Genomic DNA, 72,089 nt, shown 5'->3' on the forward strand with positions numbered 1-72,089 from the left:
TTAGCGACCCCATGGACTCCTCCATCCATGGGATTTTCCAGGTAAGAGTACTGGAGTGGGGTGCCATGGCCTTCTCCATTGGGCCCTCTGGATTGAAGGAATATCAGGGTTCTTAGATAATGCAGAAGAATACCCTCAGAAAGATCCTGAAAGCTTATTATCTGATAAACAGGGGAATCAAGCTATTCTAATTTGAAGAATACAGGATGTGATCAAATTTGTTTCCTGAGCTGGTGAAATGGGCCATAACAGCTACACAGGTAATACAGTTCAAATACAACTAAAATGACCAAAATGTGGGTATGTAAATGGCATTATTGGTAAATGTAGAAATCTATTTGAATTCAGAGCACACTGAGTGAACTAAACCATATTTCAAAGACTTCTTTTATGTTGAATATTTTCTCCTGTGGTCAAGAGTCTCTGGAATCAAAAATTACACTGGAGAGGGAGTGGGGTCACTGGAAAACTCTGCATTATTTTCAGTTCCATGTTATACACTATGACTTAATAAGCCAATAAACATTCATACTAGATAGAATCAAAGATAGTATTAACCTCCTGGCATGTGTGAGAGAGAAGCTTTGGCCCCAGAGCTAACGACCTTTGCATTATTTTATTAAGATCTTACAGATCTTCGACGATTCTAAATCACAGTATTGGAGAGTTAACACCATTATATTAAAAGTAAAAATTGTATATACAGAATAGTGACAGATGAACCCAAAAAGGGTAGATTGGATGCCTTATTTGGTGTTTGGCTTAATTGGTAATATTCATAATATTAAATGTTTAGGATATTACAAACAATGCAAGACTTAGCTATACTTTTAGAGATCCACCCCAGATATATAAAGAAAAACAAGAGTGAACTAACATAACTATCTTAAAATTCTCCAAAAGGCTTTAAGCTTTTAACTCCAAGCAGGGATCCTAATGAAAAATATACCAATGCCAGATTTAGTTCATCAGAATGCCTCCAAAATTAATTGAGTAAGGAGGGACCTAATGGGTTTTTAACAGTTATGAAGTTGTGCAAGGCACACTTCGTATTTCTTTATTTAATCCTCCCAATAATCACAGGAAATAGGTACTATTGTTACGCTCATTTTATATGAAGAAATATAGGCACAGAAGGCTTTCATGGATTGCATCAAATTATACTGCCTACATGTAACCATCAAAGTCAAGTTCTGATTGTCTCTAAAAGTGCTCAGTTAAGTTGTACCTAATATCCTCCTCCATCTTTGCTCTTCCTCTCTCCCCTTCTCCCTTCAAATACCTCTCCATCAGGATTAAGGGGTCATCCACAATCCACACTATTAAGTCTTAATGACAGAGAAAAGTTTCTAGGTGCATGTGGCTTCCCTGACATTCCTATTCTAGTGTCTCAAAGGAAATATCTGCTGAAATGTTAATGGCTGGTCTTTTATCACATGGTAGGAAATCTGTACCCATCCCTACCACTATTGCAGGTTCCCTGAGGCCAGAGTCTTACTAATTCTGAATCTCCTTAGGACCTGACAAATGGCCTCACTAGCAGACACTTGGCAAATGTGTTGAACTGGATGACTGATACAAGGGACAGGCAAACCAGGAAATTGAGTTTACTTGATGTTGGCCAGGACCCTTCTCAGTCTGGGGATCACAGCCAAACTCTGGGATCCTTGACTACTGGCTACTGATGGTGATGGTTGCTTCCATGTCCTCTTGATGCGAAGCTAGCTATACTTCAGTCTTGGTTCTCATTAACTATAAGTGCGAATTCTGGACTCATTGAAGAAAGTGCATTAAATTATGTATATAAGACTAATTGTAATTGATCATAACATAACAAGCAATAAAATTTTCCATAGAATAGCACTGTGGCTTTAGCAGTTGTATTAGTTTTCTATTCCTGCCATAACAAATTCATTTTATGCAATGGAATCACAGAAATGTGGCATTTTGTGTCAGGCTTCTTTCACTTAGTATATTTTTCAAGGTTCATCTATATTGTAGCATGTGTACTTCCAAGAGTTTTATAGTTTTCCATTTAGGCTTTTAATCCATTTTGAGTTCACTTTTGCATATGGTGTGACCTAGAGGTCCAATTTTATTCTTTTGCATGTAGATATTCAGTTTTTCTAGCATCGTTTGTTGAAAAGATTTCCTTCCCTAATGAATTTTCCTGGATTCACTGTCAAATATACTGACATAAGTGTATAGGTTTATTTCTGGGCTCTCAACTCTAGGCCAATTGATCCATATGTCTATCCTTATGGTAGTTCCAATCATTGTAGCTTTGTAGTAAAATTTGAAATGCGAATTGTGGTGGCTCAATTTTGTTCTTTTTTAAGATTGTTTTGGCTATTTTGCATCTCTTTCACTTCCCATATTTTACAATCATTTTGTGAATTTCAACAAAAATGGGCAGCTTCAATTTTGATTGGGATTGTGTTAAATCTGCAGATCAAATTCAAGAGTATTGTTGTCTTAACATTATTAAGTCTTCTAATTCATTAACATGGGAACCGACCTTGCACTCCTGGGGTAAATCCCACTTGGTCAGGGTATAATCCTCTTTGTATGCTACTGAATCAGTTTGAAGTATTTGCTTGAGGATTTTCACAAAGGATACTGGTCTGTAGTTTCTGTTTTCTTGTGATGTGTTTGCCCTCACAGAATAAGTTGGGAAGTATTTCTTCCTCTTCTGGCTTTTGGAAGAGTTGTGAAGAATTTATATTAATTCTCTAATAGAATTCAGAAAACTAAGATCATGGCATCTGGTCCCATCACTTCATGGGAAATAGATGGGGAAACAGTGGAAACAGTGTCAGACTTTATTTTGGGGGCTCCAAAATCACTGCAGATGGTGACTGCAGCCATGAAATTAAAAGATGCTTACTCCTTGGAAGGAAAGTTAGGACCAACCTAGATAGTATATTCAAAAGCAGAGACATTACTTTGCCAACAAAGGTTTGTCTAGTCAAGGCTATGGTTTTTCCTGTGGTCATGTATGGATGTGAGAGTTGGACTGTGAAAAAAGCTGAACACCGAAGAATTGATGCTTTTGAACTGTGGTGTTGGAGAAGACTCCTGAGAGTCCCTTGGACTGCAAGGAGATCCAACTAGTCCATCCTAAAGCAAATCAGTCCTGGGTGTTCATTGGAAGGACTGATACTGAGGCTGAAACTCCAGTACTTTGGCCACCTCATGCAAAGAGTTGACTCATTGGAAAAGACTCTGATGCTGGGAGGGATTGGGGGCAGGAGGAGAAGGGGACAACAGAGGATGGGATGGCTGGATGGCATCACCGACTCGATGGACATGAGTTTGGGGAAACTCTGGGAGTTGGTGATGGACAGGGAGGCCTGGCATGCTGTGATTCATGGGGTCGCAAAGAGTCGGACACAACTGAGCAACTGAAATGAACTGAACTGAATAGAATTCATCAGTGAAGCCATCTCATTCTGGACTTTTCTTTGTGGGAAGGTTTTGGATTACTGGAGAAGGAAATGGCAACCCACTCCAGTATTCTTGCCTGGAGAATCCCATGGATCGAGGAGCCTGGTGGGCTACAGTCCACGGGGTCGCAAAGAGTTGGACACAACTGAACGACTTAACTTTTGGATTACTAATTAAATTTCCTTACTTATTATTGATATGTTCAGATTTTCTATTCCTTCTTGAATAAGTTTTGTTAGTCTTCCCCTTTCTAGGATTTTATCCACATCATCTAGGTTATCTAATTTGGCATATAGTTGTTCATATCATTCCCTTATAGTTTTTTTATTTCTATAAGGTCAGTAGTAATGTTTCCTCTTTTAGTGACTTGAATCTTTTCTCTTTTTTTCTTAGTCAACCTAACTACTGGTTTGTCAAGAGATACCTGGAGTAACAGGCAAATTTGACCTTGCAGTACAAAATGAAGCAGGGCAAAGACTCACAGAGTTTTGCCAAGAGAACACACTGGTCATAGCAAACACCTTCTTCCAACAACACAAGAGAAGACTCTACACATGGACATCCAGTGAACCACTGAAGTTGCTTAGTCATGTCCAACTCTTTGCAATCCCATGGACTATAGCCTACCAGGTTCCTCACATGGACATCACCAGATGATCAATACTGAAATCAGATTGATTATATGGAGAAGCTCTATACAGTCAGCAAAAACAAGACCTGGAGCTGACTGTGGCTCAGATCATGAGCTCCTTATTGCAAAATTCAGGTTTAAATTGAAGAAAGTAGGGAAAACACTAGGAAATTCAGATATGACCTAAATCTAATCCCTTATGATAAGTGGAGGTGATGAACAGATTCAAGGGATTATATCTGGTAGACAGGGTGCCTGAAGAACTATGGGAGGAGATTCATTAACATTGTACAGGAGACAGTGACCAAAGCCATCCCAAAGAAAAAGAAATGCAAGAAGGCAAAGTGGTTGTCTGAGAAGGCTTTATAAACAACTGAGGAAAGAAGAAAAGTGAAATGCAAGGGGGAAAAGGAAAGATATAACAACTGGATGCAGAGTTCCAGAGAACAGCAAGGAGAGGTAAGAAGGCCTTCTTATTTTTATTTTTATTTTTTTTGCCTTACATCATACTTTATTTTCCTTAATATACCACATTTATTGAAGGAAAAAGATTAAAATACATATCAAACACCAAAAGAGATGTTATGTAACCAATTATTCTTGATCCAAAAAAATCATATTAATACAATTGTAAATTTCAGATAGAACAGCCCCATTCTGATAATACTAATTTGTTAAATATTCTGTATTTGCCAAATAAATATTATCTTACTACTTTTCAAAACATTTTAACCTAACCAAGGTTTTCCTTATATCTCATTCTCTCATTTGTAATTTGGGGACATACCTCTTTTTTTATAGATCTACCAGAAATTAGGATTTTGCTAATAAGAACTGTCCTCAACATCTTACCAACAAAGTCAAGTCACATCAAATACATTTAGATTTGTTTAAAAAAAAAAACAACTTATTTTGAATCTCATTTTTGGTCAAGTTTCAAAGTCAGAGCCCAAACAATTCTTTGCAAGGGGCATCATATGAATAGATATGTCATCAATTAGAAGTTTGCTACTTTGGCATTTTCCCTCCAGTGATAGAATACATCAGTTTTTCGTTGATTTAAACACCAGACAAAATGAACAGACAGTTGAATTTAGAGTCCACATGGTACAACAAACACATTCCTTTAAACACCAGACTGACATGCAGCACAGGATGTCTACACACCTCACACCTACATCCTAGCTGACGCTGAATTTCACCTTGAATTCAGTCCAGGGCAGACACAGAGTGAAAGCCACCTTTAAATGACTGCTCTCTGTTTTTGCTGAATGTATATTTCTGCTCCTCTGTTTAAGCATACCTACTCACAATATCTAATAAGGAAGCAAATGAATCTTTAAGTAAAGAGATGTTTATTAATATTAGGTCATATCTTCAAACTAACTCTTAAGTTTAGATAATTTTTAATGTACAGTTAAATTTAGAACTAATCTTGTTTAAAAACAAAAATCCCTGAAACCTCTCATTCTACTTTTTCCACATATGTGTATTCCAGAATTGAGGCAAAATGGCAGAGCTAGAGACAGGGTTAGCAGAGAAGAGAGTCCTGTGTGGAGAGCAGATACAGAGCAACTGCTAATAACCCAGGTCAACATGCTACTTACACATTACTGTGACCAGAGCAATTACTGGGATTCAAATTCTTATGATACAAGAAGGCCTTTTTAAATGAACAGTGCAAAGAAACAGAGGAAAATAATAGAATGGGAAAGACTAGAGATCTCTTTAAGAAAACTGGAGATATCAAGGGAATATTTCATGCAAGGATGGGTACAGTAAAGGGAAGGAATGGTAGAGACCTAACAGAAGCAGAAAAGATTAAGAAGAGATGGCAAGAACAGGTCTCACATCTACAGTCTGACATCCCAGAGTGTGAAGTCAAGTGGGCCGTAGGAAGCATTACTACAAACAAAGCTAGTGGAGGTGATGGAATTCCAGCTGAGCTATTTAAAATCCTAAAAGCTGATGCTGTTAAAGTGCTGCACTCAATAAGTCAGCATATGTGGAAAACTCAGCAGTGGCCACAGGACTGGAAAAAGTCAGCTTTCATTCCAATCCCAAAGAAGGGCAATGCCAAAGAATGTTCAAACTACCCACAATTGTGCTCATTTCACACGCTAGTCAGGTTATACACAAAATCCTTCAACTAGGCTTCAGCAGTATGTGAACCAAGAACTTTCAGATGTACAAGCTGGGTTTGGAAAAGGCAGAGGAATCAGAGATCAAATTGCCAACATGCACTGGATCATAGATAAAGCAAAGGAATTCAAAATAAACATCTATTTCTGCTTCAGTGACTAGCTAAAGACTTTGTCTATGTGGAACACAACAAACTGTGGAAAATTCTTAAAGAGATGGGAATACCAGAGCACCTTACCTGTCTCCTGAGAAATCTGTATGCAGGTCAAGAATCAACAGTTCGAACTGACTGGTTCAAAATTGGAAAAGGAGTATAACAGGGCTGTATATTGTCACCCTGCTTATTTAACTTATATGCAAATGCAAAACTTATATGCAAATGCAAAACTTATATGCCTCATGCAAAATGCCAGGCTGGATGACTCACAAGCTGGAATAAAGATTGCCAGGAGAAATATCAACAACCTCAGATATGCAGATGATACTACTCTAATGGCAGAAAGTGAAGAAGAACTAAAGATATTCTTGATGACAGTGTAAGAGGAGAGTGAAAAAGCTGGCTTAAAGCTCAACATTCAAAATACTAAGATCATAGCATCTGGTCACATCACTCTGATGCTTGGAAAGACTGAATGCAAAAGGGGGCAACAGAGGATGAAATGGTTAGATAGCATAAAGGACTCAAAGGACATGAATTTTAGCAAACTCCAGGAGACACTGAAGGACAGGGAAGCCTGGCATGCTGCAGTCCATGGGGCTGCAGACAGTTGGACAGGACTTAGTGACTCAACAACAACAAAAACTAATTCAGTAATGTCTACATTATTTGTCTTGTGTGGCTATTGAAATCTCTGCTCAGTTAGGTCTGTGGTCAGCTAATGACAGATATTGTCTTAAATGTTTAGAACAATAAGTTTTCCTTTGCCAAGGCGCTCTGTGTGTGAGTGTGTGTGTGTGTGTGTGTGTGTGTGTGTGTTGGTACATCTTTAACACAAGCCAGGTGGTTGATAACTCTGCCTTAATCTTTACTCCCTGCTCAAGGTCAGCCAGAGATGAGTGGTTAGGTCTTTCACAGGTTGTTCCTGAGCATGTACACAGTTCTATGCCTGCACATGGACATCTAGATTTCCAGGAATATGCTGGGGTGTTTCAAACCCCTCTTGATATTTCATTCTTAAGCTTTTTGGTTAGTCTTACAGTTTATACCAATGGTAACACACTTCCTCAGGCAGTTATGAGGTTAAACAATTATCTGTAACTATTTTCAGCAATCTTTTCCAGGGAAAAAATTTTTGTACTTGGCAAGCTCTGATTCAGGTCTAATAAAGAGAGCCTTGCAAATGTGGTCTTCCGGGGAACCACTAGAAAGATCAAGGAATGACTTTACTCTGGGAACAGAGCTTTAAAGAAGCTCTGCCCATTCCAATGGCTTCCAAGCTTCCAGTTTTCACTGTGACTGCAGGCTGTTAATTTTCAAGGCTGCCACAGAACTGGAGAATGGATGGAGGATGGGACTAGGGCAAATTAAAACACCACAAGGCTATAATTCTTATCAACTATTTTTCTTGAATGATGCTCTCTGGATTGCTGCAAGCCTTTGCTTAATTTTCAGAGTACTGTAAACATTGAGTCTGACCATTTTTGCCACTTTTCGCATTGCTCTTAGGGAGGAGAGAATTTTCAGTGGTCCTTACTCCATAATTTTCGCTGATATTACAGGTTTTTATATCTTAATACATATTTTTAAAATTCTGGAATTTTAATTGGTTCTTTTTCAAATCTACCTGTTCTTGTTTCAATACTGTCTATTTTGTTTAACGATTTCTTATTTCCTTAGTTCCTTTTAGGATCATAAACATACCCTTCTTGACATTCATCTTCAGATTACCCTACATTTTAAATCTGGAGTGAATTCCTCTGTTGAGTACAGATTTTGATGTCCTCTTCCTTATCTGGATTACTGATAATCATGTGTTTTGTAATTGTAGTTAGGAGGCCCAAGTGAGTTTGTGTCTCTTCCTCTCAGTTCCTTGTGCTTTACCTTTCAACTATCTCTGGTGCTCTCTCATATGTATTTTTCTCTGAAACCTTCATATAGTCTTCAAGTCCCGAACCAGATCTTACGTTGTCTACTCAGTGTAAAGTTATAACAGATACAATCATTATTAGGGTTGGCCCAGGTCCCACTTGCCTCTGTTTCTGTCTTCTTCATCTTTCTTTTTTGGCGTGGCATTATCTCCTCAGCCCCCAACTTGTCAAAGTGGGATAGACCCTAATTGCCTCTGCCTTCTTCTAGACTTGATGCCCAGCAGACTAGTGTCTTTGGCCCTGCTGACTGCATTGTGCTTCTGTTTAGTTTTGGTCTGCAGGTATTTATCTTGCTTTTGAGTATAGTATGTCTTGTGCATTTACTATTTTTAATATTTTATCTGTTGTTTCTATGTTTGTGGTGGTGGTTTAGTCACTAAGTCATGTCCGATTCTTGCGACCTCATGGACGGTAGCCTGCCAAGATCCTTTGTCCATGGGATTTTTCCAGGCAAGAATACTGGAGTGGGTTGCCATTTCCTTCTCCAGGGGTCTTTCCAGGAGACCCTGGATCAAACCCAGGTCTCCTGTGCTGCATGGCAGGCAGATTCTTTACTGACTGAGCTACCAGAGAAAGCCCATTTCTATGTTTGGGATGTTGACAAAAAAAGAAGAGGAATAAACATGATTTTATGGTGTCATATTGACTAGAAGTTCTTTGAAAGAGTTTTTCATGTTTGTCCCCTATATCAGTAACTTAATTTTCTCCAGGTTATTCCCCTCAAAAGGATTTTAATTTTAGTACTGCTCTTTTAATTTCCATGAAATCTGATCTTATTTTATCATCTTTTTGATCTTAAGATGTTCTCTCTTAATAGACTGCTGTTCCTGCTTCATAGAAGCTGTTTCATCTTCTTCCACATTCCCTTCTTCATCTTTGTCTTCATCTATTTCTCCTTTTCCCCCTCCTCATGCTTGTTTCTTTTTAAAAAATTTTAGGTGAAAGGAGTTTGTTTCTGACTCTTACAGTAAATTATCTCCATAGATCTGATATTTACTTCAATCATCCAATTAGAATTCTTTACTCCTGCTTTATAATAATCTTTTCAACGGCCTCATGTTGCTTTGTTTTTCTGTTCCTTCAGCCTTAAAGAAGAAATCTTCCAGATTCGATGTTTGTCAACAGTTTGGTTATTTGGATAACCCTTGGCTCCAGTGTGGGTCCCACTGAAGCTGAATACGCACAACTCCTGGATCAATTTCTAACATGAAGCAGGTTTTCATCTCACCTGGAAGTGCTGGGCAGAGGGGATTCTTCTCTCTCCATTCCCTGATTCTTTTATACTCTTAAGGTATTTAACACATTAAAAACTACTTAAAAATCCTTTACACATTGTGTCTAGTATTCTATTCCTTGCTTTGATCTGTAAACTTTACTTTTTGTATTGTGCCTCCCAAAACAAAAATGCTCATTTCTATTATTTCTTTATTTTCACTAATCATTTTCTAGAAGTTGATGTCTCAAATGACACATCAGGAAAAATGGACAGAAGGATAAGAGTACAGCATGTTAGAACGATACAACTTACAAAGTGGCATTCATTTAATGAAGGGATGGCTGCTGAGTGTTTTGATTGGTGGAGTTTTTATGTTTTTCAATCATGGAGCAGACAGATGGAGGAGAATATGTTATTCCCCCATTTACCTTTCTGACAATAGGTGTCATTGGTTTTCAGCTGCATTCCACTGCAAGGTCCTCAGTTTTGTTTTTCATTGTAGCACCACTGGGGGAGCTACAGTTTTGAGGTTATTATTTTCACATACCATCTTTGCTAAAATTAGGGAGCTATTATAAATTTTAGTTCTTTTTTGGTATCTTTATGAATAATCTTAGAGATGAGTTGAGAGAAGCCACATCAGACATGAAGCCATTTTAAATGGAAGTCATATAGACAAATCCAAATTTCTAAAAGCAAATTCTGGTTTCTTGTTGGTGGAGCTGAAGTTTTGCTTTGTTATAAATTTTAAGGATTCTTAATTACCTGTGCACACTCAAACATCAATTCAAATTATGTATCCGACTCCCAAAGAAGTTCTATGTGGGATAACTGTTACAAGTAAACTTCTTGAGAAGACTTTTGAAAGAGTAAATGTAGATAACTAGAAAGAGAGTTTGAAATTTGGGGATAAATTTTTCAACTATAGGCTCCATCAACAGTGGTATTTAAACTCTTTTGCAACTGGTAGACATGAAAATCTAGAAGAAAAATCAGAAATGATACTGCATAGAATGCTGGGCCAGGATCCCAGGGACCCTGATATTTCAGGGATTCATTTACTCTTTTGTTGCTGGATCATGGTGAATTTGAAGGACTCATGAGGTAGGGATCAGGGAAATCAATGAGGAAGCAGATGGGGATCTACTTTCGGGGGCTCAGAGAAGGAGTTATTTGTCAGTATGTATGTGCTAAGTTGCTTTAGTTGTGTCCAACTCTTTGTGACCCCATGGACTGTAGCCCACCAGGCTCCTCTGTCCATGGGATTCTCCAGGCAAGAATACTGGAGTAGGTTTCCATGCTCGTCTCCAGGGGATCTTCCCAACCTAGGGATCATTATAGAAGTAGTTCAAATATGAACATCTAGAATGATGGTAGTGATAACAATAAGCTGAACATTAGCCACCAGACCTGGATTTTAAGCACTAAGTAAGCACTCCCTTACTACTGGGCTATCCCCAGGACCTATCTCAGTACCTTTCTTATGATAAGGACACAATACATGTGGAATAAAGGGGTTAAAAACAAATTATACACATAAAAATATGCCTCACCCAAGTGAGAGTGCACAGTGATGGCAGGAATCATATTCCTATCAATAAAACAGGATTATGATCCTTGCCCTTTTTTTATTTCAGAGACAACTCTGAAGAGGTACTCAGGAAAGACAATTAACTTTACTGTCCATAGGGGAAAAAATCCTGCTGAATAAATTCTGGGTGGTGTTGTTGATACCAAGCCTGACACCTATGGAAACCAGTGTAGTCAAGAACAGCAATGATGGTATCATGGTAATGTTGCAGTTACTAATTTACTTTTCAGCCAGAGTTAATAAGCAGGGCAGTAGTCTGAAAATTATCATTTTCTTCTAGAAAATATTTCCAATGTCTCTTCGATGAACTGGAGAGTGAACCAAGGGCAGGCAAACATTCCTTTTAGGTATGGCCTCGTTATGTCCAGTCCTCCACCACTGCTTACTCTCCACCCCCAGTGCCCCCAGTGCAAACAACACAATTAATATGCAACTTGGGGAAGCTCCCCAAGGCCCAAGCAAACACACCACCAAAGGAAATTCTTTGAATGGTTGCATGCTGGCCTTGAAGAATCAGCCTGTGTGTGCTTCTCCTCAGTGCTCACCACGTGCTACAGTCTTCCCAGCCTCTATGGGCAATCATAGCACTTCATCGTCCAGTACCATCATTACAATATTGTTATCATCTGAGCTGGAGTCTGACACTTTCTCCAAGACCTTTCAAATAACCCCTTTACTAGGCTTCAGCACCAAACCATTCAGGGCAAATCTCTGCTTTGTGCTTGTCAGCCTTAATAGACTGGATGTCACTTGAGCCTGTAAAAAGTGCCTGCTCCTCAGCTGTCAGTCAGTCCTGGTGGTGTCAGCCGAGAGCGTGGCTGGAGCTGGCTGGATTAGAGGGTAGTTACCATAGCTGTCAGATTACTGACAGCCTGACACCCACACTCCCAACTTCCTCTTACTGTATTTGGTTTCTATTGAGCTCTCTGAACCTTTCTTAAGGTGGATCCCTCTGTTGAAAACAGATCATAATTTGGCTGGCATCTTCAGAAGTTGGGCTCTTTTCTTCCCTGTTGTGATTTGTAGAAAGCACCCTACTTTGGGCAGCTTTTATATCTCAGTGAATATTTTTAACTCCATTTCAGCAAAAAGAGTTACCTGTCTACACTTTCCAAGTTTATGAAAACTGTGTGTGTGTGTGTGTGTTTCAATTTCAGCATCCTAATTATTCAAGGATATATTACTCTCACCTGAAATGTTTTCTTACCCGTTCCTTATCTGCAACATTTTTAACATCCTCTTTGATGATCTCTTTACTCTGGCCCTTTGTGTCAAATAGGAAGCTTATTTTGAGTGTGTGTGTGTGTTTGGGGGTGGGGTGTAGGTGTATACGAACAGTTGAGTTATCTATGAATGTTTGTGGATATATATTCATGCCTAATAAAAGGCAGTCAGCTAACAGTCAGGGCAGGAAGAACAAATTGGCAACTCTCCACACCATGCCTTTGTTAATATTCACCTTCAATACAGCCAATTAGTGAATGAAGTTTGTCTCTCCCTTCTGTTTCTCCCTTTCTATTTCTCATACACTCATTATCTTTCTTCCTTATTTTTTTTCCCTTCTTTATTCCCTTCCACATTTGTTAAGGGTTTACTGTCTTACAGTTCCCAAGCTGGACACCAGGCAAACAGAAACAAATGTGCCTACACCCTTGTCACAATTTCAGGGCTGTCTGCTCACATTCCTCAGGTATGTTTGAGTTTCACAGGCTTTTATTTCCAACCAGGGAGCTGAGCTTAATTAACACTTTCATTTACTTAGGCAATAATCAAGGTTGATTTGCTTTTATTAAACCAGGCTTTGGGACCAGAAATGCAAGTTTTGCACAATCTGAAATTTGCTTACTATTCTAACCTGCTACAGAAGTGAACTTGAGCTTGCATTCAGAGCACAGCTTTTAGTAAACGCACGTACGTGCACTGTTAACTGCTGTGGGGTTATGGGGGAGATAAGGCACCAGCCTTCAGAAAACCTACTTGTATTACAGGAAAGTTACTTTATTGTGTTCAAATTGTTATCTTTTCTCTAAATCAGAGACAATGATACCTATCTGCCAATCTCACAGATGCGATACTGTTCTAATGTGACTACATACGCGCGCGCACACACACACACACACACACACACACACACACACACACAAGTACTTTCCAAACTGCAAAATACCACAAGTACAAATTATAATGAGTATTACTCTATATGGTTATATAAAGGATTGAAATCTGCACTAGTTTGTTTATGCTATTAGCTTATTCTTATTTCCCTGATCACACATATTTGATTTTTTTTTTTTGCATATAATCACAGGGTTGGAAAAAATGCTCCCCAGTAAAAATAACAGATTGCATATTGATTAAACTTATGAACTCACACTCAAATCAGGAGCCTCCACTGTCCTCCCTGGTCCTTACTTTACTTTTAAAAGTTTTGTGGCTTTTTAAGAGCATTGTTGCTTTTCAGTGAGCCTTGCAAAAATGGTTCAAATTAAAATGAGTCAGTATCTACCTCAGTTGCTAGGAAATTTTGTATTTCTTATAATTCAGAAACCTAACAAAATAAAGTTCAAGTCAGAGACTGAAAAACATGGTAAACATATTAGAAAAGGCAGGAGATGGGAGAAAAGGTACAAGAACGTTATGTTTTCAGTGCCAAAGCCAAAGACATATTTTTTCCAGTACTTCCTCACTGTTCCAAAAAAAATTTTTTTTAATAAAAAGACTCTTATATTTCACCCAATTAAATGTTGGAAAACAGCCTTTCAATTTTATTTACAAGCATCCAGAAGTTTTAAATTCAACCAACTCTCCCACATTCTTGCTTTACTCTCACATACATTCTTTATTCCGTGTGCTGTGAGGTTGTCTACTCAGTGCCACAATAACCATGGGTTCAATTATTCAACTAATTTGGTGAAAAACATCACATCTAACAAATAATAAGTGGGTTGTGAAAATGTTTCATTTGCAAGCCTGGCCACATTTCTGCTGAACTTACTGGGCAAGGATTCTACTCTACGTCAGCAATTTAAATGCTTTTTAAAACCCAATTCCTTCCTGAGCCCTACTCATGAATGAAGGTTTGCAGTCTGCAAGGTAACTGTCAGAGGTAAGGGATTCATCTGTGGTCCCAGGACTGAGAAAGATAACTAACTGATGGAGAAATAGAACCCCCAGTATAGCTTGGCACCATAATTAGTGGAGGTGATAGATTGGCCACCTTTTGGTAAAAACTTCCATCTTATTTTAACCATAAAGTAGTAAGAGAGCTCTTCACACCTCCTTTTCCTGCTCTTCTACAGCCTAAATTCCGAAGTGTAAACCTCTCAAGACCATACCTATGGACAATGCAGACGCTGTCAGCCCAGTGTTTTCTATTAGACTTTGATGTAGGCAGGGATTCCAAGTTCACGTCGTGACTCTATCATTCACTCCCTATGTCACCTTGAACTTCAGTCTCCGCATCTGTGAAAGAAAACTATACTTATAATACAAAGCGGCCTAAATAAGATAGTTTATGTAAATCTGGTCTAGAAACTAGCACAAAGTGAGTGCCTAATAAATGGTTGCTATTATTATCATTATTATTACTGCTATTTGGAGTCTCATTCTGATATAGGCTCTGAGTTACCTAACACTTTGTGTAAAGTTGAAGAAACCTTTAAGATATTAGTCTTCTTCCTAGCTATCCCTATGCAATGCATTCCTATCTGTGCTTTCATTCATCTTGCATTTATTGATTGATTCATTCATTTAATAAATATTTAATGTCTGCTCTACGCCAGGTACTAGGCCAAATGAAGAGTTGCAAAGACGAACATCACTTACCCTCCAGGGATTCCTGGTCAAGTGGAGTAGACGGATATGTTAACATTCATAGAGATGTAATTAGAGTTATAACAGAAATGTGAAAATGTGACGCTAGGAGCACTTAGGATGTAGCATTTTCTTCTGCTAGAAATGTCAGAAAAGGCTTCCTAGAAAAGGAGACACTCGAGGTGAGTCAGAATTACATTACACACACACGTGAAGACTTATACCCAGAATTGTGACTAGAGCAGGAGGGCAGTGGGGAACCGCAGCCCGTGGTGCTGTGGTGGAGACAGCAGGCAGGTCCAGAAAGTGGGGATGGCATCCATCAGGCTTCCCTCAAAATTTAGGGATTCATTGTAGATTTTGAGTAAGGCAAAGACAGGATCAGATTTTCCTTCTAGAAAGACTGCCCCAAATGCAGGTTAAGGGTGCATTTGTACCAAAAAGTACCCCAGCAGGGAGATAACAAAGACCAGAGACAGGGAAAATGGAGTGGAGGGAGTAACTCCTGAGATTTGAAGGAGGAGGACACAGTCAGGTTTCCCGAGAGCCAGGCTTGGGGGCCTAAGAGAAGCAGCGGTCGGTCCACAGAAGTTTCAGAGCTTTGACTCAGGTGACCCAAGTAAAGAGTGGAGCCGCCACTGAGATGGCTAACACAAAGGAGGACCTCCTTTAGAGGGGGAACCCAGGATAGGGAGGGGTTGGGTACAGAAGAGGTGAGTTTATAGTTTGGAGCAAGTTAAACGGAAATGCCCACAGGACATCCAGTGAAAATGTCTGATAAACACGTGACTAGGTCTGAGCTCTGAAAGGAACTTTGAGCATCTTTAAAGCGGGTTTGGTGGTTGAAGCCATAGGTGTAGATAAAACTGCCTAGGAATGGGAGCTGTGGAGGACACAAGATAAAGATTAAGGGTGGGACTTCTTGAGACTCTAGTGTTAGGGACTATACAAGGAAGAAGGGCCTGGGCTGAGCCCATGGAGTTGGGCAAACAGAGAGAGTGCTGGAAAAGCTGGGTGATGGTGAGGAGGGTATTTAAAGATGATGGCTGGAGGTGTGACAATGTTTATTTCTGAGAGAAGTTTGGGATGCTTCAGGGTGAAGATTACCAGCAAACTGGGTGAGAGGAAGTTCCATTACTTCTGGGGGACAAGAGGATGCGAGGTAGAGAGGTCAGAGAACAGAAGAGGCTGTTATAAGCTTATGGGGGTAGAGTGAGAAGGACTTGCTGAGAGGGAGAGGTGGAAGATTACAAGGTTATCAGATTCCTGCTTTAGGGTTAAAGTCACACCTCTTTGCATAGAGCTTTATTTTTCTTACCACATCCTTCACTGTGGCTTGTAAATCTTCAAACTTGTTCCTTTAACCCTCTTAGATACTCAGTTTAAAAATGTGTAATGAACTGAAAGAATTAGCATTTGTCATCTTCAAGGATCCCAGGTGGCTCAAAAAGTCCTGAATAGCTTCAGTTACATATTTTTGTTCTGAAACCTCTCCTTTCAAACTGATTGCATCACTGCCTCCCGGAAAACCCGACAGGTATGATACTCCCCTTGCCTAACCCTGCTTTCTTCCTCGCAGCAGGCAGGAGTGACGAGCTGCCTGGAAACGGCAGCTGAGGCACCCAGAGACCCGGTGTCTTTGAACAGCATCCAGCACTTCCTTCCCCAAACTGCACCAGCGCCTGCCTGGGCTGAGCAGCAAGACAGAGACATCTGTGATATCTGATGACAATCATCTCTGATTAGACTGTCACTACACAGCACAGGCAAGCCGGGGCCACAGCTAATTAGCTATGTGAGGCCAGCACTCTGTTTACTGAAACTGTACTAACAAGTTGCAGCTTTTCCAACACAGAACAGCCATCGCACAAATACCAGCCAGGAACCCTCACTCCAACGTTTAGAGACAGAGCTGCTACTTCCTAGCTATATTAAAATCATGCAACATTAACGTCTCTGTGCAGAGAGCCACTTTCAGTCCATGTTCCCACCTTCTGTAAGCTGTCACTTCAAGACATAGTAGTAGAATATGTTGCTTTATAGAATTCGATATTATTCTAAGTGGGATTGTACTTTAAAACGAACATCTCATTCTCTCTCTCTCTTTTTTTAAAGCAGTTCTTGGGCTGTATCAGAGAACTGGCCAAGTCTGAAAAATGTGCTAAGATTGACCTTCTCATTTGAGCTAAAAGGATGAAAGGAGCAAATGAAAACTAAAAGCTTAATGGAATTAAGAACACAGCTCTATCTCATCCCATCGGTGTTTGATAGTTTCGATCTCTTCATAAACATAATGTATTTAAGGACAGATTTCTAATTCTTCTATAGAGCCACTAGAGCTGGAATTATTTTCAAAATTTTTTTTCTAAGCTTTTTTCAACATAAGGGAAATTTTCCATATAAATTTTCACCCACACACAAGGAGAGTTTCTCTCATAACATTAAAAAATTATATGCTATTTTTGTAGCTTTCATTTCCTTTAGAAACAAATGTATCTAACTTTTCTATGGCTGAGTCCCTTTGCTGCCCACCTGAAACTATCACAGCATTGTTAACTGGCTGTACTCTAAAGCAATAAAAAGTTTTTTTAAAAAGAAAGTGGGGGAGGATGCTGATACATCTCTGATTATTATTATTATTTGAGAATAATCTCAAAATACTTTTTTATCTTGTATAAAACCTGGAAAACTTGAGAAAACTGGAGTATTTTGCAAAGTAAATGAAAATCAGGAGGATAATTCTTTAGATTACTCCAAACCCTTATAAGTGGACCAATTTTTTCATGTGACAAATCTATCACTTACTCTTTACAGTCCCCAATTTTAGGGCAAAGCAAGACCAGTGTTTTACTGAATTCCTACTCTCCTTCTCTTAGTCAAAACAGTTTGTTCAGAGATTTTCAGAAAATAGAATTTCAGAATAGCTCTAAAAACCTGCACACTGTCATATAAGTTAATGACTGTTCACAGGCTCTAACACTTGAAATTGATAAATATTTTTATTCATTTTCCAATGAAAACTATGGATTATATATCTTGAAAATATGTATAAAGTTCTGAGCACTGCCGTATAAAATGCAATCTACTGGGGATAAAACATTTTTAATAAAGTCTGTTTACTAATGGATGCAGTATTTAATTCTGGTGCTATTTAAAATTAATTCATTTACACTTATCAAAAGCACAATTCAGAATGTGTCCAAGTCTCCATATTTAGAAATTTTAAAAATGTCTTAGGCATGTTCATTTATTTTGTTTATGTCCATAATTTAAAACAAGCAACTTTTTCTCTTAATAGACGTGTTTCGGGTTTTGTTTTTTTTTTCAAACTTTAAACAAAATTTCCTCTCCAGGTGGAAAGTTGATTACCAATCTTTGGTCTGGAGGTAATTTTTACAGCTGTTTTAAACCCATGAAAGCGGGTCTTATATTAGAAGTGCTGACACCACCTTATCCACAATGTATCGACATGGACTATACCACTGTAATAAGCAGTTATTATGTATGTGTAAAAATAATGAGAGGCCACGTCTGAAGAGAGTTAATGTAAAATGCTAAGCAATTATAGTTGGTCACACAGTATAGGTTAATATTCCTCCATATAGCTGCACTGTTTCTTCCTTTGTCCTCCAGAACTCCTAATGAAAATTTTGAGACCTGACTGTAATGATAAGCAGCCATTCACACGTCCTTTGTGTCAAGGCTGTTGCATTAATGCTTCCCTTCATATAACATTTTGCATAGCCTAAAGCATCTATTAAAATCCTTTGTAAAATTCATGAAACAAAAGTGGTGGGTTGAGTCTAGGGGGAGAGAAAGTAAGCTGCTTATTAGCAAAAAGTCAAAAACACAGGGCCAATTACAGATCCGAACAAGCAGGGCTAAGGACCAGCGCGGGGAGTAATTCTTTCTTCAGCCCAATGGGCTCAAGCGAGGGGCAGGTTGGGTGAAAATACAGCAACAGTCAGAGCAGTAATTAAACGGAGATGTTTGCAGTTAGAAACAGCTCTATAACAACGGAAGGAGATGCTCAACCGACACCACTGTCTGGCCTCACAAAGATGCTAAATTGGAAGGATTTAGGGTTGCTCCCTAAAGAAGAAACTGGGGGTAGTGAAGAGGAGCAGGGGCTCAGGAGATATGTAAAGAATCTGTTTGGTATTTCAAATGTTATAAATTAGATTTTTAAAAAGAGAGAGAGAGAAAGAGGCTTCCTACCAACCCAGCAACATAAAACTGAATAAACCACAATAAGATCGCCCTTTTTCTGTTATAAACTTGGCATTAAGCCTGTCATGTTCAATGACAGCCCACTAGGCCTCACGCTTTACCCTTTGGAATTTGAAAGATTGGCAGGTGTCATGATTTCCTTAACATAAAAGACCTTGCAGATAATGTTCACCATGCACATTTATACTTCCATAACTCCACTTTCCGCATTTTAGAATCATCGGGTGAGCTTTTCACGCAGACTAGTGGTGCAGGGGCTGCCCAGAAGTATATCTGGCCTGAGGACAGTGTTTGCTGCCAAAGGAGCTTGCGGTCGAGGCCGTACTTTTATGATTCGCCTTAGCAGTCTAAACATGCCCCATTTACAATAATGAGCTGCTTTGTAGAAAGCGGCTCCCTAAGAGCACTGTTACTTTTCTCTGCAATGTTGAATGTAACCAGAATGGCTCTTGTCTGACTTAAGACTAGAAACAGGGTCACATTTAAACAATAACTCCCTCTCTATAACTGCCCACCCCAGCCAGATCCTTCCAATAACTCTAACAGGGGGGGAAAATCAACATCCAGGGAAAAACAAACCTCTATTGAAGGGTAAGAGTTCCATTTTAACTTGCATCACTAAGGGCACCTGTTTGTTACCATCCAATGTCACTTTAAAAAATAAACAAATGAGTCTTTTCAGAGGAATCAGTGGCCAGAATGAGAATCTGATGTTGTTTCTCCAACCCAAAGAGGGAGAATTAGTAGTTGGCTAGGCACTATTTAACAAAATAGATGCATGTAAGAAATTCAGTAAATCTGTCCCCAAGTATTTAAAATTTTCTATTACAGAAAAAAATTTGAATATACAAAAAGAGACAAAGTAATATAATAACCCCGATGTTCTTAATATCCTGCTTCAACAAATATCATCTCATGCTCATGGCCAGTCTGGTTTCATCTAAACTGCCTCTCACTCCCCTCCTCGAAGAATTTGGAAGCAAACCCTAGGAATCATTTCCTTTGTCACATTTGCAAACATTTCAGGAGGTATCTCTAAAGGATAAGACTTCTTTGGCACCTTTGTGACAGATGAGGGAAATATATTGAGCCTTGGATCCTGTAAGATTGTTATGGGCATTTTCCCCTCATGAGCTGCATTTCTCAAACTCATACCATTCTACTACATGCTTAAAGTACAAAGACAAATTCAAAAGCATAGCTAGTCTACAATTTGTTTCAGAGGAGAGTTTTTCTCACTTATTTCAAGAATTTAGGTAGCTGAACTTTTCTTCTGGGAGCCACTGTCATCTTCTATCTCTGGAGTATTAAATGAAAAAGCATGTTTGGCAAAATACCTCAGAATTCTCTAAACTATTATCTCCCTACAGTTTCACTAGCATGTTAACTAACCTATCTAGATCACTTTTGACATTCAAATATAATTACATATTTCAGGGTATCGATCTTTGTAGAGATTGGTTCCACAAAAAGTTTGACTCAAAAGTATGTGTTAACAACTTACTAGGTACCAAGATTCACATTAGGTACAAAAAGGAAAAAAAAAAAAGGCCAAGCAGGGAGCACAAAACACAAAATTGATTCATTGGTCCCTCACTGACCTCCAAACGTTTTTGACCTCTTACAGGGATTATACTCTTCAGTTGCCTTTTATGTTGGCAAATGTTGCTACATAAGAAAGTCTTTGGTATGAATGATAAAAATTTGCCTTTTCCAACCCTCGTATCACTGTTGTTTCCTTAACTGCCCCCAAAGATAACTCTGCTACTCGGATGTAAACCTTGATGGACTACTCATTGTAGAGAAGAGTACAGAAGCCTGGAAACAGAAACACTCACTTATGAATAGACTGTAAACAAACCAAAGTGAATTATGGTATTTGTTAAAACTTCTACATAGATTCCTTTTTTAAAAGAAAAACATTTTTTCATCTTTAGTTTCTTACATTTATATTATTGATAATTAGCAAAAAAAGTGCACAGTTTTAAAATGGCAACATTTTTCTCTCTAATTTTCTTAGAAAGACACAGGGGGTTAGACTTGGTTATTTGACTTGGCAAGATGCTGTAATTTTTACAGGGCTGTAAGACAGTCATCTATTTAAAAAGTTTTGTTGTAATGTATACAATAATATCTGTAACATAAATTTGAACTAAATTCATACTATTAAAATAACCACCCAATTCAAAACCTATACCACCATCAATGCCTTGGATACTCTTGTACATCCCTACCTCACCTCCTGAGGTAACCTCTATCCTGAACCTGGAGTTTATACCATTTCATAGGTTTTTAAGAGTATAATTTTGCTATGCAATTATGAAAGTGAAAGTCACTCAGTCGTGTCCTACTCTTTGTGACCCCATGGACTATACAGTCCATGGAATTCTCCAGGCCAGAATATTGGAGTGGGTAGCCATTCCCTTCTCCAGGGGATCTTCCCAACCCAGGGTTCAAACCCAGGTCTCCCACGTATCCCTGTAATTGTTTAGCTTTGCTTACTGGGGGCTTTATAAAATGTTATCATATCATATGCAGTCTTTAAAAACTTTCCTTTCTCACTCAACATTTTATCTCAAAGATTCATTCATAATGTATGTGCCTGAATATCATTTCTATTCCCCTACTGAATAATACTCCATTGTGTGAATATAACACAATTATTTATCCATTCTCTTGTCAATGGCTACTGAGTGGTTTCAAGTATTTTTATTTGTTCATTTGCTATTATTAGAGATAATGCTGCTACAAACACTCTTGTGCTTATCTCCTGGTGCACATATATAAGAATTTTTCCAATACTGATTATTTTTTCCTTCTAAATATACCAAGAGTGGTAGTGGGAGGATGTTCTACTTCTGCTAATAAAGCCCTATTAGTTCCATTAATTAAATCAATTTCAAGTAAAATACATATATATTTCTTATAGTTTTATGCATGTGGGACAATGGGATGATGAGTCAACAGCAGGAAGACTTTGCATGGACTGCGTCATGAAACCCTTAAACCAAGATAGATATGTCAGAAGTTTCTGAACTGCAGGATCCAAAAGCCTGCTAAAGGCAGCCATGCTGGTAGTAGCTTAGTTCCGTTTGCTAAAAGTGGTTAAAAGGAAGATAACATGAAAGGAAACAAAGTCATTTCAACCAAATAAATGTGGGAGCTTCATTTAGGTTACTCTTTTTTTTTTTTTTTCAAGAGAACACCATAAACAAAACAAAAGGGGAAAAACCCATATGGCTTCTATCTCTGGAATACTAAATGAAAGAGCATGTTTGGTAAAATATCTCAGAATTTTCTAAACTATTATCTCCCTATAGTTTCACTAACATGTTAACCTACTTAGAGCAATTAGTGCTTCATTAGTAAGGCTAACTAACTGTTGCCGGGCCCTGTAATGATTTGCCAGGCTTTCCAGATACAAGTGCATAATCAATGTTTTCCAATTACTTCTATAGTGCAACCACTATTTCAAATAAACTAGATAATAATACAAACCCATTACTGGAGCTGCAGTAGCAGAGGCATTTAATTGCAAGGCAGTTCTTCTCAGCTTTTAAAATTTTTCACACTAATGAAGTGTCATACAAAAAAGTTGTATTGATTTTTCCACCACATGGCTTCAACCACAAATATGTAATTATCCCTTTTATATCTAGCTGGGGGATTAAAATAATCTATAGTATATAGCCTTTACTTATCCCTGATGGGTTTAGTAGTACTTTTACCCTTTTCAAAATATGCAGCTCTTTGATGAATGAACTTTAGGCAAAATGTTGCTTTATCTGTTTCAAATCTTTGCTTTTTAAAGTCAGTTTGTGTGCAGGCATTAAAGTCCGAAATCTCCAGCTTCCCAAACCTCCTAAAGAACACTTTTGATATAATTGAATTTGCTGAGAGCATCACAGACATTTTTTGCCACTAAATAAATCAACAAGAGTATGCAGTATTACACACTAGCAATACCTAAGTTTGTATTTCACTATAGTTACACTTTTTATTCATAGCTAACATTTTATTAACCATGTTATAAATTTTACACAAATAAAGTGATCCTGGCATTAATTGAAGCCAATTCTTTCTCAGATTTTTAGGGGAAAAAATAGGAATTGATGTTAAATTTCTTATATTTCTCATTACTGGTTGGTCAATAAATGAGGAAAAAACTACTTTCTTTACAAAAAGATAAAGTCATTGTAAGTGCAAAATGATTCTTTCAGAGATTCAGAATTAATACTGGGAGCACAGGGCTTTAAAACAATTAGTCTGCCCTTCTTGATTTTTTTACACATAAATTGGCTCCTTTCAACATTTTTGCTGAGAATTCTTTTGGTTACATATTAACATTATTTCAATTATGGTCAGTGTAAAAATAGATTCAAAGGGGTTAAAAAACACAGCTTAAATGTCCACAAGACCTTGTTCTTAACATTCATATGTCAAAAACTGTATCTCCCTATAGTTTCAGTAACATGTTAACCTACTTACCACCCTGAGTTTTCCCAGACACAAGGATTTTCGAGATTTCCTGCCTTTCTGTGTTTTGTGGTTTAAGGAAACATTCACGGTCAAATTAATATACCATATTTCAGAGTCTGAAAATTCTGTCAAGGTGATTGTGGATATTTTAAAAATGTTGTAAGTCAACACCGGAAAATCTTGAAGCAAAAATTTAGTGGCACAGAGATATAAATTTAATTTTTTGTCTGACATTTTAAACCTAGGTATTTCATGTTAACTTTACAATTTTTCCAAGAAGAGCATTTATGGACAAAGAACTGTCAAAAAAAAATTGCTTCCTAATAAGAAGGGCAGGCTGAAGATAAAATACCCAAAGTTACTATGTGTATGTAGATTTCCATATCTATCACAGCATCTTAATCTTTAAAAAAAAAAACCATTTAATCAAAAATATCTTTTATCATTCCATTTTATATATTATTCTATATTATCAAATTGTGAGACAAGCAAAATGTCAACAAATATATTTTTAAAATAAACAAAACCAGTGAATTTAAAGGCTAGCTATGTACAATACTTGGATCTAACATCCGTTTAAAATATTCTTCATGGTAGAGATATTTGTAGATAAAGGATAAAAAGGTAAATGTAAAAATTGATAAAGTAGGGCGGTTTACTAAGGAGAGCTGCAGTTTATTTTTAAATTAATTCAAACAAAACGTTTTAACATTGATTTCTAAAAAAACATGCCCTTGAGATTTATTTCACACAATTCTTCCTATACGTAGAATTAGTTTCTCTGGCCTTCTGGGGTTTGCATTTCTTATATTTTAAAACATTGATCTACTTGTCTTTAGGGATTCAGAGGAGCAGTGGTCATGCCCATGCTAAAACTGGCTGGGAGGTGAAATGCTCCGAATGTAAAGCACAATATTCCTCCCAGCTCTTATTTCCACATGCTATATACAGTACATGAGAAGCCTCATGTGCTAGTAAAGTGTGAGAAATATGACTGCATTAAAAACAGATTATCATCAAGAATTGTGAGAAAGATAAAAAGTGAAATTTTTGTCAAGAGGGAGACGGGCTCCACACTGGATTTCAGCTCCCAAGTCCACGTGTGGCTGGTAGTACTGTGTGTTTCTAAGATACTGAACGCCATTCCCTTGACCGTTGACATGAAGCGATCAGAGTCATATTTATTGATGAAACTCTCAGCCCCTATCCAGTTGCACTGAGTGTGCATCATACAGCTGTCAGCAGAGCTGGGCACCACAACGCTGAGCATTGGTGACATTTTCCTCTCATAATTTATGAAAACAAAAGAACTCAAAGTTTGTAGGACACCAGAGTAATTTTAAAATAGTCTCCATGAAGGCTATATTGTGGTCCGTTAAATAAGCACTTTTCTGGCTTATGGTTTTTAGTAGAATCAATTGCAAACCAAATTAGAACCATAAACACGGCAGTTATTTCAAGAATCCTAGTCCTGACTAAGGGTTACAAGTCTGACAAGCTATTTGGGGACATAGTTAATTACCATAACACTAGAGCATAAATCTTTTCATCATGTGTGATGGTCTCACCTATACATGATTTCATAGGTGTTTTATAAGTTTAAAACCCTAAAAAGCCACCTAATTACTTTACGTCTTCAGGAGCTTTGACATTGTTTGGTAGCTGGAAGATGCAGTATTATTTAAAACTAAAAACATAATTAAGCAAAGAGCAAAATGATCTGAGTCTCAATTGTTACATTAGATTTGATTGAATTAATGAGTCAGTAATGACCTTGAACTATAATTTAGGAGGGGGATTCCTCAGTAAGAAGGACAAATTACTCCTGGATGAAGACTAGCAAACTGCACAACACTGTGAGATTTTTCATATATATATATATATATATATATATATATATAAAAGGGATATGTGACATAATGCAAATGCATGCATCTTCAAACCGAGTAGCCTTTGTACTCAAGTTGTTAAAGTATGAACTTAACCTAAAAAAGATCTAACAGGAACTCTATCAATTGTTTGAGTTTTGGGGGGGCTGTTGTTTGTTTTTGTTTTGTTTTGTGGTGGGGAGATGGAGGAGGAGAGGAATGAAGATTGGAGAGAAAGCGTCACTGAACACAAGTGAGAAAGAGATACAATTTTCATAATCCCATTCTAATCTACCTATGGTACCCATGGATCTACTTATGAAATAGATTGTGGATTATAACTAGACAACGACAAAATCACACCAAATAGGAATGTACGATCTATATATACATAAAACCATATATTACTAAAATTAATTTCATCTTAATACCTCTTTTACAAACAGGAAGTGATTTATATTTTCGTTTTACTACAAGGAAGCTAAGGTAGAAGAAATACAGCAAAAAATTCTAAAAGGAATTATTCAAACATAGTAGAATTCCTAAAAACGACTTTGATGTGCTTAAGGGCATGTATACAGTTGACCTTTGAACAACCTAGGTCTGAACTGAGAGGGTCACTTACATGTGGATTTTTTTTCAATAAATACAGACCACAGTGTTACGGGATCCACAGATGCTGAGTCTCAGAGAGTTGGGCAGACTATGAAGCTGTTCACCATTTTTCCCAGGGTAGTGGGGAGGTGGGTGAGCGGTGGCAGTGCTGGAACCCCTAACTCCCACATTGTTCAAGGATCAATTGTATTGATATATTTAAGGCTAGGATAACTTACCCAGGAAAAGCCTGAAGCCCTGTGCAAGCAGAAAGGCAGGGAGAAAAGGTTGTCTTGCATCATGTATATGGAAACTGGCACTAGAATCTCAATTTGAGGGAAACAGGCCTTCCTACTCTCTGACAGGTGGCCCTGAAAACACTGGGATGATTCCTCCTAGAGTGCAAGTTCAGAAAGAATGCCCAGAACCACCTCTCCTCCCCCACGCCGGCATCCCTGATAGGAAGGCATGCAGGCCTCAGGTCCCCACACTCTGAGCCCAAGGCCACATTTTTCATGCCCTCCCCCCAATTCCCCACCTGGATGAAGGTGCAGTGATGAAGAAGTACCTTTGGACCCGAGTGTGAGCAACTCTGGCCTTGCACCTGAGACACAACCCCATCAGGACCTCCAGTCCCTGTATGACGCCTCACAAACTCTGACTCTTGAAAGTCAGTGTTTAGGAGGGATCACCTCTCACAGAAAAAACTGAGAGTAGGGATAATTTAAAGCAGCGACATCTTTGACCTGAAGGCCTTGGACCTCTGGAACTGGTTTCTTTTTCGTCTCAACCAAGGTTTATGTCAGCTTCCTTATCTGTGTAATGAGCCTCATAGAGATGATCTGAGGACTGAGATAATACTTTGTAAAGCACGGATCACAGTGGCTGGTACATAGCCCTTAATAAATAGTAGCTACCAGTACTATTATTATTACTTTTATTGTTCAATGCACAAGGTATCAATGTCCCTGTGAGCATACATATGTTTGCGTTTGTCTATGTGTATGTGATCATATATACATGTACATATGTGTATGTGTGCATATATAAGCATATATGTGTATGCCCTTATATTTTTTTCTGTATCCAAAATGTGTGTGCTTATTATCCAAAGAAGGGTAAGAAGGAAAGAAGTGGGTTTAAAAACTGAAGAAAGAGAGAAGGAAGGAGGAGGAGAGAGCAGAGAAGAAGGAAGGTAAGAAAGAAAAAGAAAAAAATGTACAAAGTCCTGGCACCTGACCTCCTCCATGAAGTGGGCATTCTTTCAACCCTTCTCCTTCACCCACTCCAACTGCAGCACCAGCACAATCGGTTGGTGAGATCCCATCCAATTTATGCTGTCAGTTCATTTCTCAGATCCCCTCCCCCTTATTTGTATCTCGCAGTGAAGAAGCCAGAGGAGCAATGTTGCAGGGGGGTTGAGATGAAGCCTGTCAGATAGCATCAGAGCTGAAAATTACAGCTGATTAAAGGAATAAAAAACCTCTAGGATCATTTGGTATTCTCAAAATTGACAAGTTAAGGTGCTACCCCTTTAAATATCTGCTTGGTCTCTCAGCTCTGAGCTTTTTCCTGGAACCGTGTTTATAACCCTGAGAAACAGAAAGGAGTCAACTCACAACCTTTTATGAAGCTTTAAAAGCTTTGTTTTCCCTCTCCAGTGTTTTTTAATCTTAAAAACAAAAACACCAGGAAACTTGCATTTGAGCACAAACAGCACATTTTCCTAACGAAAGTAAAGCTCCAAAAGCCTCAAAAGCGGGTGGACTCTGAATACTGCAACTGCAGTTCATTTTCCAGGAGGTTAAAAAAGCTGCAAAGCCCCGTTTCCCTTTCTAAAGGAGCATAGGAAACGATCTCCTTCACAGTGGAAATAAAAATGTGAGTTCGGTACTTACCGACGGTCACACTAATATAATGCCCTCTAAAAAGCCGGTGATAACCATATTCACAGCCATTAAACTTCAGAGATGCGGTGGAAGCAACGCAGTAACGTCGGCCTTATGGAGACTAGTGTTGCACTGCCTCAAATCTTCTTACTACTTACTGTGTTTTCTGTTTGCTGCTCTTTATGGGAGCCCACGTTTTATTTTTTTTTATGGATGTTAAAACATTTATAACTGTACAAGGTCAGTGCAGAGAGGCTTGCATCGAAACTGAAACTGCACAAGTAGCCACAAGGGATGGATTAAGCCTAGAAGTTTGAGTGAACATCGCAAACGGGTAGATGCCCTTTCAGGATGCATCTATCAGAATGGTAGTCTGGAAGAGATGCGCCAACAAACAGGAATGGTGTCCTAAGATCAACTTGTGTGCGAGGCCAGGGTAGTGGGAGAATTTCCCAGGGCCTTCCCTGGTGCCCTAGGGTGAGTTTCCATTCCTCTTTCTAGTTGTTTCTACTCCCGAGAGCACCACCCACCCCGCCCTCCTCCCCATTTCCTCACAACTTATTCTAAGCTCCCCCTTCCCTGCCCTTCACAGATGGTATTTGCCTCCTCCTCTGGGTCCTCTCCTCTGGGTCCTCTGACTTCCCTGGTGGCTCAGACCGTAAAGCTTCTGTCTACAATGCCGGAGACCCGGTTCGATCCCTGGGTTGGGAAGATCCCTTGGAGAAGGAAATGGCAATCCACTCCAGTACTATTGCCTGGAAAATCCCATGGACAGAGGAGCCTGGTAGGCTACAGTCCATGGGGTCGCAAAGAGTCAGACACGACTGAGTGACTTCACGTTCTGGGTCCTCTAGGATCCAGAGCAGCTACTCAACTCAAACACACATGAACCTTTTACTTAAAGACATCTACTCTGAGTCTCCTATAGCTTGGTACATATTAGGTAGTTAAAAGATTTATCATTAAAAGATAAGGATCTTGTTTGCATTTTTCTCTTCAAACATCAGAGAATCAATTTATAAGCTGACTGAAAAAGGTTATCTCTAGTTAGCCTTCAACCAATATTCCAGGATGTAGGGCTCAGCTCTTGCAGGATAAGTCTCTCAAAGAAAATAAACCAACCCAGTAAGTTAACTAACAGGGTTGTTTGAAACCATGAGTTGTAGTAAGCTGATTAGAAGAAAGGAGAGCACCTCTGCTTAATATGCCACATATCAGGAGCCAATGCATGTGAAAAAGGCTTTTAGGAAAAGCAGAAGTTTCTCTTCCTGCTTACTAGCCAAGAAGCCATGGGCAATTCACTTTACTTCTCAGATCCTTGGTTTTCTTCTCTATAAAATGAGAATAAGCCTACCTGCCCTGTCTGCCCAACTGTACAGAATTATGCAAATATTAGATTTTATTCTAGTTATCCCAAGTTAAACAAACAAACAAACAAAAAAAAAAACAACTTCTAGAAAGTCTACTGGTCCAACAAGCAAAGACCAGCACTCTAGTATCTGCTTTCTCACTGATGGAGTTAACCTTTCTGTCTCCATTTCTACGTAAAATGGCATAATATGCCAGTCCTACTGCTTTATAGAAGACAGAATAAAGTATTATTGATGAAAATGCTTTGAAAAATGCCAAATGCCATACAAATGTACAGTATTATTATACCTATTTTGCAGTAGAAGCACTTCATAAAAATTTTCTCCTGGTGTCTGAATCTGATACCTATAGGCACTGTTCTCTTTAAAATCGGATATTTCAACCAAATAAACACATGAACATTTAACAATTTTCTGTTGATACATTTGAAATCTCAGATATCAAGTTAACCATTCACAATTTTCTCTTTTCAAAGTGGCATATCCTTTGGCTGTCTTCCTTCTATGACTAGTCACAGACTTCAAGGCAATGTCTAAGACCATGCCAATTATTCATTGAAAAATCAAGAGGTACAGAATTTTGTCTATGTCATTAGAGACAATAAGCTTGACTGATAATGGTTACTAATCTATTCAGTGAATGAATTGGTCCAAAGACCAGTCCTTTCATGGGAAATAGAAATGTGTGGCCTCTGAGAGGTACCTGAGATTGCAGAAACGCTCCTACTCTCTAGGAGGGAGTCTAGCTGGACAGAGAGACACACACACAAAAGAGAAATTAAATACCCCTGCCATGCATGCAAGACTGACCTTCTGCTGGAAGTTTTGTTTTTTTGTTTTTTACTACAAATTGCTTTCAGAAGGATAAATTTGCTTCAGCACCCATGTTAATTATTGGCAGTATTACTAAATCCTCAAACTTTTACCTGTTGCATCAGAAGATACATATGGGATTGAGGATAATAATTTATGCCCAGCTTTTTTCCTCCTTTGACTTTAGTTTTGATATCACATCATGATTCAAAGCTTGGTGCACCATAAATTTTCTCCAAATGTGTAGTAATTCCTAGGTGCAGTCCAAAGTTATGATTCATTTATACTGGAGTGACAGCATAATACCTAGGTGTCAGAATCCATTAAAACTGTTCAATGTCTTCTGTTTATTTTTAGAACCAATTGAGACTTAACTGATGGTGAAAAATATACAGTCAAGTGTGTTTACTTCACCTTTACAAAGAATCCGTTATAGTCCCAATTAATTTGTTATTCCTGTCACAACAGGTACTGGATACTTCAAAACTGTCATTACTGGTTCTGCCTTTTTTTCCTAAGGGCTTGTGTTTATTTTTAACCCATTCAGAGGTATCTGCCTATTATGAGCTAAGGATTTCTGTGTGTGTATGTGTGTGTGTGTGTGTGAGAGAGAGAGAGAGAGAGACAGCCTATCTCAGAACAACATAACCTGACACAGATTCTGCCCTAGAAATCCTTTTCTTGCTGCCCAAGCAAGATGTTCTCCTCTATACTAACTTTAAAGATTTCTCTTAGAGGATATAGAGAACCAGTCCTGGTATGCTAGACAAGATACAACAGTGAAATCTGAAACGTTCTAAATATGATAGTCATTGCCATTGAGATTTCTTTTTGCATAATAACTATCATCATTTATCATTCATTTCTGAACATTTGACAGATGTGGTTTCTGATGGGAAAGTCTACAGTGCATGGAAAGAGTGTCTCTGAGCTCTTTCAGGCAAAAGCCGAGGCCTTCTGATTACTCTTTGAGGGAACGAATTCGTGTTTGTAAGGAATTATTTTTCTGTAATCTGAAATATAAAGCATACAAAAGGGGTTTCACAAGCACAAGTGTTATCAGAAATAGTATTCACAAAACAATTTTTATTGCAAAAATTTCTATTTGTACTCAAGCCAAAATGACAAAACAACTAAATTTAGATCTGAGTGTGTGAGATAACCACCCACTTCTTCCCTGTTACTGCTCCAGGAAGTTGATGGAGTACTGACATAACCAAAATGCACTGATCAGAATTGTCTATGATCACTCCTTGGCATGGGGGATACCCAAGGATGTTGTGAGGCTTATGAGTGGGCACTCAAGAGTCAGATTGCCTTGGCTTAAGCCTCAGCTCAACTCCTGCCTTTGACTTGAACTCACTTAGCAATGTGTCCTTGAATAGACTACTTAATCTATGTAAAGTCACAGATGTTTCTTCAAAAACAGGACTGATAATACTTCTGAACTCCTAAGAATTTAGTGAGAGTATAATATATTGGAAGTACTTAGCACAATTCCAGGCACATGATTAGTTTATCATATCTTTTGGTTTTCAATGTAATTATTAGTAAAAAGACTTACTGGGGAAAGTACAAGATCTAGGTAACCCAATCATGGGTATCAGAGCTCATTAGTTGTTTAGAGCCCTCAGGGAATTTGGCCTAACAAGAGGATTTGTTCTACAAGAATGAGGGGGAGTGTTAGCAGTGCTTCCATATCTTCATTTCTTAGTATATTTGATATTTATAATTACCATTATTATTGTATTGTTTGCATGTATCAATATACAACACATTATACTGTATTAGGATTATTTATAAATATGCCTGGTTTCCTCACTTAAACTCTCTGAGAAGAGAAAAAGTTCTGAGTACTTGATACTAAGTTTAAGATTTAAAAAAATACTGTTTAAATATCTAAATGAATTAGAACTGACCTAATGGTATGACAAACAAATATGAGACTGTACTTTTGAGCTGAGCTTTTGGTTTGCTGTAAAGAAAGAGGGTATAAATATAATAAATATTTCTAACACAGCTCTTCTAATCAAGAGTATCAGAGCTCATTAGCTGTTTAGAGTCCTCAGGGAATTTGATAAAACCAAGAGGACATATTCTATCAACACAAGGATCAGAGGAAGTATCAGCAGTGGTTACATCTCTTCATTTCTTCATACACATGATGTTTCAAAGAGATTATGGACAGTTATGTGACCTTGAGCCATTACTTAACTTCTCTGAGCATTCATTTCCTTTCCGGTAAAATATGGATAGAGAATCTTTCTCATAGGATTGTGAGGATTAAATTATTTAACATGTATAAATTTCTTTAAAAATGCTGGCACACAGCAAGTGCTATAGACTGAATTGTGCCCCCCTAAAAAACTGATGTTGAGGAGACTCCCCTGGTGGTTCAGTGGTTGAGAATCTGCCTTGTAATGTAGGGGATGCAGGTTCAGTCCCTAGTCGGGGAACTAAGATCCCACATGCCGCCGCGGAGCTACTGAAGCCTGCATGCTCTGCAGCCCGTGCGCCACTAGAAAATCCACTGCTGCTGCTGCTAAGTCACTTCAGTTGTGTCTGACTCTGTGCAACCCCATAGATGGCAGCCCACCAGGCTCCCCCGTCCCTGGGATTCTCCAGGCAAGAACACTGGAGTGGGTTGCCATTTCCTTCTCCAATGCATGAAAGTGAAAAGTGAAAGTGAAGTTGCTCAGTCATGTCCGACCCTCAGTGACCCCATGGACTGCAGCCTACCAGGGTCCTCCGTCCATAGCATTTTCCAGGCAAGAGTACTGGAGTGGGGTGCCATTGCCTTCTCCGAGAAAATCCGCAGGTCATAACAAAAGTTCACACATGATACAAGGAAGATCTCATGTGCTGCAACTAAGGCCTCACACAGCCAACTTTTTTTAAAAGGCCTGTAAAAACTCATGTTGAAGCCCTAATCTCCAATGTGATGATATTTGGAGATAGGTCCTACAAGTAAGTAAAGTTAAAGAAGGCCATAAGGGTGGAGCCCTGATCTGATGGGATTAGTGTCCTTATAAGAAGAGACACCAGAAATTTTGACTCCCTCTTTCTGCCTTAAGAAGACACAGTGAAAAGGCAGCTATCTAAAAGCCAAGAAGAAAGCTCGCATCAGAAACCAAGTGGGCAGGCTCCTTGATCCTAGACTTTCTAGCCTCCAAAATTATGAACACTACATTCTCACTGATTAAGCCACTCAATCTGTGACACTTTGTTTTAATAGCCTGAGCAGACTAGGACAGTAAGCACTGAATAAATGTTATTATTATTATTTTCATCATTTGCTATCATTTATCTCTTACCAAAAAGTTCTCAAGCTCTTCTAATGGTCTCTGGAGTGCTTTCCCCTTGCTTGGCAACCAACTAAAGCAAAAAAAGTCCATCTGACCTTTTTATTGTATGGTTTCAAACAAGAATTCAACATTGGACTTTTAACAGTAGAAATGACTAGTGCTAAGCTTATTTCTTCAGGTTTCCAGCTTGAGACCTTCAGGCCAGTGATAAAGGTTTTGGGTTTCTAGTGCAGAGCAGAGTGCCCTAGCTGACGGCAGAATATCCTTTCAATTTTGAATAAAATGAGTGGAACATATCTGAGAAATTCTGCTGTTTCTGCTTGAGTGAATACCTGTCATGCTTCTTACATCTACTGAAGCAATTAACACACACAAAGCTATATTTGCTAAGCCAGTGCTCCCCAACGGGGGTGTTAGCTTATACCAGTGAATAGCAAAGACCTCTGAATTTTTCAGCAAGCTAGTTTCTCCCTGAGTCCTGTCCAGACAACCATGGAGCTACTCCTGCATACATGCTCACTATCCTCCACCTGCCTCTCTTCTTTTCCTTTACTTTCCCCCACAGTCAGGACAGCCTGGTGTTCACCCGCAGACCTAACTAGATCTCAGCTGTTCCCTATCAGCTCAAACCTGATCCTTTCCATGGAGGCACTGAGTAACCCAGGGCTCTCAACCCTGGCTGCATACCTGAAGGAGATTTTTTTAAATGCAGAAGCCTAGCACTAACTGTAACAGTGATGTCAGAATTTAAGGATGGAACATGGGCAGTGATGATTCGAATATGCCAATCGGGTTTGATACCCTGGAGCAGTCCTAGTTACAAAGCTCAGTTCCACTCTGAACCTGCATTTCAGTTCTGCACTCTAATCTCACTATGTCTTCCAGTTTGAGTACCTGGTTCTGGTCTTGTACCTCTGTGCCTGATTAATAAGCTTGGTAACAAGGGCTTCCCCCCAGTTCTCCTAGAATGAGGCCCTGCCTTATTCTTCCTATCCAGCCATCTGCCCCTCTCCAGGACTACAGGCAAGTTCCTGAACCCCATTCTTAATCAGAAGATCATGTCCAGCTTCTCTGATGCTGGCCCAGGGCTTGTCTGCTGGCATAGCCCCAGCTGCTTGCTCTGAGATTCCCTGCCACCTTCTCCTCTTGACTTAACAGAGTCCTGCTCTCTGGTTAGACCCTCCTGGGTCACCTGCCCATACGTTATCTGGACATCATGCTATGTCTGGACCAGATGGAATTCTTTCTCTCAGTTGTGGTTTTTCACATCACTAACCTGATATACACTCAAAAGATTATCTTTCGCTCTGAGATTATGTTCTTTCTCACTATAATGCCCTTTCTTTTGAGAAATGACAGTAATAGTAGATGGTAATTGCATCTTGGCAAAATTGTTTTGAAAAGTGGAAAGTCCTGTCTCAAGTTATCTCCACCTACAAATGGCAGTTCGACCATGATGGACAGGTCTTGTTTCTAGATCTCAGGACCTTTCTCTCTGTGTGGCCAAATCCACCACCAACAGCTCTGCCCTTTTTCCGGCACACAAACGCTTGTAGTCCCTTCTCAGGTCGTACCTCCAGTGATGCCTGCAACCTCTCCTCTACATCATCTTGGATCAAGTTCTTGTTCCAGCAAGCAACCCAAGAGCAAAAATATTTTTAGTGGTACTATCTACGGCTACATAGATTTTACAGCTAAGAGGCAGTTGAGATCATCTAGCTCAGTGGTTCCCAAGTCTGGAGATTTTATGGTCCAATAAGCTAAAAAACAGACCAACAACTTTGGGGCAGTTATAAAGCTGTCCTTTGTGTGTGTGTGTGTGTGTGTGTGTGTGTGTGTGTGTGTGTTTTGCCAAGATGCAGTTGCTATCTGCTCTCACTGTCATTTTGTAAAAGAAAGAACACCATAACATCAAAAAGTCAGGACACGTATAATTGCAGATAAAAGGCAATCCTTTTAATGTGATCAGCTTACTGTGAGTTTGTGTGCCTTGAGTATACTAATTTTTCTTAGCTTAATATATACTAGTGAAAGCTTGGTCATGGACTAGCATAAGTTCTCAGGCAGGTGTTTAAGAACACTGCTGCTGCTGCTGCTGCTAAGTCGCTTCAGTCGTGTCCAACTCTGTGCGACCCCATAGACGGCTGAGTTCAAATCCTAAATTTGACTGGCAAGAAAATGGAGACACAGGGGATACATTATTTTCCCCATGTCACCCAACAGATCAGTAGGATCTGGGCTAAAACCCAGGAGTCCTGACTCCTAGGCTACAGTGGGTGATCACCTATACACTCTGATGGCTCTTGGTTGGTTGACCCTTATCTCTCTTCCTTATTACCTTTTTCTTTATAGAAAGGCCCTCACTGCCTGTAATGGTAAGTATTCCTTGACACTTCTCATTCCCTGAAGCTCATTTAAAATGATGAACAGGAGTAAGACAAGGAATAATAACAAGTTTTCTCTCATCAACTGACCACTAAGTGCCAGGCATGCAGCTATGCATTTTGCAAATGCTAGTTTTAATCCTCTAATAAGCCTAAAAGGTAAGTAATCATTTCTCAGTTCTTTCAGGTGAGAAAACTGAAGCACAGAGGTCAGTCACTTGCCCCAAACTGTATGGCAGTAAACGTCAGAGCCCTGACTTAAAACCACATCTGCTTTATTCCAGGCTTCCCAGGTGGCTCAGTGGTAAAGAATCCGTCTGCCAAAGCAGGAGACGTGGGTTCAATCCCTGGATCAGGAAGATCTCCTGGAGGAAGAAATGGCAGCTCCCTCCAATATTCTTACCTGGAAAATTCCATGGACAGAGGAACCTGGCAGGCTACAGTTCATGGGGATGCAAAGAGACACAGCTGAGCATGCATGCAATGCTGCTTTATTCTAAAACCCCTTCTTCCAAGGAATCCTTCCTCTCTTGGAAGCAAAAGGGGGGCCTGAATCAATGACTCAGTTCTAGATTCTCAGCATCTTACTATCATTTAAAAATATAGAGTCACCAGCATACTACAAGATTTTTAGCTTTTTGTTTTGTTTTCTTTTGGATAATATAGAGCACCTAACACTGACACCCATAATTCTTGGCTCATGGTCCCAAGTGTACCCTGGAGATCCAACAGGATTCAGTTTATCATGTAAACCCAGCCCTCACAGAGCACTCGATAAATTAAAGATGTGGCTGAGAACAAATGTGTATTTGAACTTAATGATCTCAGTGATCTCTGAAGGTTTCCATGGATAGTCCTAGAATTGCTCTAATCTGCATTTGTGTACATTGATTAGTACTTGTTATCCCGCCCAGTCCAGTCAACACAGCCTAATCACTGCAAAATGAATGCTGGTACATGCTTTAATTCCCAGGTTATCTTATTATCTAGAGATATTTGTCCTTATTATTGTTATTCTGGGGAGTTGGTGTCAGAAAACAGGGAGTAATTTGACAATCCTGGGAAGAAAGATTGAAAACTGGGCTGGGATGAAAATTATTGAAATGTCTTATTTTAGATTTGTATAGAAATTATTCAGCTGGATAGGGAAAGAAGCATAAAAAGAGGCCCATTTGGAATCCCAATTCCAAACTAAACCAAAGATACATCACTATGTTCTTACACTAAGAGACACAGGCATACAGTCTCTTGAAGGAAAGAACCGAGTCTTATTTATCTTTGTCTCCTGAACACACCAAGCATAGTGTTTGGCATCTAGTAAGTGCTCAATAAATATCTATAAAATGAAACAGGATATTTCTGAGAAAAAGCAAATAGGGAAGCAATTGAGAAACACTGCACAGAATCCAGTCAGAACATATCTATTGAACACTCACAAAATTCAAATTTGAAGAATTATGGCTGGGGAAACCAATCTGATATCACCTCAGGTATTAGTTTCTTGTGGCTGCTGTAACAAATACCTCCTCCAATTGTGTGGCTTAGAACAACAGAAATTTACTCTCTAGCAGTTTTGGAGGTCAGCGGTCTGAAATCAACGGGTCAGCAGGGCCGTGCTCCCTCCAGAGGCTGTACAGAGATTCACTCCTTGCCTCTTCCGCCCTTTGCTGGTTGTTGGCATTCCTTGGCTTGTGGCCACACATGCCAATCTCTGCCTCTATTTTCACATGGCCTTCCCCTCTTCTTCATGTCTTCTCTGTCTACCTGGTAACCCAGAATGATCTCATCTTGAGATCATTAGCTAAATTATATCTGCACAGGTTCCTTTTCCAGACAAGAGTACATTCACAATTTCCAGGATGTGGACGTATCTTTTTGGGAGCCATGATTCAAATCACTACACTTCATATGATGCCAAACTCAGGTTTAAACACTGACTTGACTGTGTATCACTGAGGTGAAGAGAAAAAATATTACTACTAGAGAGAGGTGAGACAAAGAGGTACATATAGAGGGCATAATATATTTTTTTTAATGGTTTACTATTCCTCCCTCCCTTTAGCTGTACTCTCTCCACAACTGTGTCACTAATATAGACTCAAGGGAACACAGGTAATGACACCTGGGAAGGAGGAGAAGTTCTATGCCTGGGAAAGGGAACGACAGCCTTCATCTTGCAGGCCTTAAGGGCTTACTGGGAAAGAGAAGGCTAGAGGTCAGAGATATGCATATTCTGTCTCCTCCATTCTGTGCTAAAGTCCTGGAGGAAAGTGTTAGATCTAGGGAAGCCAAAAGCAGAATGGTGTTTTCTCGACTCTTCTGTGAAGCTTGGGAAGGAGATTATCCCACAGGGGGCCTTCACAATAACCTGAAGCTGTGCATCCAGCTAAGCAAAGGCACTTGAGTTAGCACTCCTGAGCTGCCAGCTTATGAAAGAGCCCCACAAATCTCTTCTGCACCACAAAAGGGCCTGTGCCAATACAGGGATCCTACCTGAAGGAGCTCCACAGTGGGGGCTGCAGATTCCTGCAGGCACAATCTACAGGGCAGGCTGTCTAGGCTGGGAATAAATGGGAACAGCAGCCAGTCTTCAGGCATGCATAAATCTACCAGACCAAGCTGGAGCCAGTTCACCAGAGATGGAGCCAAGTGAACAGGCCACAAGCTCACAACTGCTGCAGAAGTCAGTACTGGATGTCACTTGGGCACCCAGAGACTTGGAGGACATGGACTGATCCATTTCTCAGGAGCTAGAGGGTAATTCAGTGACCTAAGCCTGTCATTCAAAGACACCTCCTCTCCCACCACCAGGAGATTGTGTAAGCCCTTTTCCTTCCAAGACACTCACAAAGCTGTATCTGAGGAAATATAGTATAAAATCAGAACATCTGCAATACCTACATAGTCTGTTGAAATTGTTGCTTGGAACTGAGTTTATCAATTTGGACTTAGGTGTTCTTCTCTGCTCTGGTGACACTGAAGGTTGGGAGTATGTGAAAAAGACTGTGTCAGTTACAGAAAACAGAAAAGTTAAATTTTCTTTACAGATTTGTAAGGATTGGTAAGTAACAGTTAGAACTGGACATGGAATAACAGACTGGTTCCAAATAGGAAAAGGAGTACGTCAAGGCTGTATATTGTCACCCTGCTTATTTAACTTATATGCAGAATACATCATGAGAAACGCTGGGCTGGAAGAAGCACAAGCTGGAATCAAGATTGCTGGGAGAAATATCAATAATCTCAGATATGCAGATGACACCACCCTTATGGCAGAAAGTGAAGAGGAACTAAAAAGCCTCTTGATGAAAGTGAAAGAGGAGAGTGAAAAGTTGGCTTAAAGCTCAACATTCAGAAAACTAAGATCATGGCATCCCATCACTTCATGGGAAATAGATGGGGAAACAGTGTCAGACTTTATTTTGGGGGCTCCAAAATCACTGCAGATGGTGGTTGCAGCCATGAAATTAAAAGACACTTACTCCTTGGAAGGAAAGTTATGACCAAGCTAGATAGCATATTCAAAAGCAGAGACATTACTTTGCCAACAAAGGTTCATCTAGTCAAGGCTATGGTTTTTCCTGTGGTCATGTATGGATGTGAGAGTTGGACTGTGAAGAAAGCTGAGCACCGAAGAATTGATGCTTTTGAACTGTGGTGTTGGAGAAGACTCTTGAGAGTCCCTTGGACTGCAAGGAGATCCAACCAGTCCATCCTAAAGGAGATCAGTTCTGGGTGTTCATTGAAGGGACTGATGTTGAAACTGAAACTCCAATACTTTGGCCACCTCATGCGAAGAGTTGACTCATTGGAAAAGACCCTGATGCTGGGAGGGATTGGGGGCAGGAGGAGAAGGGGAAGACAGAGGATGAGATGGCTGGATGGCATCACAAACTCAATGGAAATGAGTTTGAGTGAACTTCGGGAGTTGGTGATGGACAGGGAGGCCTGGTGTGCTGTGATTCATGGGGTCGCAAAGAGTCGGACATGACTGAGCGACTGAACTGAACTGAAGGATTGGTTGCTACACAAATATGTACAATCATAAAGATGAACTGAAATCTACCTTAAATATTTGAAAAAATTACTTTACCACATTCAGACCAAATATTAGTGGTTTAATATTAGTATAGCCTATCCTTAGCACTAGAAAGATGGAAAAATATGACCTTGCAGAGTTGAAACAGCATCAGTTCTTTTACTCCCAGAAGATGTGTCCTCAAACCACCCTCTACTTCATTTCATCTTCCCTTTGCTGTTCATTCTCTACATACTTACAGCAGACCTTCTTTGCAGGAGGCACTGTGCACTGTCCTGGAATAAAAGAATGAATAGATCGGGGGCTCTGCTCACAATATATAACCATTATTCACAGACCTTTTCTAAATGCACAGTCCAAAGTCTTGGTAAGCTAATAACACCTCAGAAAAGCCAGACCTCACTCTCCCGTTCATTAGACAGTTGTCATGGAATCAAATATTTAATGAAACCCTCTGATTCTGCATAGACTCTGACTGAACCCAACATTTACACTTTTGATTATTTTCTTGATAATATTTTGCAGTCTATTTATTTAGAGAAACCTGCTTTCATTTATAACAGACAGAATATTTAGGTCACACCAAGCATTTTTATTTTTTCTTTGTCTGATTACTAAAAAGAGGATTGGACTGAACAGGAAATAGCTAGATAAATAACACACTGAAACCTCTTGCAGGACGACCATTTTAGAATTATTCAGGCTTTGTAGTATTATATTTTAAACCATAGGGGGTGAATGCACATTCAACTATTATTTAGATATTCATTTCTCCTTCATATTAGTGGGTGGTAACTGCTAAATCCACTCTTCACATTCTGAATAATTACTCCCTTAATGATGAACATATCATAATGGTCCATTTTAGCAAAATTAATATCCCATTTTTTTCACACTGTCTAGAAATCATACTAAAACAAAGGGTGAACAGGAAAAGGAAGGACAATGTAAAGTGATGGAATGTGTATGTAATAGCTGCCTTCTCTGAGCAGGGAGAGAAAACTTCATTTGCAATCATTTAAAATACTGCAATAGTCCCTAAGCCTCTCCCTGCTCCTTCTATGTTTAATCCAAAAAACCGCCTCTTTCAAAGCTTCCTTCCATAATAATGCCAATCCCGCAACACCTCCAGCCCAGAAGACTCACAAACAAGCGGCACAGATTGTTGTGTGAGTGCAGTTATGGTCTATCATTATTAAATGTCTCCTGGTGGGCGGGAGAGGCGCTTCAGCGCAAACAGCCATTCATCAGCTCTCACCCAGCCACTCACATCTGACCTCAGCAGCAATAATGCCACATCAAGTAGGCCAACTACCCAGTTTAGCAGCCGAGCAGAGAGCACAAGCTGGCTCCAAGATTAAGTACGCGGCTGCAGGCTTCCATTCCCAGGAGCTCCTTCCGCTGATGCTGTATTGATTGAGAAACTTTACCAGTAAGTATCACAAACAACAATAGCCAGGTCAAGACCGGCGATGCTTGAATGGGAATTCCCCATGGAGCAAACTCTGGGCCAGGTGCCCCTCTCATGATCTGAGCACAAGCTGAATAAGGTTTCCAAGGTAGGAAAGACTGAGAACCTGCCGTTGAAAATGACATTTAAGCAAGTCCACGTGGGAACAGAATGAGAGACGATGTAATTATCTATTCCCTAGCTTCCGCTGCCACAAAAGCCTGTCATCTCTCAGCGTTTCTATATTCTCCAAGCCTTCCAAGCAAGCCTTCTTGCTTTTAAAATTTGTTGGGGGTCCATGATGTCTAAGTCCAGTATGCAAACACAGGCAGCATTCCAGTTAAATGAAAAAGAAATACCGCCACGTTAACAATAGCCAAGCCATTTAAATTTGAGAAATAAAAAGGGAACTTTCTGGCTTATAATTCCCCCTAACAAATGTATGTAATTTTCCTCTTACCAAGTGAGCACTAAATAAGAGGAATGAGCATGTATATTCCATGCATATGTGTATATATGTATATATATATATATCTTGTCAAAAATATGATACATATATATATATACACACACAAATCGTATTTTTTGACAAGATAGATCTTATGAACCTGGCTTTTGTGGTTGGGAGAAGCTCTTGCACCATGGTAAGTACATGTAATACCAACTGCAGGAAGTAAGCCTCAGACTCCTAGGGAAAATGATACAGTTCCTGGCACTTGAAAGTACACACATACACACCTGTGCACATGTGCACTCTCCCACACATTTGATGTGGTCATTCTCACATCAAATCAGACTCTCATATCACATACACACAGGATAGGATGCTACTCCATTTATAACCAGATTTTACTGGAGAAAGTGATGCTATTCTCCTTCCAATGTTTCTACTAATTCTTCTCTGACCTCCTTTCTCACCTTCCCCAAAACTACCTGCTTTCAACTCTTTCTGTCCTTTACACACACTACTATTATCACACTAAATGATCATTATGTGTTTGCTAATCTGTCTCCCCTTCTAGGCTACTCCCTCTGCAAAAGCAGATGTTTTATATTATTAAATTTTGCCTTCCTAGGACTCAGTGAAGTGCCCTGCACATAACAGGTGCTCAATAAATCTGTTTCAAAGTCAGCAATTGAATTGGTCAGGAGAGACAGTGAATTGTCCATCCAACAACTAATCTCCTTCCTCTTACCAACAGGACCTTAGCATTTTCAGGGTAGCAATGTACCTAGCTAATAAACTATCTTTATATCTTGTCAGATGGAAAGTTTGCAGGTTGAGACTATCTACAGAGCTATTATCCTAACTAGATACTAGCTACTAGGCTCTGTGGGCATACACTTCCTGCCCTTGCTGCTTCAAGCATGAACTGAAAATCTGGGGCTGGAACTCAGCCAGTCTTAATGTTAACATCTAGACAAGGTATGTTGGATTATGATTACATTAAGATTTACCAGATACAAACAACCTTATTAACTTAAAAAATGCAAGGGGAAAATAAAAACCAGTAACAAAAAGAACTTTGCTGTGATTTTTGACATCTATTTTTAATGTTAAAAAGCCAAGTAGCTTGATAATACTGATAATGTTCTATAGTGGTTGTTACAAGTTAGACGACCAGCAAACTTTACCCCCTGAGTCCTACAACCATCATGTCTGCCTCATGGACAGTGAAGGGGATTTATTTTATAATCACTGAGCATCATAGATCTCATTTTTGGCAATGACAAGAAGACAAAGCTCAAAGGACCCCAAGTCTAGGAGTTAATCTTTCTGTCATTGTTCCAACTCAATTCCCAAGTGCAGTGGCAGAGGTTGCTAATTGCCCCTCAGTATCCATACTCCCTCCCTTCCCTTTTAATATTAAAGCCCTTCAAGTTTTAGCTTAGGCACATGGCAGCCCAACTAGACACTATATTTCCCATATTCCCTTGCAATGAGGTAAGTCCATATGACTGTGAATTGGCCAGCAATGTAGGTAAATTATGAATCTATTTAAAGGAAGGTGATTGTCATTTGCTGCCTCTGTCCCCATTTCTTTGGGGCTGGATCATGAGTATAGTCGTGGTGAACTACATTTGATCTTGCAGATTAAACTCCTTGTGATAGGAATCATCAAGCTATGGTCCAATATCCAAATACATCACCTGTTTTTATATGGCTTACAAGCTAAGGATGTTTTTTATATATTTAAGCAGTTTTAAAATTAAAAGGATAATATTTTGTGACTCATGAAAATTATGTGAAACTCAAATTTCAGTGTTCAAAAATAAAGTTTTATTGGACTATAACCCATCCTTTAATTTATGTACTGATGATGGTTACTTTTGTGCTTCAGTGGCAGAATTGAGTAGCTACAACAGAGACCAGTTGGCTCCTCAAACCTAAAATATTTACTCTCTGGCCCTTTATAAAAATTTTTTGCTGGCTCCTGCACCAGGAAATGGTATAGTAACAAGAGGGATGGCACCAGGGTATATCTTCATGAAATGATCTCTCAGGTTGCCTAGAATTTTGGTGTTAAGTGAAATACAAGTAAACTCCTACCTTGTTCAAACACTTTGGTCTTTGTTAAAGCAACTGAACTAATACAATTTACCTAAAACACTTGTTAAGTATTATCAGAGACAAACTACACTGAAACAGAAAGAAAAAGGAAAAACTGCTTCTTTCGAATGAAGCAAAAGCCTCATACCACTGATGTTTCCACAAGCATTTGATGAGTATTTCCCCAAGACACACAAAAGAAACAACTGCACATTCTTGAACAGTGGAGAATATGGTGAAATAGTGCTGGTAGAGATTATTTAGCATCCTGGTGTAAAGAGAACTAAATTAGAAGAGAGCTTGTCAATAAGGCTCTCTCTCTTTCAAATTCCCCATACTCCTCAGGAGGCTGTTGAAGTAATAAGAACTATAATAATATTAATTATTGTTGTTATTACTATATAATTTTTATTGGGTGCTTACCCTGTGTCAGGGATCATCTTAAGATCTTTATATATAGTAATTCCTTTAACCCACACATTTCCCATGTGATAAGTACTTGTGTTATCATTCTCATTTTATAACTGAAGACAAAGAGACTCAGAGAAAGTAACTGACTGAAGTTCACCCTGCTAGTAAGAGGCAGAGCCAGTTTTTGAACCCAGACTCACTCCAGATTCTGTATATGAAACCATCTTCGATGTCATTTCTGATCTTGGCACAAAATGATAAGGACTTGATTCAGGGCTTGTATGTTCGCTAGGGAAGTGGAAAAGAGGGGGAGATGGAAATGCAAAGAACTCTGCAGAGAAAGACTCTAAGACCAAGATGGTGGCATCATTGTGGGAATGAAAGGCAACAGAGAATCTGGAGACAGTCATACTATAAGGAGTCCTAGAGGTCAGTCTAGCCTTGTGACTAGATGCTCCAGACACGGCTGATCATCAGAATCAAACAGGAAGTTATTAAAATACAGATGCTAGGACCCTCCAGAAAATGATCAAATCAGGCCTATTCAATCAATGTCTTTAGAGTTAAAGAACTTCTAATAAGCCCTCCAGATAATTTTGTATCTAGCCTGGCAAAAACTTAAGTCTGATACTACCGACTTTTGACAAAGATGTATAACAAACATCAGGTATGCTTACACACTGTCAGTGTAATTTGGGATAACTATTTTTTGGGAAAATACATATACATACCCTATGACTTAGGACCTATAGTCCAGAGTATATAACCAAGAGAAACTCTTGCATATATACACAAGAAAATAAAAACAAACATGAATGGATAAAAGAGCACTTTTTGTGTTAGCAATAAAAATGGAAACAAATGTCTATCAGCAGGGGGAAAGATAAATAGTGGTGTATTCGTACAATGGGCTACTACTATACATGAGTGAAACGTAAAATGCAGTTACATGCATTCAGCATGAATAAATCTCATAAAGTATGGCACAAAAGATAAAGTCACAGAAGCATACATACAATATGACTTCATTGATATACTTGTATGAAAATGAGCAAAACCAAATAATTTTTAAGAGTATATTTATCTGTAGTAAAATTATGAAGAAAAGCAAAGGGATGATAAAATTCAAGAAAATGGATTTGGAAAGAAGGAGAGGTATGGTATGTGTGAATAGTTCAGGGGTTTTAAAAACAGATATAATTATTTTTAATAACAATATCAATAACCTCAGATATGCAGATGACACCACCCTTATGGCAGAAAGTGAAGAGGAACTAAAAAGCCTCTTGATGAAAGTGAAAAAGGAGAGTGAAAAAGTTGGCTTAAAGCTCAACATTCAGAAAACGAAGATCATGGCATCTGGTCCCATCACTTCATGGGAAATAGATGGGGAAACAGTGGAAACAGTGGCAGACTTTATTTTTCTGGGCTCCAAAATCACTGCAAATGGTGATTGCAGCCATGAAATTAAAAGACGCTTACTCCTTGGAAGGAAAGTTATGACCAACCTAGATAGCATATTGAAAAGCAGAGACATTACTTTGCCAACAAAGGTCCATCTTAGTCAAGGCTATGGTTTTCCCAGTGGTCATGTATGGATGTGAGAGTTGGACTGTGAAGAAGGCTGAGCGCCGAAGAATTGATGCTTTTGAACTGTGGTGTTGGAGAAGACTCTTGAGAGTCCCTTGGACTGCAAGGAGATCCAACCAGTCCATTCTGAAGGAGATCAGCCCTGGGGTTTCTTTGGAAGGAATGATGCTAATGCTGAAACTCCAGTACTTTGGCCACCTCATTTGAAGAGTTGACTCATTGGAAAAGACTCTGATGCTGGGAGGGATTGGGGGCAGGAGGAAAAGGGGACGACAGAGGACGAGATGGCTGGTTGGCATCACTGACTCGATGGACGTGAGTTTGAGTGAACTCCAGGAGTTGGTGATGGCCTCTGGGAGGCCTGGCATGCTGCGATTCATGGGGTCTCAAAGAGTCAGACATGACTGAGCAACTGAACTGAACTGATAATTAAATAATTTTAAAATAATTATATAATTAATAATTATATTTTAAATAATTATTTTTATTAACTGAGTGGTAGATACACATGCATTTGTTTTATTATTCTATAAATAGAGTATATACATTTTATATATTTATTTGTGTATATGATGGCATTCATAATTTTTAAAATGTAAGAATCCAGATGAAATAAGATATATATATATATAACAAAAAATGTTGATTGATATATATATATATATATATATATATATATATATATATATATATATAACAGGAAGTTTGAATTATCAGTAGGAGACTGGTTAAATATATTAGGATAAATCCATATTATAGGCGTTTACATAGTTATTGAAAAGAATAAGTCCAATCTCAATGCATTGACCTGGGTGGATATTGATAATAGATCAAGATAAAAAAGCAAGTTATACAAAACACACACAACCCCATCCATTTTAATAAATAACCACCAAAGAATCACCAAATGAAACTCTGCACATTTGTATATGTTTGTGTGACCATGAAAGATAGGCACTGCTGAAGAGGCTGCCAATTGTCTTCCTTTCAGCCATGCTCTTCTTCCTCCTCAGAATTATTAATATAACTAGTTCTTATCTAGGCATCTTATGACTCAGAATAAAATACTGCGTTTTCCAGTCTCATTTGTTGCAACTATGATCACATAATTCAATTTCAGTGAATAAGATGTAGATAAAATTGTGTGCTTAATAAGGGAGCTAACTCATATAGGAGGGAGTCCCCTACATCTTTTTTATTTCCTCTGCCTTTCTTCCTTCTTCTGGCCTTGAGTTTCTCTCTGTTGGATGGAGCTCCAAGAGCCATTTTTGAGTCATGAGACGACTTTGAGGATGGCAGTTATGAACTTGGATAGTGGAACAGAGAGACAGAGCCTGAATTCCTGATGACATGCTGGAGCTACTACACCAGCCCTGGACGTCTTACCTCTGGACATCTTTCTAGGTGAGGGAGAAACCTATTTTAAGTCAAAGAGAGTGGAGCATTATCAAAATTTTTCTTTATATTTCCATATTGTTTGGCTTCTTAAAACCAGCACAAATTACTTTAACAATTTAAAGACTCTCTCAGTTTTTATGAAGAAGTAAAAAGAAAGCCTTCCACGTACATATGATATAATCGAGGACAGGTTTGGAAACCTCCTATCTCACTTCATAGATGAGAAAACTGAGGCCCACAGTTGACACACAGGTAGGGCCAGAACTGGAACCCAGATCTTTGGGCTCCCAGTCAGTGCTCTTCCTTTCATAGCAGAACAGAAAGCGTTTTAAAATGTGACTGAGAAACATGAAGCTTGGCAGAAATGAAATAGAAATAGCCCTGGTTTCCAACAGGTTTCAGGTTTGCATGAAATACCCAAGTGCCTAATTCAAAAAAGATGATTAGACAGAAGGTGAGAAATACGTTTGAATCCAGATGAAATAACAGTTTTGTTCTAGAACCTTTTCTATGTAAAACGTGGCACTGTATTAAGTAGCAAAACCTTTCTAGTGATCTAGACATGTGACAAGCTTCAAAACATTAGAAATCTTTTATTTTCTGACTTGTCACTGGAAAAAAAAGAATATGCCATCCAAAGTCTGACAAGTAGACCTCCTTTTCTCTTTACTAAAGTAATATTTTAAATTCTTAACTGTGAACTTACAGATAAAGTTAGATAATTAAACAGTATGATATAAATTGAACCAAATAATTTTAAGCACTTAAAAAGAAAATATAGTCTTCTTTCCTTACCTAAAATGAAAGTCAATTTAAGGTTATATTTTTTGAATTATGAGTTCCTAAACATTTCTGAAGTTTTATTTTTGTTTTTAATAAATTTTTAGTCTCCAGAAAATGATTTGCACCATTCTGTTGTTCAACTATGAAAACTTAAGTAAGCAAAAAGATTGGACTATTTCAAGGTTAAAATTAAAAAATTAAGATAAAAACCATTTGCGTTTCCTCAACTCCATTGCCTCTCATCACACAGTTTAGCCACTCTTGCCTGCTGCGGACAACCCAGTGATCAGAGCTGGCCATTCTACCTGCTCCTTTACTAAGATGGGCATCTCTCATTTTCATGAGAGCTTCATTTTTTCTCACTTCAATTACAGAGTTGAGAAAACGTTTTATAGAAACTCTGGTGCTTTTTCAAATCAACTCAAAACAGGTAAAGAAATGCTAGATTTATGTGCTAAATACTGACTTGTCCTAAGTTTCTTATACACAAAAGTGACAAGAGTTACATAGACATTATGAGTGGTTTTTAATTGTTACTTCATTGAAACTGAGCTTCCCTCTTCTAATATCATGGAGTAAGCGCTTACTCCATTATTTCTTCCATCCTAGAAAATGGAGCTAGGTAAATTTCATTGTCATTAATGTGAGATCAATATCATGTGTTACATAGAATTCAGAAAAATAAGAAAATATACCACATTTACAGTTTTTCTTATTTTCTCTAAAATGTAATCGACTTCTTAATAAACTAAGCAGCTCAGGACATAAAGATGTGAGTGAGTGTCTGGTAGCACATCAACCTTTCATAGAACACGTGTTCCTAATGGCCTCTCTACTCATCTCCCTTCACTCACACACATACCTGTGGGACACAGCACATATTGAACTTGAGTATCAAACACCAGAGCCAATTTATGGCAGGTGATAAGGACACAGTCTTACCTCTAGAAGCAGTTCATTTTTCAGTGCCAAAGGCAAAGTGTTTAGAAGGCATTTTATAGGCCATATATCCAATACACTGCAAGACATCTGTAGTTGTTCAAACTAAAAGTCCTTCACTAGTGATCAGCTCCCATTGTGTGCATGTGTGTGCATGTATGTATGGTCGTGCACACATAACATGTGTGTGCACAAAAGGGTGCCCAGCAGAATATTCTTTGGGAATTTTAGAGGAAACAGCTTTGATTGTTGGTTCTGCTTCCTCCTCTATAAGACTTTCAGAGCAACATCCTAGGTGTTTTGTGCCGAGTTCTAGGCTCAACATGGGCAACTTTTCTGTGACTTTGACCCATTCCCTTCACCACTCTGGCCTCAAGTTTCTCATTTACCAGACTGGAGTGGCAGCACTCCCACTACGTTTGACAGTGAGAATAAATGGGAGCAGGCCCTCTGAAAAATTTGATAGTACTATGAAATCGAAGGCACCCTAGTTGGGGAGTTAGAAAGAGGAGGTAAACTCCTTGTCTGCTGCCTGACAAGACCACCCTACAACCAGTGCGGAGTCATTTCTTTAGCAAGGAGGATGAGTCACATAACAAAAGGTCTTGATCAAGTCACATTTAGGCAAGTAAAACAGCCCTAACATTTTATAGCATCTTTATGTGCCAAAGACATGATGCCCACAGACAGGAAAAAAAAAAAAAAAAGGGCCAGTGGCTCTGGCAAGCCCTCTTGCCACCATCCCAATGTCCCATGAGGGGATGGATGACCCAGACCCAGGGTGGAATGCCTCACCGCCCCCCACAGTCCACTTAGTGAATCACCACACTGTAAAGTGTTTACCAGTTTTCACATGAATAAAATAAAAATTAACTTTCCTGAGTGTATATGATTTATCACAGTAAGTCTGTGTTAATATTTCCTAATCATAGTGACCTCAGCCTGCCAGAATGCACAGGCCCCTAATCCTCATTGTAATGTTTTCTCATTAGCTACGCAGCATTGCCACACCAGTGGTAGCAACCAAGCTCCACCTCAGGCACCACTGGAATTAATTACTAGAAGAAACACTGCTGTTTTGAATTGTCATCTTGAATTTATCACTTGCCACTTAATGTAACTCATCTGACCTAATACCTCTATCGTGTCACCAGGGGCCTTGGCACGGGTTTCACCAGGGTAATAGCAGGGGGGTTCTGTATACCTAATGCGGCTGCGATGCCAAACACACAGCTGCTGGAGGCCTGGTTAAAATCCTACCCCGGAGGCAAAGCATGCTAACAATGCCCCTAGCAAATTGCAGATTACCCATACGTCATGTTCTATCTGAAGCTAAGACTGATTCAAAGGTAGGCCCGATACATCTAATTTCTCCTGCTTGGAGAAGATAATCTTTCATTTCTTTCGATGTAACAGCCCTCACCATTGGTTTCCCTCTCGTATGTTTCTGAATATAATGAAACTGTCTATTCACGTATGGAAGGAAAAGGGGCTCGGGGGAGGGGAGACCTGTAGCTCTAGATATGGGGCCCTTTTCATATAAATTCTGAAGAAATTGCTCATTAAATCACTCATACAAAGAAAAGCAATTTCACCATTCATTATGTTTCCCCAGGAAAAGGAACAAAAGTGTAAGCCAAGTAGAAACCTGTACTGTACTTTCGCAGGGCTATAACTTGCCCTGCACTTTTGAGAGTGATTCTGTACCTTTAATACGGGAATTAATGATATGGTTAGTTTCATTAAGCTTGAGAAATTATTTCAGTATAAAAAATAAGCTTTGATGTGTGCTCTGAACAATAGCCCTCTTAATCAAATTTTTTAATCTATAAAAACCATTATACTTGAAACTAACATTTTTCAAGTTTTTCTGCCCATTTTGGATTCACCTAAATGTCATTATTTTCATTTTAAAGTTAGTCTTTCAGTTCTGCTGTAGCACATCCATGCAGGTGGGTGTATGTATATATACATACAAATTCTAGCCCCTAGAAGCTTACAGACATAATAATGTAATACACGAAAGCATGAAAATCCTACTGATGAAATAATAAGTAAAATAGATTTACTTTGATAATGACAATTTCCAGCCTATTTCATAGACAAAAGCATTTTCTTCATTTACCATACTCTCTACTATGCATAGTAAACTTTGGAAGATGTATAATGCAATATAAACATTAATAGTTACACAATTGTGTTGTTTTAGAAAGACTATTTATAGAGAAAATACAAAATGCCTCCCCAAAGTATACTTAGACCTAAGCCACCATAATCTTCCTGCTCATACAGCGGGAAATCTAATACACCAGCTCAATAAACCTGGAGGAAACAAAGGTTTTATGTAGCATTAAGTGTCACAATATTAAAAAGCCCATATTACTTTCAATTGCTCTTATAAGCTTCTTTTTAACAATCCAGAAAGTTGAGTGCCATTATAAGAAGAATATTGTCCTATGTGGTAAAAGGTAGAGAAGGAAAATCAGAAAACTCGCCCCTTCACCTCTCTGTTGATCTCTGATTAATACCATCGGTTCTTTTACACAAGGGTCTCTCTCAAACTCGCCTTTTTTATATTGTTTTGAATTGTCAGGGTGTGTTCTGTCAAAGGTGACATAACATTTAAAAGGGTATCAAAAAGCCTTGACGGCAATGTCTGCTCAGCTACATAACCTCTTTCTAAGTTGGTTTCCTTTCCTGTAAATGTAACATTGTGTGCTATGAGCTACTGAAGCTATAATTAGAGACTGTAAAGCTCTTTCAAAATACCAAGTCCTTCATTCCACAAATGCTCATTACAAATGGTAATGTAGCAACAACAAAGATCACTACCCCTGAAAGTGTAAGTTTTCCCCAAACGGTGACAGTAGCTTTTGTGAGTTTCACAGAGAGCCTAGCACTCTGTAGCTGCCTAATTAATACCTAATGACAATGATGAACCACTGGTGATATTCAGCTAACTAATTGGGGTTTTGTAGTATCTCAGAAAGTTTCAACTTAATGGCCATTAAAACAGAGTATCTTCTATTTCTATTGCACCTGCCAACTCCCCAAACTTTCTACAAACAGAAATTCATTAACTGAGGTTCTTTAATGAAATATTAATGATACAAAAGTATATTTGAAGTCTTAAGAAACACTCAGGGTCAATAAACTAACAGTATCTTTTAAGCAGCAATTTCCCCCTTTTCATTGCCTGGGTGTCTCAGGCAAGGAGGCCTAACAATCCTACCTTGAGGTTAGTGGATCTGAATCCACTGGGCTGTCTTTTACATTCCTCAATGTTAGGGTGAGTCAAAGGCATATTCAGTAAACACATAATTTTCAGGGTTGTATGAACTCTTGGACTGTCACACTTGACAATATATATATGCATAAGGAAGCATGACACTATCAAAGGACTAGGATAGTTTGCGGGCAGGTGATGACAAAAATCCTTCTCCCTCTATGCAGATGGTCTGGAAACTGCAGCCTTCAGGGAGCTCTATGGCCATGCCTTATGGTCAACCTTGTGAGCTACATTATCTTCACCCTTTTGGAATACCTAAGTTGTTAACTGTCATGGTCCCACACCCATACAAACCCTCTCCAGGCAGGCCTCAATGCAGAAGCTCCGTGAAATCTTTTGCTGATCTTAAGCTATTTTTAAATGACTTATAATGAAAAGTTTTAAAATCCCGACTGTTAGCATTAAAAAGTACCAGGGCATGCTGGGAATCAGGGGCATTTAGTGCTGCTGCCTTGTATAAAATGAAATCCTAAATGGTTTGTCCTAATGGTATTGGCAGATGTGGTTTTATATTTTTAAATTTCTTGGAGTTGCTGGAAAGGAAAAGAGAACATATAGATATGCCTATGCAGATGAAATGACATCATAAAATGCCTGACTGGGAAGGAAGGGGACTTGCTGTGGCTGGATTACTTGTTACTAAAATAGGGACCAAGAGCAAAGAGAAAGTGTATCATCTGCAACTGAATGTTTTCAATTACTTTTTACTGTGCTCAGTCATTCTCACTGTAACACATACATTGGGATGAAAGATTATTTTACATCCTAAGTAAAAGAAATGCACATGTAGTTTTTCCTCTGCAAATGGAGACCCTGTTGCCTCTCACCACTTTGAAATCTGACAAATTTGCAGCCGTACCTGTATGGTCACCAAAATGATTCTTGTCTGTCAAATTATTCCCTTTCATCTTAATATCCAATTTCATCACAATTAACTGTAAGAGCCACATAGTTTATGACTGCATATGCCTAGGTAATAGTTGTCACATGGGTGGGTGTGTGTGTTAGTTGCTTAGTAGTATCTGACTCACTGGGACCTCATGGACTGTAGCCCGCTAGGCTCCTCTGTCCATGGGATTCTCCAGGCAACAATACTGGAGTGGGTTGCCATTTCCTTCTCCAGGGTATCTTCTTGACACAGGGATCAAACCCCGGTCTCCTGTATTGCAGAAAGATTCTTTACCATCTGAGCTTCAGGGGAGTCCCTGTCACATGGGTATTTAACATCAAATATACGGCTTCTTTCTTGACTAGAAATGCAATTATAGAAGATGCACCTCTTTAATTTCCTTTTCTAAAACACTATTGTAAAACAATCATATCCTATAGCTTAAGAATCAAAGACAAAGAAAATATGCCATTAATGGAAGCTACACCCACAATGTAAACAACTCTAATGTTAATTAATTCTACCAATTGGAACTTGCCAGGGCAGGAAGTGGGCATTGAAGGACACAGCTCAGGACAGCCACTGAGAAAAAGCTGCTTTGTTGAGCAAGGGCTGTTCTGAACAAGGGTCCTTAGACATATATCCCCAGCTACATATCTTTGCCTTATCCTGGGTCTCTGAGGACCAGCATAGACCCCTCCACCTCCCACCCTACCTCCTGACTCATTCATAATATCTTATTCAGGGCTAGGAAGAGGGAGATTTCATACAAAATATTTTCCCCTATCTGGAAAACAATCTACCTAGAAGCGCATTTCTTGTGCTGATGACTGTGAGGCTGGGCTCATTGCAGCCATTGTCATGCAAGCACAGTTGTAAGTAATAATGTGGCCTTTAATGACGGAATGATGGACCTGCCAAACACTTGCTCCTGCCATAGACTGCTTGCGTTTCCCTGCTGGAGAGCACAGAGATGCCCATCTGGGAGTTATTAACATATCCTCGTCAATTCAGAACCGACTTTAACATAATCCATATTTGTTGGAGAAAGTCCAACATCAGCTTGAGAACAGCAGTCACGTGCCTCAATGACACATTTCAAACAGCACACACAGAGCATGCTTGGGCAGCAAAGCAATTCAGAAATGCAAATAGCTGAAGCACTCTCCTGACTAGATAAAAAGGACAAATCCCTTTTGGCAAGAGACTGGATGTCCTCTTAATGTCACCGAAAAACAACCACACCAGCAAAGGCACAAATTCCAGGGTGCTGATTTGGCTTTGGTGGGTCACTGAGAAGGTATACCTTTGGGTGTATTCCAATCATGTTGGTGTAATTCATCTCAAGTTGACCCTGGACTTCAGCTGTTGTCAGGCAGAGCTGGGATTCCTGGGATGCAGGAATACAGATGCTCTTAAGCCAACGGCTTTGCACATCATACGTCTGCTTGTTGATATATGTATAAGCACACACCTCTCCCTTTAAAAACACAACAAAGAGCTCCATTTCAGCTTCATCTCGGCTCTTATTCTGAACTGGTTATCTATAATAAACACACTCCCAGAAGAAGCTGGATTGGTACTGTCCCTATATGTGAGTCCTCAGGAAATCAAAGTATATCAAAAGATCATGCAGTGGCCCTGGGAGTTATCTCAAACTAGGCATGATCTTTGTGGCTATAGAGCACACCCCCACCAGTATTTTCTCAATGATTTTAACATTATAGTTCATCAGCTAAATTCCTTTGGCTGGTTGATATTATTAGTGGTATCTGTGTTTTATAAATGAAACAAATTAAATAAGGGGGGGAAGCATTTTCTTGAGTCCACCCCCCATCCCTATTGATGTGGATTTTGGTGAAACTGCAGTAAAATCCTATTTTTAGATTATGTAAACCAAAGCCAAATGCAGATTCTTCCTTCAAAGATTTAAATAGACTCACAGGGCTGAACTCCTAGATAGTAGTAGTATACCATTATTACATTTTCTACATTTGATAATTATATGTTGTGGTTTATGAAAAAATATTCTTGTTCTTAAGAGATAAATGTTGAAGTTTTCAGGGATAAGGAGTTATGATGTGTGCAACTTTCTTTTACATAATTCAGCCAGACAAGAAATAATAATGAACATATATACATACACTGGAAAAGAAAACAAATGTGGCAAAATGCTCACAATTGGTGAACCTAGGTGACAGCCATTTGTGTGTTCCTTGTACCATTTTGGCAACTTTTTGGTGGGTTTGAAATTTTTCAAAATAAAAAGTGGGAAATAAAATAAATCAGATTCACAGAAACTAATACATAATTTTTATATATAGAATTTACTATTTAAAAACCTTCTCATTCACTGCTTTTTGCTTGATGTTGACACTTTGTGTCAGGGTATAATCTCCTGGGAGGAGAGGAAGACAGAGTAATTTAAAAACAAAAAAAAGAAGGCTTTCGTATCTCTCCTTGCTATGTTCTGGAACTCTGCATTCAGTTGGATATATCTTTCCCTTTCTCCTTTGCTTTTTGCTTCTCTTCTTTCCTCAGCTATTTGTAAAGCCTCCTCAGACAACCACTGTGTTCTTGCATTTCTTTTTCTTTGGGATGATTTTGGTCACTGCCTCCTGTACAATGTTATGAATCTTCTTCCATACTTCTTCAGGCACTCTGTCTACCAGATCTAATCCCTTGAATCTATTAATCACCTGTAATGTATAAGCATAAGGTAAGTGATTTAGGTCATACCTGGATGGCATAGTGGTTTTCCCTACTTTCTTCCATTTAAGCCTCAATTTTGCAATAAGGAGCTCATGATCTTAGTCACAGTCAGCTCCAGACCCTCTTTTTGCTGACTCTATCTTTGGCTGCAAAGGACATAATCAATCTGATTTTGGAATTGACCATTTGGTGATGTCCATGTGTAGAGTCATCTCTTGTGTTGTTGGAAAAGAGTATTTGTTATGACCAGCATGCCCTCTTGACCGAACTCTGTGAGCCGTTTCCCTGCTTCATTTTGTACTCCAAGGCCAAACTTGCCTATTACTCCAGGTATCTCTTGACTTCCTACTTTTGTATCCCAGTCCTCTCTGATGAAAAAGACATCTCTTTCGGTGCTGGTTCTACAGGGTTTTGTAAGTCTTCATAGAACCGGTCAACTACGGCTTCTTGGCATTAGTGATTGGGGCATAGACTTGGATTACCATGATAGTGAATGGTTTGCCTTGGAAATACGTGAACCATGAACTTCCAGATGTTCAATCTGGTTTTAGAAAAGGCAGAGGAACCAGAGATCAAATTACCAGCATCCGCTGGATCATCGAAAAAGCAAGAGAGTTCCAGAAAACATCTATTTATTTATTGACTATGCCAAAGCCTTTGACTGTGTGGATCACAATAAACTGTGGAAAATTCTGAAAGAGATGGGAATACCAGACCACCTGACCTGCCTCTTGAGAAACCTATATGCAGGTCAGGAAGCAACAGTTAGAACTGCACATGGAACAACAGACTGGTTCCAAATAGGAAAAGGAGTACGTCAAGGGTGTATATTGTCACCCTGCTTATTTAACTTATATGCAGAGTACATCATGAGAAACGCTGGGCTGGAAAAAGCACAAGCTGGAATCAAGATTGCCAGGAGAAATATCAGTAACCTCAGATATGCAGATGACACCACCCTTATGGCAGAAAGTGAAGAGGAACCAAAAAGCCTCTTGATGAAAGTGAAAGAGGAGAGTGAAAAGGTTGGCTTAAAGCTCAACATTCAGAAAAGGAAGATCATGGCATCTGGTCCCATCAGTTCATGGGAAATAGATGGGGAAACAGTGGAAACAGTGGCAGACTTTATTTTGGGGGGCTCCAAAATCACTGCAGATGGTGACTGCACCCATGAAATTAAAAGATGCTTACTCCTTGGAAGGAAAGTTATGACCAACCTAGATAGCATATTCAAAAGCAGAGACATTACTTTGCCTACAAAGGTCCATCTAGTCAAGGCTATGGTTTTTCCAGTGGTCATGTATGGATGTGAGAGTATAAAGAAAGCTGAGCGCCAAAGAATTTATGCTTTTGAACTGTGGTGCTGGAGAAGAATCTTGAGAGTCCCTTGGACTGCAAGGAGATCCAACCAGTCCTTTCTAAAAGAGATCAGTCCTGGGTGTCCTTTGGAAGGAATGATGCTAAAGCTGAAACTCCAGTACTTTGGCCACCTCATTTGAAGAGCTGACTCATTGGAAAAGACTCTGATGCTGGGAGGGATTGGGGGCAGGAGGAGAAGGGGAAGACAGAGGATGAGATGGCTGGATGGCATCACCGACTCGATGGACATGAGTTTGAGTGAACTCCAGGAATTGATGATGGACAAGGAGGCCTGGCATGCTGCAATTCATGGGGTCGCAAAGAGTCGGACACAACTGAGCGACTGAACTGAACTGCATTTTGGATTTTTAAAATTTATTTATTGACTATGAGGGCTACTCCATTGCTGCTAAGGGATTCTTGCCCACAGTAGTAGATACAATAATTATCTGAATAAAATTTGCCCTGTCCATTAATGGACATTCCTGTCCATTAAGTTTAGTTCACTGATTCTTAAGATGTTGATGTTCCCTCTTACTATCTCCTGCTTGACCATGTCCAGTTTACCTTGATAGCATTCCAGGTTCCTGTGTAATACTGTTCTTTACAGCATTAGACTTATACTTTTACCACCAGACACATCCACAACTGAGCGTCATTTCTACTTAGGCTCAGCTGCTTCATTCTTTCTAGAGCTATTAGTAATTGCCCTCTGCTCTTCCCCACTAGCATATTGGACACCTTCCCATATGGTGCTCACCTTCCAAAGTCATATCTTTTTGCTCTTTCATACTGTTCATGGGGTTCTTGAAGGAAGAATACTGGAATGGTTTGCAATTCCCTACTCCAGTGGACCATGTTTTGTCACAGCTCTTCACTATGACCTGTTTGTCTTGGGTGGCCCTGCATGGCATGGCTCATATTTTCATTGAGTTATGCAAGCCACTTCACCATGACAAGGTTGTGATCCATGAAAGGGATCCATTAGGGTTGTGATCCATTAGGGTTGTTTGGTATTTTATATGAAACCTGAATCTCTCACAAAGTCATAGCAGAGGGGGAAATACAATCAGCTGCTTGCAGTAAGGAGTGCTGTGTGCCACCTCCCCACCATATGCCAAGAGTCCTGGCCTCACACATGCTTCTGTCTCTTCTCCCGCACTTCACCCTGGTTTGGCTGCACTTCTCTTCAAAGTCCTAGGAAAGACTTATTTTTACAGACATCTCCTAGAGCCTGTGCCATGGGCATTCATACTTTTAGACTGGCAGTGTTAAAATAAAACCTACATCTAAGAGAGCAAGATACCAGCAGACATCTTAGCTCCCATCCATGTAATCATCTAACCTAATAACATATAGAAAAAAAGAGATGTTGGATTCTTAGGAAAGATCTAGAATATTGACTTCTCTCCAGTAGACCAAAGCAATCTGGATAATACAGATAGTCCTGAAAGTGGGTGGAAAAGGCACCCCCTTACTGTGAGGATGTGTCCAGTGTTTATTTCTAGCCCTACAGAGCAACACTCTGGTGTTTCTGGCAATAGCCTCAGGCCTGCTTCCTGCAGGATGCACACACATCACACTGAGCACATTTGAGAATTCAAAGAGTAATTTGTCAGCCCTGTTTTAGGACAAACTAGGGCGTCTTGACTATCTTGAGGTGATAGTATATAGTAAAAGTCAGGTACAGACCATTTAATAGGACAATTTACTTTAACATGTACAATGTGTTGTTTTAGTGGCCTGTGTGCACTCCAGTCCTAACAATAGGGTGCCATAAGGTCAAAGAAGTGAGAAATTGATTTCGAAGGCACAATTCTACTCCTGCTTCTTCAAAGATACTGGCATAACTATCCACTTCTTACAATAACAAATTTCCTCACTGGATTGAAGAGCTGTGATTCATAACTTCTGTGGCTGTGGTCTCTTCCCTTGGGGCTAAAGTCCCAACAAATGACAGGAAGATGCCATTTCCACTCTTGTCATTATTAAATCTATTTCTTCTCTCTCTCTCTCTCTCATGAGGAACAGGTGGCAGCCCTTGATCCCTGATTCTACCTATAGGTAGCAGACAGTCAAGCCTATGTGTGAGACAGACATCTCCAGCTCCCCATCTTGGTCAAAATAGACCAGGACAGTGGCTCAAACATCTAGCCATATCAGAATCCCCTGGAGGACTTTTTAAACCACAGAGTGCTGGACCCTGCCTGAGTTTCTAATCAGTAGGTTTAAGGTGGCACTGAGAATGTACATTTCTAACAAGTTCCTGGAAGATGCTGATGGTGATGTCTGGGGACTACTTGAAACCATTGGGGTAGGTCATGCTGCAGTAATAAATGACCCCCAAATCTCAGGTTTATATTTCACTCAAGTTGCTCATAAGCCAGCTGCAGCTCTGCTCCATGTCTTCTCCCCTCCAGGACCTAGTGATGGGATAGCATCTGACCAGAACACTGCCAGTTGCATGGCAGATGGCAAAGGATATGGTAAATGACTGGTTAACTCATAAAGCTCTGGCTTATGTTTCCTAGCTGGAAGGGAGTCATGTGGCCAAATCTGATATATCAGTGGCAAGTGAGGGACTGAATACTTGTGTGAATAATTACATAGTCTACCACATCCCACAATATTCATTATCTCCTTCTCCCACAGTAAATGTCCAATCAAGTTTTGACTTGACAAATGGCTGCCCTGAATAAAGACTGAATTCCTCAGAGTCTCCTGCAGCTTGGTATTGGCTAATACCAATTGCAGCCAATGGGATGTAAGCAGAATGCTGGATGGTCATTCCAGTAGCCTTTCTGAAGGCAAGCACACGATCGACCTTTGTTTCCTTTGCTCTCTCTTCTTCATTCCTTTCTCCATCCTCTTGCCTACGATGTTAATGTTAGTATTTTGGAGCATGAGGTCAAAGCCCTGTCTCGAATAGAAAATATATACGGTGTGCAATGCAATATACCAGCCCCAGACTGTCTATCCACACTTCCAGAAAAGAGAAATAAAATTATTTTATTTAAACCACTGTTACCTTGGGGTTTCTGTCCCTCACATCTTAATATAATCCTAAGAAAAGTTTCCTTTTGAAGTCTGCTCACTTCTGTCTGCAGTTTCTTATGTTCTACTGATCCAACCATCAGTGATTTTCCAAGCTTTGGAGCCTATTCCTTCCCTTCACACTCTTTTCCCTCATTCTTAGCAATGCAGTGAGAATGTCTCCAGAAGGTCAACTATAGCTTCATTCTTTCTTTCTATGACACTATAGATGCATAGAATCTGATGGTAGGGAAAGTAACGACCAAAAAGGAAAAGCTTGTCTGGCTAGAATTTTCCTGAGGAACTTTCAAAATAGTCTTCATTGCATAGCAACAAAGATGACAATGTTCCTCTTTGTTGCCAAACTATCCCCTGCAATTTGGGAACATTTCTAATTTCTGGGTTTACAGGATCTGCATTCCACTTGATCCCCCATCTGCCCACAAGGAGAAATGATGAAGCGTAAATGTTTAGAGATGATTGTTAGAGGCCTGTGGTTGCCATGCTCCTCTCCTCTGGCCTTGTTCCTAACTCCCCATCCCCTTCTCTTTGCTCTCTTTGTCAAGCCTTTCCCCACTCTGCCTGCTTTTGCCATCTTCACAGTCATTGTCCCTTGTCCACATCTCATCACAGAGAGAGGGAGCAGCTGGAGAAGAGGAAAGAGGGGAGCATTAACAAAAAGCAAAAGGCTGCAAATGGAGAGAGGAATCAAGTGGGAGAAGTCCAGCCACAGAGCTGAAAGGGCTCTTTCTGAAGTAAAATTAGAGCTATTTACATTTAGGCTTTCCCAGAACATGGTAAAGAGCTTAAGAAAGTAAACCAGAAGTTTCATCAATGCACAGAAATAAGCTACCACTTTCATCACACACACATGGTTTGTAAACCATAAGTATGTACCTATCTATCTACTTTTAAGAGTGTTTCTCTTCTGATGGAGAACCATTTGTTGGGGGCATCTCACATGCAGAATCTATTGCACGAGACAGTCATATAGTAAAATGGAATGTCCCAAGAGGACATTGGCTATATATTTCTAAAGTTATCATTGTCAAATAGGTTTGAGAAGCACAGCATACAATGTTCTGGAAATTCACAGTGTATATTAACATGGTAAAGGCTCTAAGAATTCTGGAGTAATGAAGCCCATTTATTTTTCATATTCAAACTTACTGAACCAAAGAATCCTTTTTTTGAGTATAATATCTATTAATATTTTACAAAATGTGTCTTTGGAACATAGGTTGGGAAACTGCCTCAAAAGAACAAAAATTTTATGTGCTACATGTTGGATTACTTTTTGCAAATTGAGTTATTCTCACATGCACTCCTGTAAATATTCATAACCTACTGACACTTCAGTGGGGCAACGCAAGAATTAAACAGAACAAGGCAGTGCTCAAAATCACATGCCAGTGGCGCAAAACTCACAAAGTTTGGTTTATCCCACCTGCCTAAGTCTCAATGAATTTAGAAGTAAAACAAATCAAATCAACTAAAATAATTGGCCAGGAGAAAAGGAAAGATATAAGCATCTGAATGCAGAGTTCCAAAGAATAGCAAGGAGAGATAAGAAAGCCTTCCTCAGTGATCAATGCAAAGAAATAGAGGAAAACAACAGAATGGGAAAGACAGAAGAGATCTCTTCAAGAAAATTCGAGATACCAAGGGAACATTTCATGCAAAGATGGGCTCAATAAAGTACAGAAATGGTATGGACCTAACAGAAGCAGAAGATATTAAGAAGAGGTGGCAAGAATACACAGAAGAACTGTACAAAAAAGATCTTCACTACCCAGATAACCACAATAGTGTGATCACTCACCTAGAGCTAGACATCCTGGTATGTGAAGTCAAGTGGGCTTTAGGAAGCATCAATATGAACAAAGCTAGTGGAGGTGATCGAATTTCAGTTGAGCTATTTCAAATCCTGAAAGATGATGCTGTGTAAGTGCTGCACTCAATGTACCAGCAAATTTGGAAAACTCAGCAACGGCCACAGGACTGGAAAAGGTCAGTTTTCATTCCAATCCCAAAGGAAGGCAATGAGAAAGAATGCTCAAACTACCGCACAATTGCACTCATCTCACACACTAGCAAAGTAATGCTCAAAATTCTCCAAGCCAGGCTTCAACAATACGTGAATTGTGAACTTCCAGATGTTCAAACTGGATTTACAAAGGGCAGAGGAACCAGAGATTAAATTGCCAACATCTGTTGGATCATTGAAAAATCAAGAGAGTTCCAGAAAAATATCTATTTCTGCTTTATTGACTACGCCAAAGCCTTTGACTGTGTGGATCACAGCAAACTGTGGAAAATTCTTCAAGAGATGAGAATACCAGACCACCTGACCTGCCTCCTGAGAAATCTGTATGCTGGTCAAGAAGCAACAGTTTGAACTGGACATGCAACAACAGACTGGTTCCAAATAGGAAAAGGAGTATGTCAAGGATGTATATCATCACCCTGCTTATTTAACTTCTATGCAGAGTACATCATGTGAAATGCTGGGCTGGATGAAGCATAAGCTGGAATCAAGATTGCCAGAAAAAACATCAATAACCTCAAATACGCAGATGACACCACCCTTATGGCAGAAAGCAAAGTAAACTAAAGAGCCTCTTGATGAAGGTGAAAGAGGAGAGTGAAAAAGTTGGCTTAAAACTCAACATTCAGAAAACTAAGATCATGGCATCTGGTCCCACCACTTCATGGCAAATAGATGGGGAAAGAGTGGAAACAGTGTCAGACTTTATTTTTGGGGGCTCCAAAATCACTGTAAATGGTGATTGCAGCCATGAAATTAAAAGACGCTTACTCCTTGGAAGAAAAGCTATGACCAACCTAGACAGCATATTAAAAAGCAGAGACATGACTTTGCCAACAAAGGTCTGTCTAGTCAAAGCTCTGATTTTTCCAGTAGTCTTGTATGGATGTGAAAGTTGAATGATAAATAAAGCTGAGTGCCAAAGAATTGATGCTTTTGAACTGTGGTGTTGGAGAAGACTCTTGAGAGTCCCTTGGACTTCAAGGAGATCCAACAGTCTACCCTAAAGGATAGAATATTCATTGGAAGGACTGATGCTGCAGCTGAAACTCCAATACTTTGGCCACCTGATGCGAAGAACTGACTCACTGGAAAAGACCCTGAAGCTGGGAAAGACTGAAGGCAGGAGGAGAAGGGGAAGACAGAGGATGAGATGGTTTGATGGCATCACTGACTTGATGGACACAAGTTTGAGGAAGCTGGACAGGGAAGCCTGGCATGCTGCAGTCCATGGGGTCGCAAAGAGTCGAGCCTGACTGAGTGACTAAACTGACTAACAACAATAAAAAAACTATAGAATATACATCTGAAAATGTCTAGATGTGGAAGAGACCATGACAAGGAGGAATGATTTTGATCAAGTTATGCAGAAATGGAAAATATGGTGAGTTTGGAAAGATACAGTTCACCTTAAGGATGACATTAGCCAAGGTCTTTAGTGACTCAGCATCCTTCTCTGCCCAGAAGCAGCAGGAACTAAAAAGAGCTTTGGCATTAGAAGCCACTTAACCTCATAAAACCAAGCATTTGTTGTTATCACGTTTCCCAGAGTGCACTGTCATTATTTTTTGATGGTTTACCTTATTATACTGTGTGCAGGTCAGGAAGCAACAGTTTGAACTGGACATGGAACAATAGACTGGTTCCAAATAGGAAAAGGAGTACATCAATGCTGTATGTTGTCACCCTGTTTATTTAACTTCTATGCAGAGTACATCATGAGAAACACTGGGCTGGAAGAAGCACAAGCTGGAATCAAGATTGCCGGGAGAAATATCAATAACCTCAGATATGCAGATGACACCACCCTTATGGCAGAAAGTGAAGAACTAAAGAGCCTCTTGATGAAAGTGAAAGAGGAGAGTGAAAAAGTTGGCTAAAAGCTCAACATTCAGAAAAGTAAGATCATGGCATCTGGTCCCACCACTTCATGGGAAACAGATGGGGAAACAGTGGAAACAGCATCAGACTTTATTTTTTGGGGCTCCAAAATCACTGCAGATGGTGATTGCAGCCATGAAATTAAAAGACGCTTACTCCTTGGAAGGAAAGTTATGACCAACCTAGATAGCATATTCAAAAGCAGAGACATTACTTTGCCAACAAAGGTCCATCTAGTCCAGGCTATGGTTTTTCTAGTGGTCATGTATGGATGTGAGAGTTGGACTGTGAAGAAAGCTGAGCGCTGAAGAATTGATGCTTTTGAACTGTGGTACTGGAGAAGACTCTTGAGAGTCCCTTGGACTGCAAGGAGATCCAACCAGTCCATTCTGAAGGAGATCAGCCCTGGGATTTCTTTGGAAGGAATGATGCTAAAGCTGAAACTCCAGTACTTTGGCCACCTCATGCGAAGAGTTGACTCATTGGAAAAGACTCTGATGCTGGGAGGGATTGGGGGCAGGAGGAGAAGGGGACGACAGAGGATGAGATGGCTGGATGGCATCACTGACTTGATGAACGTGAGTCTGAGTGAACTCCGGGAGTTGGTGATGGACAGGGAGGCCTGGCGTGCTGCAGTTCATGGGGTCGCAAAGAGTCAGACACGACTAAGTGACTGAACTGAACTGAACTGATCCCTAACGGCAAGTATTACCTTTTCCTGATTTCCTGATCCTCAGTCTAGGCCTTCAAAAGTAGGCACATAGTAGGCATTCAGTAATGTTTGTTGGATGAATATCCATGAGAACTTTGGATACATCTGTCTATCACTGGGGACTTCCCTGGTGGCTCAGACAGTAAAGACTCTGCCTGCAATGCAACAGACCTGGGTTTAATTTCTGATCAGGAAGATCCCCTGGTGAAGGGAATGGCAACCTACTCCAGTATTCTCGCCTGGGGAATTCCATGGAGTGAGGAGCCTGGTGGGCCTCAGTCCATAGGGTAGCAAAGAATTGTACATGACTGAGTTACTGACTTGATTCCAGCTTGTGCTTCTTCCAGCCCAGTGTTTCTCATGATGTACTCTGCATATAAGTTAAATAAGCAGGGTGACAATATACAGCCTTGACGTACTCCTTATCACTTCATGGGAAATAGATGGGGAAACAGTGGAAACAGTGGCAGACTTTATTTTGGGGGCTCCAAAATCACTGCAGATGGTGACTGCAGCCATGAAATTAAAAGACGCTTACTCCTTGGAAGAAAAGTTATGACCAACCTAGATAGCATATTCAAAAGCAGAGACATTATTTTGCCAACAAAGGTCCGTCTAGTCAAGGCTATGGTTTTTCCAGTGGTCATGTATGGATGTGAGAGTTGGACTGTGAAGAAAGCTGAATGCCGAAGAATTGATGCTTTTGAACTGTGGTGTTGGAGAAGACTCTTGAGAGTCCCTTGGACTGCAAGGAGATCCAACAAGTCCATTCTGAAGGAGATCAGCCCTGGGTGTTCTTTGGAAGGAATGATGCTAAAGCTGAAACTCCAGTACTTTGGCCACCTCATGCGAAGAGTTGACTCATTGGAAAAGACTCTGATGCTGGGAGGGATTGGGGGCAGGAGGAGAAGGGGACGACAGAGGATGAGATGGCTGGATGACATCACTGACTTGATGGACTCGAGTCTGAGTGAACTCTGGGAGCTGGTGATGGACAGAGAGGCCTGGAGTGCTGTGGTTCATGGGGTCGCAAAGTCAGACACGGCTGAGCGACTGAACTGAACTGAGTTACTAACACTTACAATGCTGTATATGTATAACCAGGTTGAATCTCAGTGAGTTAATGGGACTGGAAGTATTTACGACTTCACAGATCATGTGACCATGTGACTATGGCACAGGGAAAAAGGAAGAGAGGAGAAAGGCTTCACTAACTGTACAATAATGGTTGCCTTTGGAAGGGGGAACTGGGATGCTGGTGGTCAGGGGGTGGTTAGGAGACTTATTTTTTCATTTACAGCCTTTTGTTCATCTGGATTTTATCCAATGTTAATGTATTTCCTATTCAAAAGTAAATAAATAGCATTCTAAAGTATTCATGAATGACTACTGAAACATGAGTTTCCCAGCCACTAGAGTCCATTTAAAAAAATTTCCCCTTTGCTCACCAACCACCATCTAGTATTAGAATGAACATATTTATTGGTTGAATAGCTTATTGGTAGATTAAGTAAGAAGAAAACTGAATCCAATCCCTACACACAAGGCCTCAAATCTGCTTTTCCAGGCTTGGGTCTTACCCAGTACAACTCCACACAGGGCCATAGAAAACTCTTGCCATTCTCTTAGCACCTCACACACTCTTCTGCCTGTGTTTGCACAGTCTCTGCCTGGAGGAGCCCTCCCCATCCTTAGAGGGTCAGCTCAGATGCCTAGTCCTTTCATGAAGGCTTTCCTGAAACTCTCACCAATAATCAAGAGTTAATCCTCCAGTTTCTCTGCCTTGCCATTCATTTCACCTTATTTGATGTGCTTCATTAACACATTACTTACCATAGAGCTGGACATAGGTAATCACCGAGGAGCAGTGCTCATATCTTGGGGCTGTGGAGCTATGGAGTAATAGCTGTGTGCACAGGCGGTCAAGGCAACCCCATAGGTTCAAATCCTGTTTCCATAGTGGAACTGAGACCTCAGTTTTCTCACCTCTATAAAGGTAGCCTTTGAATCCATTGCAAAAGGCTTGTGAGAATTAACTTTCTTTACATGAGACCTGAGACTGGTAGTAACCCAATAGTAAATTTCTACTTTGGTGTGAAGTTAATGTAAAAATTTGGCTTCCAGGCTCTTTTCAGCAGTATTGTTTCAGTAGGTCTTGGACAAGGGTGGCTTGGGAAAGTGTGCTTAACAAGTGCCCCCACTCAATTCTGCACAGAGGCTCTCTTGGACTTGGATTTTAGAAAGGTTATACATGATCAGTGTTTCTAATTTGTGATCCATATGTTTAGAAACACTAGGGAAGGTTTTTAAAATGCCCATATAAAGTCCCAACCTGAAGATTCTAATATAGGTTTCTTAGGTGGACCTTGGATATGAATATTTTAAAAATACCCAGGTACCTCTGCCATGCAGCCAGGGTTGAGAATGCTTGCACTAACCGTCTCTAGGACTCTTAAAAAATATCTATTTAAAGACATTAAAATACAGCTGAAATGGACTCCCCTTGAAATAGATTGTGTATAAAACTAAGGATTCTGAAGACTTGGTTCTTATCTAAATGAATAAAAAAATCAGAAAAGATAAATGCAATCCAAGTATTTAGTGGTCAAATGACCATTCCTGCTACATTAGTTTGTCTTAAAAACTTCAAGACATGGAAATTGGTGAGCCTCACCCGACATTAGCACACATCCATCAGGAAAGGGAAAGCAGTTGATTGGCAGTGACATTTGCTATGTACCTAACATTTGATGCATGCAGTTTTTAACGGAACATTTTCGGAAGGCCATGGTTTATTAAGTGCTATGAGAGTTTCTGGGCTTCCCTCATGGCTCAGTGGGTAAAGCGTCTGCCTGCAATGCAGGATACCTGTGTTTGATCCCTGGGTTGGGAAGATCCCCTGGAGGAAGAAATGGCAACCTACTCGAGTACTCTTGCCTGGAAAATTCCATGGAAGGAGGAGCCTGGTAGGCTACAGTCCATCAGATCACAAAGAGTCGCATACGACTGAGCAACTTCACTTCTCATGAAAGTTATAGGCTTGTATTCTCCTACTTAATATGACCAAAACTATTTATGTTTTTAATGGAAAGGAGCAAGCAAATCGATCCCACCAAGATACTACTTTGTATATATGCATCCAGCAAACCAAATTTCTAAAAAATATAATTTTTGATTCTATAATCATCTAAGAATTTCAGCAAAAAAATAGACTAAAGTAGAACATGAAACAAATTATCAGGATAAAAGGGCAAAATTGTTAAGGACTATAAGATTTTGTTTATTTTTAAAGCCAATCAGAAATATCCTGCTCTTAAAAAAAATAAGATTAAGGTAGAGAGCAAGTAACATGTGTGAAGTGAATAATATTATTCATTGAAATGAGCCATTCTAGGTACCTAACAACAGTAATGATACTAAAGCTGAAACTCCAGACTCCAGTACTTTGGCCACCTCATGAGAAGAGTTGACTCATCAGAAAAGACTCTGATGCTGGGAGGGATTGGGGACAGGAGGAGAAGGGGACGACAGAGGATGAGATGGTTGGATGGCATCACTGACTCGATGGACATGAGTCTCAGTGAACTCCGGGAGTTGGTGATGGACAGGGAGGACTGGTGTGCTGTGATTCCTGGGGTCGCAAAGAGTCGGACACGACTGAGTGACTGAACTGAACTGAATTGAAAAACAGTAAAAACTACAAATGTATAATAACTGAACAACAAGTCATTTATAGAGAGTTATCAGGAAGGAAAATGGTGTGATTACAACAAAGTGAGAACAAAATTTTTCCCATTGTAGGTTTTCTTAGAATTTAGGTATTAAATAAGACATAAAACTATCATCAAGGAGATAACAATTTGGGTCAAGTCTGAAAAATTATACTTTTTTCAACAATATGCAGCAAAACTAGCCTCTGAGTTGAATATACTAGCACTTCACTCATTTGGAATCATGAATTGAATCATTCCAACTTTAAAACCAAGCATTCTTTTTCAGAGAACTGTTTTTGGATTCATTATGGGAATACGGTCAAACCTTGGGTGTTACATGGGTTGTTTTGTTAAAAACCCACATGGTCATCTCCTTGATTTCTATTGTACTATATTCCCTGGAATATCCTGGGACTTCAAAATCAATGAAGAATCATGGAAATACCATGTTTGGACAAATAGTTCTTCACCCAGCACTTTTATGTACAGGCCCTAAACTTGTCCATACCAACACACCAAATCCCCTTTTTACTTTAATCTCAATGCAATGTGTCTTCAAATATTGAGCAATAAAAATTTTTAAAGATTTTCCTTTTCTCTTCATACAAATACCCCTGCCCTCCGTGCCAAAGAAAGCTTAGTGTTGTGACTTCTGATGTCCAAACCACTAGAACTGGTGACTTCTGGAAGCCTCAAAGGAGAGACCCTGGTGTGTACACATGTGATCCACAGCCATCTCCATAGATTCCAATGTAGGCCCGTGAGCCTCAAAGGGCAAGTGTAAACAAAAGCTCTCATTAAACCTGAGTCTAGCATTAGTAAGACTGTCCAAAGATTACATTTAAAGATAACTAAAGTGTTACTATATTCCTTTGTGCAGCCCAGCCATGACCCTAATTAATGTGTCTAAGGTGGACATGTATTTCTTCAAGTAATGGGTGGTTTTGTTTGGACAATTAGACCAAGCTGACAAGGAAATTTTCCATCAAACCAAGTCATAAAAAGTACATTATTCAGCATTATTATGAGTTAAGCAGTATTTATTACCTGAACTTTACAATACTCTATTATCAATCATTACCTGCCATTAAGGTATGTTAACATGAGATCAAAGAGAGAAGCCAAGCTAAACAAACAGTCATGTCTACAAGTCACTTTAGTGCTGTTCATTTAAAAAGAGAGGCAAATGCCTTGAACTTAAGGATGGACAATTTGCATTTAACCAGAAGATGCAAATCAGCTGTACTATGGCAAGGCTGTGACTATATAAATTCCATGCTTGTTATTCAATTGACAAGACAAAGCTGGTTTCTAAGGAATTTCAAAAAGAAAAGAATGTAGTCAAAGTAAAATGTGAGATACAAAAGTCCAGTTTTGATAGGTGCTAGTAAAGATTCATTGCTGTATCAATTCTCAGCAACAATGCTGCCTCGGAAGTCACTAAAAATGATATCAGCTGAATGGATCTAAAGAAGAGACCGAATGTTTTTAGCAAAGTTGTAAAACCTTGGAAACCACCTCCTGAACAAACAGTCTGAAAGCTCAGAAGTCTAAGACAAGCTTACAACGCCCTGATTTTAAAATATATTCTTGTCGCCACTTCTTCCTTCTTACTCTGGAGCCAAGAGCACAAACAAGGTTTCTGGAAGTACCTCTTTGAAAGTACATTCCTCCTTCTCTGTTCCAGAAGCACTTGATCCCATCCTTTCTGAAAGAAAGCTCTTTCATTAATGTCCATTGGCTTCCTTCCCCATGTCCTATAGCTGATGTTCAAAATTCAAGAAATAGCAAGGGTTCAACTTCAGCTCAAGGTTATCTACAAATATCTGGAAAACTCTTTAATACTTCCAATTGTACAAAATAGAGGAAAGAGGCTGAGGATTAGACACCCGTTGAAATCTATATCTACTTTTTCTGTCTAAGGTGAACAATCGGAGAAGGCAATGGCACCCCACTCCAGTACTCTTGCCTGGAAAATCCCATGGACGGAGGAGCCTGGAAGGCTGCAGTCCATGGTGTCGCTGAGGGTCGGACACGACTGAGTGACTTCCCTTTCACTTTCCACTTTCATGCATTGGAGAAGGAAATGGCAACCCACTCCAGTGTTCTTGCCTGGAGAATCCCAGGGATGGGGAAGCCTGGTCGGCTGCCGTCTATGGGGTCACACAGAGTCGGACACGACTGAAGCGACTTAGCAATAGCAAAGCAAGGTGAACAATAGCATCCATGGCAAAGGAAAAGATGTCATATTCTTATTTCCTTTATATTTAACATTAGGCAGTCCTGCAGACTTAATGTGATATTATTGCTTAATGTAGAACACCAGTGGAAATCATTTGCCAAGTAATGTTGCTTCCAGGTATTCTTGAAAGTGGTTAAATAAGCTAATACTTAGGATCAACCCCTAGCCAATCAGCAAAGTATACTGAGCACCTCACTGAAATGGGGGAATCACAATAGGACAAAACCTGGCCTCTGTCTTATGAAGTACAAGACAATACAGAAAGAGGGCTAACATTCTTGGCCAGGGGGTGATGGGTGAGCCACTGAGCATATATTCATTCAGGGCACACGGGAACAGAACTCTGAGTTAGCCACTGGGCAGGTAGGATGCAAGCTGGGATGGGTAGACTTCAGATAAGCTAACAGGGGCAAGGCAAAGCCATGTTCAGTGGTCAAAGGACTTGAGCAAAAATTCCTGTCTATACATAGGTGACCCTTCATTTTCTACCCAGAGAGCTAGGTCATAGGAATACATATAACACGAAAAGAGGGATCTGACTGCTGCAGAGAGAATCTGTGCGGGAGCTGAGGAGGGATTTGTAAGTTTGGTACCAAATAGTGAAAGGCCAGATTTTGAGGAAGTCGAGATAGTTAAACAGTGCGTATCCCTGTTAGTTTCTAAAGAGGGGCGTGGCATGAAGAAGATGGCATTTGGGGAGAATTGATGTGCTGGGGGAGTACAAGGGATAGGCTAGAATATGGAGTGACTGGAAGCCACTTGATAACTTCTGTTATCATGTCAGCCATCTCTGCAGGAGGTAGGGTCTAGGCATAGGCTGCTGTGAATGGCAATGTGTAGAAAACTGGAAAGAACAGAGCAATGAGGGAGAGGATTCCAAAGCTTGGAGCCATTGCTGTGTGTGACAAACATGAATGCTGGGGTGCTAACGTAGTGATATCTGAGTGTCTCCTAATTTTCATCCTCTCTTTTCTCCTTTACTAACAGAATCCTGAATTTAGAGGCAATATTGCAGAATGGTTTAAATCACACATTTTGGAACTAGTCTGTGAGGGTTTGACTGTCCCTCCCCATCACTTACCCCCATCTGATGACCTTGGGTGAGTTATTCCACCTCTTTGTGCCTCAATGACCTTATCTGCAAAATGGAAATAATTTTAATGCTTATTTCATGGGGTTGTTGCATGTCAA

This window comes from Bos mutus, chromosome 2 (genome assembly GCF_027580195.1).
Source record: "Bos mutus isolate GX-2022 chromosome 2, NWIPB_WYAK_1.1, whole genome shotgun sequence".
NCBI lineage: Eukaryota > Metazoa > Chordata > Mammalia > Artiodactyla > Bovidae > Bos > Bos mutus.